Source organism: Triturus cristatus, chromosome 10, assembly GCF_964204655.1.
Source record: "Triturus cristatus chromosome 10, aTriCri1.1, whole genome shotgun sequence".
NCBI classification, from domain to species: Eukaryota; Metazoa; Chordata; class Amphibia; order Caudata; family Salamandridae; genus Triturus; species Triturus cristatus.
The window spans coordinates 574,015,959-574,088,047 of NC_140593.1; positions in this window are offsets into that span (position 1 = coordinate 574,015,959).

Below are 72,089 nucleotides of genomic sequence, written 5' to 3' on the forward strand. Positions count from 1 at the left end.
GTTGAGAATGTGGTGTTGTGGGATATGGCTAAATATCAACAGGAAGCCAGGAGGCATCTGGAACTGTCAGGGAGCATTGAAAGGTCTTCTTTGACGGTATACAAACACAATATCAAACGTTTTTACACACTTTTGTTGGATTGGCATGAGAAGAGACTATTAGATGTTGAGGAATATCAGTTTTTACTTGTCAATAAACCCACTGCACCTTGTTTCTACATGCTGCCCAAGATCATTAAAGGCCCCGTCAATCCCTCTAGAAGGTCCATTATTTCAGCCAATAACATCCTCCTGGAGAACAAATCCATATACCTAGATTACTTCTTGTGCCCCTATGTCTTCATTATTTGAAATCCACTAAGGGGGTCCACTATGGGGCCAAAACTTGATAAACGGAAAACAGCTAGTGGTCGCTTTCAGCTGTAATTAATTTTCTGTGGCTTCACCTGTGACTAAGGTCGTGAGGACTGAAACACATCAGGTTTGCCAAAAGTTGTCAAACTAATAATACAGGTTGTCACTACTTTGGAAGTGCAACTCATTCTTCCGAAGAGGAAGAGGTTTGTGAGATATATATATATATATATTCAATGAAAAAACCATAGGTTTCACACATGTTACAGTTAGCTGGACATTTCACTCGTAAAAAACCATTGAAATTCCCCCGTTATAGTTAGTGCAGGCAACTATAACTCACGCGACCGCAATCCTCTGCTGATGCTAATACTGTATTTAGACACTTATTTGCCCATGTCTTCTTCCATTAACTTTTAGCTATACATATATTACAAATATTTTTTTTTCATAAAGACACATATGTCATCAGCAGAGGATTGCGGTCGCGTGATTTATAGTTGCCTGCACTAACTATAACGGGGGAATTTCAATGGTTTTTTACGAGTGAAATGTCCAGCTAACTGTAACATGTGTGAAACCTATGGTTTTTTCATTGAATTTGCAAGGTTTTTTAAATGCTAATTCCTAACTATAATGTGTGTGAAACCTATGGTTTTTTCAGTGAAATTGTACGTTTTTTTAAATGCTAAGTTACTTTACGCCGTTCGTGGCGTGCGCGCCCACTTCACGCATTTCGTTCCGTGCGCGCACGGTGCGCTTCACGCACCGTGCGCGCACAGTGAGCACGCGGTGCGCTTTGCGCACCGCCCGCCCACTTTACGCAGTTAGTGCCGTGCACGCACGGTGGGCACGCGGTGCGCTACGCGCACCGCGTGCCCACGTTACGCTGGATGGGCCATGTACGCACGATGCGCTTCGCGCACCGTCCGCACACGGACATATTATGCGCTTCGTTGTGAAAGGTTATCTATTATTTGATCTATATTTGGATATGCCATGCACAAAAGGTGACCTTCGGGCACCTTTAGCACACGGGGTGGGGCAATTGAGGATATTGAGGTTTTTTTTATTTATTTTTTACCGTACGCGTATGGTAAGCGTAATCGGCGTTTTTAAAAAAAAATAAAAAAAATATTTTTTGCCCTTGGGGGTTCTTTTGGGACACCCTAACCATGGCTATGTGGTTAGGAGCTGTCTAGCCTGCCCCTTTTCGTGTTATCCAGCTTTGTTTTTCCTCCCCCCCTCAGAGTGCGAGAGAGAAAATGGCGGCCGACACTTCCTGGTTTCGACTGATTCGAATGTTTACTACGATCTAACAGCCAATCAGAATCGCGCTCGCGCACGTCACCGTACGCGTACGGTAAGCTTACCGTAAGCACACGGTAAGCGCACCGTAAGCTGCCACAGATATATATATTGATTTAAATGCTATTTTCTCAGGAACTACTGAACAGATTTACACCAGACCTACAAAAGGCACTTCCTTGACCTGTAGACTACTTCTCTGCCAAATTTCAAGTAACTCTGTTCAGCCCTTCTGGCTGTAGCTGTGTCTAAAGGTCCTATGGAAAAATGCATGGGGAAAACGCGTTTTGGGACCCCCCTTTTTTCTCAGACCCCGCTTGACGAATCCCCCCGAGACTTTCAGGGTAGGAGCGGACCGTAGCGCCCCATTAGTTTTGAAAATTTCGCGAGGAATCCTCTACCGGCGCCAAAGTTATTCAAAATAGAATGTTGCGGTTTTCCTATGGAAACAGGGTCCTAACTATAACTATCTACTGGCGACCGCCAGTAGATAATTCCAAACGAAAATCACACAATGTGGTAGTGTGAAAACAAGCCACTCCAGCCTAACCTTTCAGTAAGTAAAGAGTTTATTCCTCAGCTAGCACAGCAAACACAGCATAAAGCATTTCAATCCTAATGGATCTTAGTCATATGCATGAGTGAGGGTTTGTATCACCTGATATATAGTCAGGTTATCAACACAAACGAAGGACTACCAAATATACGTTGCTTTTCAAGATATTATACTCAAGTTCTGTCAGTCCGCCAGACCAAATCATAGTTCTTAAGTGCAGTACCCTACAGAATATCATGCTATGTGCATTCTACCTCAATGATGTTCGGGTTACTTCGCTGTGGTCTGCAATTAAAGTCTCACCTGGACTTCAATGCCCATAATGCTTTGCGGCTGACTTATAAAACACGGCATAATCCTCCATTGTAAGCTGTTTAGCCTTTAGTAAGTGTCCAGTAAAACAAGAATACCACCACTTGCCTCAAAATGATTAGATTCCATGTAGTGCTAGGTGGTAGAAATGTCCCAATGTGCTTCCAAGGCACTTCCCCTCGTAACTTGATTGCTCACGATCTCCATGTGGCTGCCTGTCACTTTTTCAGGTTTGGGAGTGCAAAGGTCAGACAACCGTTGCAAACTTTAGCTGTTTTCAAAATATTGAAGTAGTCTTCGGCCCGTAGGCCTCCTCAAAAGCAACGTGGCTGAGCCTCCCGTTTTTTCAAGTGGCTCAAACTCGGTGAAATCCCTCCTGGTATAAAGAAACAGCCGGCGGGCTCCCTTACAATTTAAATCCAAATGAACTGTGACGAAAGGGAGCCTCAGCCTCGCAAGTCGGGGCTTGTAGGCGACGTCACCGCCAAATATTTCAAACGAAAATCACACAATGTGGTAGCGTGAAAACAAGCCACTCCAGCTAAACCTTTCAGTAAGTAAAGAGTTTATTCCTCACGCAGCACAGCAAACACAGCATAACGTGTTTCAATCCTAATGGATCTTAGTCATATATATATATCACCACACAGAGTCTTCCTTCTGGACTACTGACTAGGGATGAGCGGAATATGCGTAGTCGCGCTACGCAAAGCTTCGCAAAACGGTAAAAAATCTCCAAGAGGACGCATGTTTCCCCTCAAGCTGTTTGCATGCTCAGGGGGAAATATCTCACGAACACGCATTTTGAAAGCACGAACAAGCAAAAAAATTCCGCAAAGCCGCGGATTGCGGATTTCTTGGCAATTGCACGTTCTCTGCAGAACACAAAATTACCCAAATTCCGCAAATTCTGCGAGTGGAACGGAATTTGCCACCCAGGCCTAGCTACCGGCCAGCCCTGAGTAGGACAGACAGGTATGAGCAACCAGCAAAAGGTTGTAGATTTATGATCACATTCTATTCAGGTAGAAGGAGCGTTGACTTAAATAAAGAAATCTCACAGTATGGTAATGTTGTATACAGTTCTCCGAAATGTGCAATAAAAAACACAGTGAGATAAAAAACAGAATTAGTTTCACAAACAAATTTACATTCATTCGAAACCTGAGAATACTCTTTAATCACTTTGATGGCAAAGGACTGCAGGGAAACACTGTGGGCTACTTCAGTACGAGATCAAGGCTATTACCCGATCAGTCAGAATCTTTTTCTTCGAGCCTGACTCTCTTAGTTTTGGAAATGCTGCACACTTTTAAAAGGACTTTTTAAATTTGTATATATGTTTAACCCTGGTATTGTCCAAGCACAAGGAAATACACAACTAGAAATTCCACAAGGCAATGCAGGATCAGGTACAGACATGACAGTCAATGATGATAGGTTGCTGAATTATAGCCAGTTTCACAATTGTATGGTTCATTCTGGATGCAGCTATCTATGAAGTATTGGGTTTGAAGGAGGTAATTTAAGTCTGGAAAATCTGTTTTGGAGTGAGGGGCAAGTGCCAAGGACATCATCTGCTGGCAGGACACATTCTAAGAACCTCCCAGAAATGTGGACATTAATCAAGAGAATACAGCGGTAGGCCTTTTTGGCCTATTCACAAGGAAAAGTATTTTATTTGCTACCAACAATTCCTAATAGAAAGTACTTTGAAACAGCTGATGAGCAGTGCTTGACCTGGGTTTTTAAAACTGTATTACAAAAAGTATGTTTTTTAAAAGGACGCCAATCTGTTGGCTATTTGGGGATAGTGCTTGTTAAAAAAATATGGCATTTGCACTTTGATTTACAAGTGAAATTTCTCCCATATGACTTCCATTTGAGGTTAGCTGTCTTTTGGCAAACAACATTGCTGCAGGAGGGCTATAAAACAAAGCAGGCTGCACGTTTGTGCAGTCAACACATGCAGCGGGTGCATCTATGTCGAGCCCGTCTGCCCCCGTCCGGACCATCAGTCTGCCATCATGCCAAAAAGTTTACATACTCATCTGAGGAACTGCTCTCTTACATGTATTCATTAAGGAATAGAACTGGCCCAAAATAAAAATATATAATTTACTAGAAACTTCTAAACCTGATATATTGTTCCTCACTGTACTGTAAAATGGCTTACTGAGGAAGCTGTTTCTGAAATCCTTGAAGCAATACCTAACAAGCACTATATCTTGAATAAAAATAGGGATGCAACAAAAGAGAAAAGGTGGTAGCGGCAAATATTCATTGTCAAATTAATTTCTCCCTACTCAAAGTCAACCCCAATTGAAGGGTTAGACTTACTCTTTTTGAAAATTGAATTGAATTGAGAAGCAATTTATTCCCACACATTACTAGTCCAACTCACAATTAGGGCCAGGCCCTTGACCTAGTGTGGACGTTGATAACATTTTCTCTAATGTACTCATACAGACATGCATATAGTCAGACCAATATTTGAGTACTATTTGCATTCCAACAGATCTCTGTAAATGGACTAGTAAGCATGAACTAACTCCATATAGAAATCTAGACAAATCAAAAATGAAGCAATGATGTACATACTCTCTCTATCTCACTATTCAGTAAAAATGTCAAGATGGTGGAGGAAGAATTTAGGTCATGACTTAGGCATGATTGCAACATTCATACTACACAAGCTAAACAACGGGTGATAAATCGTATCATACCAGTTCTGTGGCACTCCATAAAACTAAAAGAGGCTATGTCAACTCAAGGGAAACTGGTCGAAAAGCTAAGACAAAGAGATTGGAATAAATAGGACTGTTAACATATAAAGGGAAACCACTGACGGGAAAATTCACATATTATCCTAATAAAATCCCTCTAGCAATTAATAAACAAAAATAAATGCTCAATATTTTGAAAGAACTTTCTTCTATAGAAAAGATCTCAACCACGTTCATTCCCACTCATGCATTTTTGTGACAATAAAACATCTATTTTTTTTATACATTTAACATTATCTAAGAAAGCATAAACACCTCCAGCACACACAGTCAATAAGCTAAAGTGGATTAAAATCTGCCCCTCAAAAAAGGCATGAACTAATGATGAAGGTCAAATCGGGCTACCCGACCAGACCCTGTCCACCTGATGTGTTAAAATCCATGTCCTCTGTAAAAAGCAATACTCTGAGGAGAGCTTCTAAATAAGTCTGTAGCACAGACAACAGTTTCTGCACCTTTTAAACATGCTAGAGTTCTACCTTTACTTAAAAAGCAAGGAGATGACTCCGAAATTCCTAAGACTTACATGCCAGGTTCCCTTTTTCGCTTTCCTGCAAAATTTCTCGAATCACATTGAGGAAATTCGATTTTCGATCACGATCGCATTGAGCCGCCATTTTGTGCTCCGCCGCCATTTTGTGTTGCCCTCACTCAGGCAGCACGACGAACTAAGTCTTTTCTGCTTTTCCTGCAATATTGTGTCAAAATAGCCTTGTGCCTCTGTTTACGAAGCTGGTGTTAGAGACTGGCCGAGTACACTAATCCCTGTCTGGTTTTCCTAATCCCTGTCTTAACTATCTATTGGTTCACACTATTCTCTCCTGATCTTATCTTGTCTTCTGGCCTTCGCTGTCCTCCGCTCGTATTCTCTTGTTTCACAACTGTCCTCCAAAACACACAAACGTATCTCGCCACATGCAAACCAGTTCCAGATATGTTAATACCTTAACCAAACACCGTTGGAGGAGAGGCTTCTTCGAGTTACTCGATATCTTTGTTTTTCAACCTTTTCTATTGGACATATTCTGTCTTTAACTATTCTTACTGGTCCTTTATGTATGTTTTAGGTGTGTCCTTCGTTAATGTATATGTTATCTATGTACTATAAAAGATTGTGCGCCACGGAGTGAAGTGGCAGTCTCCTGAGAACATACCGTGTGTACTTCTAGGACAACTGTACTAGCTGCAGCTAATAAAATCTGATCTTTTACACTGACAGAGTGTCCCCGTGTCTCTGTTAGCTGAAGCAGGAGAACCCAGGAGATTAAGGCGTACCCTGCGCCGCCAGGCCCAATTGGTTCTGGTTCTTCAACTGGCACCCAACGTGGGGCGGCTTCAGAGGTAGTGGTTCTGCCTGAAGGTCGTGAGGAACCCCGCAAGAAAATTCTGGAGGAATCGCGAGCCACGTCAAGCGACCCCTGTATGTCGAAAGTGGTCCGAAGGTCTTTTACAGCGTGGTTACTCCTTCCTGGCGGCTGCTGACGACTGCTGCCCTGACTGCCGCCCTGCCTTGGCCCTCTTTTCGATGATGTATGGTAAAGCGAGACGATAGACGGGGCCTCTGTTGGTGTAAGAAGATATCTTAGTTAAGTATTGGTGGGTCGCTCCCACATTTGGTTCTTTGGTTCTTTGGTCCTTAGGTTTTTTGGTTCTTTGGTTCTTTGGTTCTTTGGTTCTTTGGTTCTTAGGTTCTTTGGGTCTTTGATTCAGGTATTGCAATAACCGAAGCCGAGGGGTAAGTACACTTGTGCTGTGTTAAGTATTTAACCCCCTTGATGTTTGTGAACAGTCCAGTGAAATAACGATGCCTGGTCTGACTAAGTTTGAGAAACTTTGTTGCTTTTGTTGTAATAGGGATTCCCGGCTGGAGGACTCTTGTCCGATTCCTTCGGTTAGCACTCCCACTTATGAGCTCTATTCCAAACATGGTGTTGGCCCCATTGCCTTCAACAAGGCATGGATCCGATACACGAAGAATGATGGTGTTTTAAAATGGCCAGAAAATGGTAGCTTTGAGCCCGACATACTAGATAATTTGGAAACTATTTTATATAAAAGAAAAGCCCGGCCGGCAATGTTTGACTCTTTCCGCCTTTGGCGTAAGGAAGCCAAACAGAGAAAAATTAAGCAAGAAAAACGAGATAAGAAAGCACAGGGTATGACAATTATACAGGCTGCTCAGCAATTTAAAGATGATGAAGTTGATAATACGATGGAAATTTCAGAGAGACAGCATCGTATGGCAATAGATAAATGCTATCCGATGTTGCCAGCTTCCCCCTCTGATAAAAGAAAGGATTTAGAAGATGTCTCACCTATTAAGATTGCCTCCGCCCTATGTACAAGGTGCTAATACACCCCCGTTGTTACAGCCTGTTCAGCCGCCAGATGCGCCTCTGCTTGCTCCGGCTCTTCCACATTTGCCCCCTCAAGTATTGCCTCCTTTGCCAGCTTTGCCTTCGACTCCTTTACCTTCAACTTCTTCGCCTTCCGCTCCTCCGGTAATTACTGATTTCCCTTCCATTAGTTCGCCTAATACCTTGTCCCCTATCCTTATGTCCAATTCTCCGTCTATGCGTAAACGACTTACAGAAACGGTCTCTGGTCCTTTATCACCTTTCTTTGAGGCATTAAATGTGTCTCCGGCTTTTTCTCGAAGACAGTCTCGTAGTCAGTTCCCAGCTTCCGAAGAACAAGAAAGGTTGGACTCTCTCGCTCGCAAATGGATTGAGAAGGGTCCTCGGTATAGTGTACCCGACATTATGCCTACCTTCTCACAGTGGAATGCGCCTACGCAGAGATATGTCTTGAATGCTATGTGTGATACTCTTGTTAAAGGTTGGGAGGATATGGACCTGGGTTCGGTTCCTCAGGGTCTGTTAGATATTCAGGCTAATTTTGATAAGGGACTCATTGTGGGTTCTAAGGTTGAGGACGCTGTAAAGACACTTGTTTCTTTTAGAACCTTATTTACTTCACAGACTTTTTAGAATCCAATCCCTCAGTTAGGTTGACGCTGAAAAATTATCCTATGAGAGAGGTTCCTCCGGTATGGAGAGAAGAGGTTCCAGCAGCAGGTGCTAATCAAGCTATTCCTGCTCCCTTCCAGCGAATATGGGTACATGTCCCCTGGAAAAGATCTGAAGTTTTGGCTCTTAAACAGTCTCTACCGGATCCTCGTAATAACCCTGCAGGTTATTATAAAGAATTGTCGCAAACTGTTGAAGCCTGCATCATGAATTTAGCAGATATCGATATGTTGATGGGGAATGTAGTTCCACAAGCATTATGGGCTAGGATTCGTAAAGAGAATCATGCCCAAGAATTAGGTGCTGATTGGGATGCTATAATTGCCGCAAATAGAAACCAAGTGGGTGGTGCGAAGCCTGAGGCTTTGATTTCAGAACTCCCTGGTAGGATTATTACATTAATGAAAACGATTATGCCTGCCTTGAGACTTAACTGGGATAAACTAGCCGCGTGTAAACAGAAGAAAGATGAGAGTGTTTCCGATTTCTTTACTCGTTTCGTGGAGACATTCATCGATCACAGTGGTCAGGATATGACTACGGAGGGTGGACAGCGATTATTTGTAGATAAGTTCATATTTAATTTGCTTCACCAGCTGTCGCATAAGCTGAAAAACTCCGAAAGTTCATGGGCTGTTTCTTCTTCAGCTCAGATATTGGCTACTGCTCAATATTATGAAAATAGAGATAAAGAAGAAAAAGATAAGCAATAGAAAAAGACTAAAGAATTGAAAACTAAGGTTCTCTTGCAACAAGCTAATCCACCTCGTTATGCTTAGCCCCAGTTTCAACAGCCTCCACAGTTTCAGAGGGTGTATCAAAGGCCTGAACCATATATTCCGAGACCTTTGTTAGGTCCTAATCAATGTGCCTATTGTAGAGAGGAAGGTCATTTTAAGAATAGTTGTCCGGTTTTATTGCAGCGTAATGGGACACTATCTGCTCCACGAGGTCGTGCTGGCCTCCAGTCAGCAAACAGAGGTAGAGGTTGAGGTATATTGACCCAAGAACAACGTTCCCTTCCTCCCTCTAGTTCCGTGAACTACTTTGATCAGCAAAACGCTCGGTCTACACAGTATTACAATGAGGATTGTTATGTTGGAGACGGGAATGAAAGTCTTCATGTTAACTAGGACAGCCATGGAGAAAGTAAGGGAGTTGTGTCGATTCCAGTAGATCAGAATGGACCTTATGTTAATGTCACTACAATGGGTGTTTCAGAGCCATTTCTTTTAGATACTGGTGCGATGAGAAGTTCTATCATTCGTTCAAAACTCCCTGGGGCACCTTTGTCTGGCTTAACGAGTGTATCTGTAGGTTTTTCTGGCGCCCCAATTCGTAATCCGGTTTCTTGCCCTTTGCCTATTTCAATTGGTCCTTATGATTTAGAAGTTCCGCTTCTCTTAACGAATGGTTGCGGCGAGAATCTATTGGGCTTGGATCTATTGAAAAGACTGCATGCCACAATATCTTGTTCTCCTTCTGGTGTATATCTCACTTTAGGACAGAAACTGACTTCTCCAATGTATTTGTCAAAAGATCAATTTCCACCTGAATTGCTCTCTCTTCCTATAACGCTTTGGGCCACGGGTCCAAATGATGTTGGTTGTCTTGAAATTCCACCTTATGTTGTTACTCTCAAGCCCAATGCTGAATTGCCACGCGTTCCTCAATATAGAATTTCCACTGAAGGTGAAAGAGCGCTTTTGGAAATCATTCATGATTTGATTCAGAAAGATGTGGTTGAGGAAACGAGAGGTAATATATGCAATAGCCCCATTCTTCCTGTTCTTAAACGCACTGATCCTTCTCAACCTCCGGTTTATCGTTTTGTAATTGATCTTCGGGAGGTACACAAAATTGTTGTACCACAGTTTCCTGTTGTCCCAGATATCACTACGCTGTTGATGATGATACCTTCTACAGCAGTTTGGTTTTCTGTTATCGATCTGAAAAATGCTTTCTTTAGTATTCCCATTGCTGAAGAGAGTAGGGATATTTTTGGCTTCTCTCTTGGAGGGCGAAGCTTCCGGTTCAAACGCGCACCTCAAGGCTATTGTGAAAGTCCCTCTATTTATAGTCAAGCTCTGAAATGTCATCTTGATGCTTTTTCTTTGCCGCCTAGTGCTGCTCTCATTCAATACATGGACGATTTGTTAATCGCTGCTGATTCAGAGGATATATGTAAGAATGTGACGGTTGCATTGTTGCGACATTTATCCAATCTTAATCATAAGGTTTCACCTTCTAAGCTACAATATGTTTGTCGAGAGGTTACCTACTTGGGTCATCTCTTATCAAAGGAGGGAAGACGATTAACCCCAGAACGTATCCAAGCTATTGTGCAAATGTCTGTGCCATCCACACAAAGAGAGGTACGTGCCTTTTTGGGCATTACTTCCTATTGTAGGCAGTCGATCCCTAACTTCTCTCTGTTGGCCAAACCTTTGTTGGCACTCACTTTGAAAGATAAGCCTCAGCCCCTTCCATGGACTGACGACTGTCAGAGGAGTTTTACTGACTTACGTACTGTTCTGTGTTCTGCTCCTGTACTAGGTACTCCTGATTACAGTAAACCTTTTACACTCTATGTTCATGAAAGAGAAGGTTGTGCGTTGTCAGTCTTAACACAGAAATTTGGAGATAAACAGCGGCCATGTGCCTATTTTTCGGCTACGTTAGATCCAGTAGCTAAAGCATTGCCTAGTTGTCTCAAAGCGACAGCAGCAGCAGCAATTTCTATTCGACAGTCTGCTGGAGTGGTGCGATAACACTCTCATTGTTATGGTGCCACATACTTTGCTAAACAGAAAAAAAACACGGCATCTCACGAGTGCTCGTTTGTCTGGATATGAGCTGACGCTTTTGGCTAGTCACGTGCACATCAAACGATGTAATACCTTAAATCCAGCTACTCTGTTGCCTCTTCCAGAAGAGAAAGGTATTCAGGAACAACATGATTGTTTCTTTCGTACTGAGGAAGAGACAAAGGGTAGAATTGACTTAACAGATACGCCATTAGTGAATCCGGATGGAACGCTATGGGTAGATGGTTCTTGTTTTAAGCTTCCTAATGGAGAGACAACTTCAGCCTATGCTGTTACTACTTTGCATACAGTCGTGGAAACAGCACGCATCAGACATAATTCAGCTCAGGCAGCTGAACTGATAGCCTTAACCAGAGCGTGTGTGTTATCCAAAGGAAAAAGAGTGAACGTGTACACCGACAGTCAGTATGCTTTTGGTGTAGCGTTCAATTTTGGACGTTTGTGGAAAGAAAGGGGATTCCTTACTTCCCACGGCACTAAGATACAACATGGTCAGTTGGTGACCGACCTTCTTGAATCACTTGCTTTGCCTACCCAAATAGCAATTGTGAAGTGTAGCGCACATAAGAAGATTGTTGACGATATTGGTCACAGGAATGCATTTACGGATGAGGTAGCGAAAAAGACAGCCAGAGATGCTACAAGTCGCATGTATGTTGCAGGCCCTGCAAATTGGGTCAGAGAAAGTGGAATGTATGAGGATACAGTAGAAAGTGTGAAATCAATTCAAGAAGAGGCTACAGAGAAAGAATTGAGTAGGTGGAAAGAAAGTACAGGAATGTTAGATGAGATGGGGTGTTGGATAGAATTATCCGTGCACCAACGTTGGCTGTTACCAGACGCTTATGTACTACCTGTAGTTACTATGGCGCATGGTCCAGCCCACCTAAGTGCGAAAGGAATATGTAAGCTTCTGGCTCCAGTATGGCAAAACGAAGGAATCCCAAAGTGTGCAGACAATATAGTGAAACATTGCATTATTTGCTTAATGTACAACCCGGGAAAGGGAAACCCAACTCCAGCAGGTCACTTTGCTCCTCCGACCTATCCATTTGAGGTGTTGCGAATCGATTACATTCACATGGAACGATGAGACAATCTCAAATATGTTCTAGTGGTGGTATGTGCCTTTTCCCGATGGATAGAGGCTTACCCCCTGAAAGATAATACTGCTTCATCACAGCCAAAGTACTTCTTAAAGAGTTTTTCCCTAGATTTGGTTTGCCGCGCATTGTCTGGAGTGACAATGGGAGCAAATTTGTAGGCCAAGTCATGCAAAAGGTTTGTGCAGGTCTTGGTATAAGACAGAAGTTCCATGCGGCAAACCATCCACAGTCAGCGGGTCTAGTGGAATGCTACAATGGTACTTTAAAGCTTAAGCTTGCGAAAGTGCAGGCTAGTACAGGCCTTAGTTGGCCCGATGCCCTACCTTTGGCTCTTCTATCTACCAGAACGGCTGTGCATTCTCGTTTGGGACTTAGCCCTTATGAGGTAGTTTTTGGACGCCCATCCAATATATGGGGAGTCCCTCGCCCTAAAAAGTATTCAGACTTGCCATACCCAATGTTGATTGATTACTTGCACGCCTTACGACTAAATTGCGTATTCTTCATCAACAGGTTCAGAGCGCTCTGCCAGAGGCCTCCACAGACTCAGGTCATTCCATCCAACCAGGTGACTGGGTTGGATGCTAGAACTTGGAGCCTCGCTGGAGAGAGCCCCGTCCGGTCCTCCTAACAACTCGTACAGCAGTGAAGGTTGAAGGAAAGAAAAACTGGATTCACGGCGTGCACTGCAAGAAGGTCCCTCTACCTTTGCCCTTTGATCAGTGGGTCCGTAAGGGTATAAGTATGTATGTATGTATGTAATATGTTCTTGTTGAGCGCAACTGCCACCCCAAGGGTATCCTGGCGCTATGACCTTCACAGTTCATCAGATCTAACACACTACATTGCTCTTGGAAAGAGGTGGGTCTTTAAATCTCTTTTAAAAGAGGTTAGATCTTGCTTACTCCTCAGCGACAGGGGGAGGGTGTTCCACAATTTAGCGGCTGCAAAGCTGAAAGCACGGCCGCCCATCCTCACTCTGTTGATCTTAGGAACTTTTACCAAAAACGCCGAGGAGGATCTCAAAGGTCCGGCAGCCTGATACCAGGAAAAAAGATTTTGGAGCGGCAAAGGTCCTAGCCCGTGCACAGCCCTAAAAACAAGGCACGAGGCCTTAAAGAGGATCCGCTGCTGAACAGGCAGCCAATGGAGATCGAATAGTGCCGCCGAAGACGACGCAGAGCGTGAACGAGCTAGGGCCAATTTGGCTGCCATGTTTTGAATCCTCTGCAACTTAGATACCAGAGTGTTAGGAGCCCCCAGAAGCAGTGCGTTACAGTAGTCTAACCTACTGAGGATGGTACTACGCACCACTTCTGCTCGTGCTCCCAAGGGAAGTATCGGCAAGAATTTACGTAAGGCTCGAAGCAAGCCCATACACGTTGCCGTGGTCCTGTTTACAGAGGCATCGAGCTGCAGACTAGGCTCAAACATGACCCCCAAACTGTGAGCCGACTCAAGATAGAAGCCGGCCAAAAATCCTCTGGCAGTGGGCGGGGGGGCCGATCCAAGGAGCAGTGGAGAACCTCGGTTTTTGACCCATTAAATTGGAGCGAATTAAGCCGGAGCCATTCTGCTGTTGCCGACATGCACTGGTGAAAGGTGTCCCTCAGAACCGCCTCCTTGCCCTCAAAGGAGAAAATCAGTTGAGTGTCATCGGCATAGTTGATGACTGAAATGCCGAATGACTTTATCAAACTGATTAGGGGTCGGAGGTAGAGCTTGAAAAGGATCAGGCTAATCGCAGACCCCTGAGGCACACCCTGCTTCACCTGGCGTACGGCTGAGCAAAAAGGTGGCAATGCCACTGCTTGTTGTCTATTGCAGAGGTAGGATGTTAACCAGCTTAGGGCCGAACCAACTACGCCCGCTCTCTGAAGGCGGTCCAATAGGACAGCATAATCCACCGTATCGAACACGGCTGACATGTCAAGCAGCACTAAAAATGCTGCCTTACCCGTGTCGACACGCGTTCGTAGATCATCCAATACGGTGATCAAAGCGGTCTCAGTCTGATGGGCCGGCCTAAATCCAAATTGGGCTACATCCAGACATGAGCTGGTTTCTAGGAAGTTGGATAAGGTTCTTGTGACTAACTTCTCTATGACTTTTATAGGGAATGGTAACAACGAGATGGGCCTATAATTGGCCGGGCATAGAGGGTCTAAAGAAGCCTTTTTTAGCAGAGGTGTCACTACTGCCAACTTCCAGCTGTCTGGAACCACGGCTGTCGCCAGTGACTGGCAGCAGATGGTATACAACGGGGGCAGCAGCTCTGCCTGAAGCTCTTTCCAGATCTTATGAGGCAAAGGGTCAAGTGGAGAGCCCGAGGATACACCATTAGCCAATGCATAAAATTCCTCCAAGGAAGGGGTGGGAAAACAGGACAATTGAAGTTGCCCCACTTTAACCTCGATCCCCTCAGCACCCGAAAGATAAAGGGGTTCTGGTGGAGAGAGCCTTGCCGAGGCCGGCTGGCCCGAAGTCGAAAGGCCGGTTAGGATTGTCTTAATTTTTTCCTCGAACGCAGAGGCCAAAGAGTCGCACAGTTCCTGAGATGCTACAGTGACTGGTACTGCACAGGCTGGAATAGCCAAATTATTCACCAGTTTGAAAAGGGTCTGTACTTTATTAGAGGCCTTAGCCAGGGAAACTTCCAAAAACTTCGCTTTGGCCATCCTTAGATGGACTTTGTATTCCTGCAAGGCCTGTATATAAGCCACACGGTCCGGTTCCCCGTATCCTCACCTCCAAGCGCGCTCTGCCTGTTTACAGCGAAGTTTTTGCTGACTAAGATCGCTAGTGAACCAGGCATTAACTCTCATGGGTTTGTCCTTCACCCTCCTTAGGGGGACGAGTTCATCTAAGGATGTCAAAATTTGCTGACTAAGGGCAGCATAGCTCTTATCCACAGTATCCCCCACAGAGAATGCTTTGGGCAGTAGTGTAGGTAGACTTGACCCCCTTAACAGGCGAGACCATTGCCTACTGAATTTAGGCCAATCCGGACCACCTTCACTTCGCAGTCCTCCCGGCAAAAAGATAGACATGAGGACCAGAGCATGGTCAGTCCAGCATTGATCCATGACCCTATTAACTACAACCAGCTCCTTGTCAGCGAATACCAAGTCCAGTGTGTGCCCCTTCGCATGAGTAGGAGACTGCACCAGCTGCTCTAGCTGTATATTACTACACGCTTGGCAGACTTCTCTAAAGGCCAGATCTTGCGGGCCAGAGGGCCATAGATTAAAATCGCCCAGCACTATGAACTTAGCATGGGAGTTAGATAGATCATAGATGAGATCAATAAATTGCTGGAAGGACGAAGCGGTTCCGGAAGGCGGTCTGTAGCAGAGAAGACCTGCTAATACTGTACCACCCCGAGCCGTTAGGGAGAAGCCCATGAGCTCAAACCCTATCACTTCTTTTACTTCAAGCTGTGAAAGGGAGAGCGTGTCCCTACAGATGAAACCTACTCCGCCACCCCTCCCCGAAGTTCGGGGGATATGTCTTATGAAGTAGCCCGGTGGGCAAGCCCAACCAAGCTCCACTCCACTGTCCGTTCTAGTCCAGGTCTCGGTAATCAATAAGATATCCAATTTGGAGGACTTGACTAGCAAGGCGATCTCATCATGATGTTTAACAAGAGAGCGAACGTTGAGCAGACCACAAAAAAGAGTGGTCTGAGTAGGTGACCGCGTGGTAAGTTGAATATCTGGAGCCGTGAGGCAATTCAAAGCGCACGGTTCCTCCCGAGTATATACCAAGTGCGGAGTAGCCGCCATTGTCGAACCGGGAGCAACCGGGACGCGAACGGGCACAAACGGGCTTACCTCTGGCGCACCTCCGGTGTGCCCATGGCACACCTGCTGCACACTTACGCTGCACGCCTGCTCACCCATTCCAATTAGTAGTATTACGCCACGCGTGGTCCGCCTAGTAGAGCCGCTGGACCCAACCAATATGGCGCCTGAAGTGTCCCAAAGCCTTCACTCACCCACCCAAGATGGCGGTCGGAGCGCCGCAAGCCAGGAACCCCCACTGACTAAATCCCGCCGAATGCGGGTGCAACACCAATTACAATGCAGGTAAGCCTGACTATCCCCCAAGTAGCAAGCGCCTAGTGGCTGGCAAAGAATTTAAGGAAACATGAGCAGCGCAAATTTAAAAGCAAGTGCCCAGTGAACGAGAAATAATTAAAATGACAATGCGGGCGATGACAGAAAGGTCTGCCCATCGTACCGGAAGAGCGGTTTAAATAGCTCTCCAATACGCGTGGTCCGCCTAGTAGAGCAGCTGGACCCAACCAATATGGCGCCTGAAGTGTCCCAAAGCCTTCACTCACCCACCCAAGATGGCGGTCGGAGCGCCGCAAGCCAGGAACCCCCACTGACTAAATCCCGCCGAATGCGGGTGCAACACCAATTACAATGCAGGTAAGCCTGACTATCCCCCAAGTGGCAAGCGCCTAGTGGCTGGCAAAGAATTTAAGGCAACACGAGCAGCACAAATTTAAAAGCAAGTGCCCAGTGAATGAGAAATAATTAAAATGACAATGCGCGCGATGACAGAAAGGTCTGCCTATCGTATCGGAAGAGCGGTTTAAATAGCTCTCCAATACGCGTGGTCCGCCTAGTAGAGCCACTGGACCCAACCAATATGGCGCCTGAAGTGTCCCAAAGCCTTCACTCACCCACCCAAGATGGCGGTCGGAGCGCCGCAAGCCAGGAACCCCCACTGACTAAATCCCGCCGAATGCGGGTGCAACACCAATTACAATGCAGGTAAGCCTGACTATCCCCCAAGTAGCAAGCGCCTAGTGGCTGGCAAAGAATTTAAGGAAACATGAGCAGCGCAAATTTAAAAGCAAGTGCCCAGTGAACGAGAAATAATTAAAATGACAATGCGGGCGATGACAGAAAGGTCTGCCCATCGTACCGGAAGAGCGGTTTAAATAGCTCTCCAATACGCGTGGTCCGCCTAGTAGAGCAGCTGGACCCAACCAATATGGCGCCTGAAGTGTCCCAAAGCCTTCACTCACCCACCCAAGATGGCGGTCGGAGCGCCGCAAGCCAGGAACCCCCACTGACTAAATCCCGCCGAATGCGGGTGCAACACCAATTACAATGCAGGTAAGCCTGACTATCCCCCAAGTGGCAAGCGCCTAGTGGCTGGCAAAGAATTTAAGGCAACACGAGCAGCACAAATTTAAAAGCAAGTGCCCAGTGAATGAGAAATAATTAAAATGACAATGCGCGCGATGACAGAAAGGTCTGCCTATCGTACCGGAAGAGCGGTTTAAATAGCTCTCCAATACGCGTGGTCCGCCTAGTAGAGCCACTGGACCCAACCAATATGGCGCCTGAAGTGTCCCAAAGCCTTCACTCACCCACCCAAGATGGCGGTCGGAGCGCCGCAAGCCAGGAACCCCCACTGACTAAATCCCGCCGAATGCGGGTGCAACACCAATTACAATGCAGGTAAGCCTGACTATCCCCCAAGTAGCAAGCGCCTAGTGGCTGGCAAAGAATTTAAGGCAACACAAGCAGCACAAATTTAAAAGCAAATGCCCAGTGAACGAGAAATAATTAAAATGACAATGCGCGCGATGACAGAAAGGTCTGCCTATCGTACCGGAAGAGCGGTTTAAATAGCTCTCCAATACGCGTGGTCCGCCTAGTAGAGCCGCTGGACCCAACCAATATGGCGCCTGAAGTGTCCCAAAGCCTTCACTCACCCACCTAAGATGGCGGTCTGAGCGCCGCAAGCCAGGAACCCCCACTGACTAAATTCCGCCAAATGCGGGTGCAGCACCAATTACAATGCAGGTAAGCCTGACTATCCCCCAAGTAGCAAGCGCCTAGTGGCTGGCAAAGAATTTAAGGCAACACGAGCAGCGCAAATTTAAAAGCAAGTGCCCAGTGAACGAGAAATAATAAAAATGACAATGCGCGCGATGACAGAAAGGTCTGCCTATCGTACCGGAAGAGCGGTTTAAATAGCTCTCCAATACGCGTGGTCCGCCTAGTAGAGCCGCTGGACCCAACCAATATGGCGCCTGAAGTGTCCCAAAGCCTTCACTCACCCACCCAAGATGGCAGTCGGAGCGCCGCAAGCCAGGAACCCCCACTGACTAAATCCCGCCGAATGCGGGTGCAACACCAATTACAATGCAGGTAAGCCGGACCATCCCCCAAGTAGCAACGCCTAGTGGCTGGCAAAGAATTTAAGGCAACACGAGCAGCGCAAATTTAAAAGCAAGTGCCCAGTGAACGAGAAATAATTAAAATGACAATGCGCGCGATGACAGAAAGGTCTGCCTATCGTACCGGAAGAGTGGTTTAAATAGCTCTCCAATACGCGTGGTCCGCCTAGTAGAGCTGCTGGACCCAACCAATATGGCGCCTGAAGTGTCCCAAAGCCTTCACTCGCCCACCCAAAATGGCGGTCGGAGCGCCGCAAGCCAGGAACCCCCACTGACTAAATCCCGCCGAATGCGGGTGCAACACCAATTACAATGCAGGTAAGCCTGACTATCCCCCAAGTAGCAAGCGCCTAGTGGCTGGCAAAGAATGTAAGGCAACACGAGCAGCGCAAATTTAAAAGCAAGTGCCCAGTGAACGAGAAATAATTAAAATGACAATGCGCGCGATGACAGAAAGGTCTGCCTATCGTACCGGAAGAGCGGTTTAAATAGCTCTCCAATACGCGTGGTCCGCCTAGTAGTGCCGCTGGACCGAACCAATATGGCGCCTGAAGTGTCCCAAAGCCTTCACTCACCCACCCAAGATGGCGGTCGGAGCGCCGCAAGCCAGGAACCCCCACTGACTAAATCCCACCGAATGCGGGTGCAACACCAATTACAATGCAGGTAAGCCTGACTATCCCCCAAGTAGCAAGCACCTAGTGGCCGGCAAAGAATTTAAGGCAACACGAGCAGCACAAATTTAAAAGCAAGTGCCCAGTGAACGAGAAATAATTAAAATGACAATGCGCGCGATGACAGAAAGGTCTGCCTATCGTACCGGAAGAGCGGTTTAAATAGCTCTCCAATACGCGTGGTCCGCCTAGTAGAGCTGCTGGACCCAACCAATATGGCGCCTGAAGTGTCCCAAAGCCTTCACTCACCCACCCAAGATGGTGGTCGGAGCGCCGCAAGCGAGGAACCCCCACTGACTAAATCCCGCTGAATGCGGGTGCAACACCAATTACAATGCAGGTAAGCCTGACTATCCCCCAAGTAGCAAGCGCCTAGTGGCTGGCAAAGAATTTAAGGCAACACGAGCAGCGCAAATTTAAAAGCAAGTGCCCAGTGAACGAGAAATAATTAAAATGACAATGCGCGCGATGACAGAAAGGTCTGCCTATCGTACCGGAAGAGCGGTTTAAATAGCTCTCCAATACGCGTGGTCCGCCTAGTAGAGCCGCTGGACCCAACCAATATGGCGCCTGAAGTGTCCCAAAGCCTTCACTCACCCACCCAAGATGGCGGTCAGAGCGCCGCAAACCAGGAACCCCCACTGACTAAATCCCACCAAATGCGGGTGCAACACCAATTACAATGCAGGTAAGCCTGACTATCCCCCAAGTAGCAAGCGCCTAGTGGCTGGCAAAGAATTTAAGGCAACACAAGCAGCGCAAATTTAAAAGCAAGTGCACAGTGAACGAGAAATAATTAAAATGACAATGCGCGCGATGACAGAAAGGTCTGCCTATCGTACCGGAAGAGTGGTTTAAATAGCTCTCCAATACGCGTGGTCCGCCTAGTAGAGCTGCTGGACCCAACCAATATGGCGCCTGAAGTGTCCCAAAGCCTTCACTCACCCACCCAAGAAGGCGGTCGGAGCGCCGCAAGCCAGGAACCCCCACTGACTAAATCCCGCCGAATGCGGGTGCAACACCAATTACAATGCAGGTAAGCCTGACTATCCCCCAAGTAGCAAGCGCCTAGTGGCTGGCAAAGAATGTAAGGCAACACGAGCAGCGCAAATTTAAAAGCAAGTGCCCAGTGAACGAGAAATAATTAAAATGACAATGCGCGCGATGACAGAAAGGTCTGCTTATCGTACCGGAAGAGCGGTTTAAATAGCTCTCCAATACGCGTGGTCCGCCTAGTAGTGCCGCTGGACCGAACCAATATGGCGCCTGAAGTGTCCCAAAGCCTTCACTCACCCACCCAAGATGGCGGTCGGAGCGCAGCAAGCCAGGAACCCCCACTGACTAAATCCCGCCGAATGCCGGTACAACACCAATTACAATGCAGGTAAGCCTGACTATCCCCCAAGTAGCAAGCGCCTAGTGGCTGGCAAAGAATTTAAGGCAACACGAGCAGCACAAATTTAAAAGCAAGTGCCCAGTGAACGAGAAATAATTAAAATGACAATGCGCGCAATGACAGAAAGGTCTGCCTATCGTACCGGAAGAGCGGTTTAAATAGCTCTCCAATACGCGTGGTCCGCCTAGTAGAGCTGCTGGACCCAACCAATATGGCGCCTGAAGTGTCCCAAAGCCTTCACTCATCCACCCAAGATGGCGGTCGGAGCGCCGCAAGCGAGGAACCCCCACTGACTAAATCCCGCCGAATGCGGGTGCAACACCAATTACAATGCAGGTAAGCCTGACTATCCCCCAAGTAGCAAGCGCCTAGTGGCTGGCAAAGAATTTAAGGCAACACGAGCAGCGCAAATTTAAAAGCAAGTGCCCAGTGAACGAGAAATAATTAAAATGACAATGCGCGCGATGACAGAAAGGTCTACCTATCGTACCGGAAGAGCGGTTAAAATAGCTCTCCAATACGCGTGGTCCGCCTAGTAGAGCCGCTGGACCCAACCAATATGGCGCCTGAAGTGTCCCAAAGCCTTCACTCACCCACCCAAGATGGCGGTCAGAGCGCGGCAAGCCAGGAACCCCCACTGACTAAATCCCGCCGAATGCGGGTGCAACACCAATTACAATGCAGGTAAGCCTGACTATCCCCCAAGTAGCAAGCGCCTAGTGGCTGGCAAAGAATTTAAGGCAACACGAGCAGCGCAAATTTAAAAGCAAGTGCCCAGTGAACGAGAAATAATTAAAATGACAATGCGCACGATGACAGAAAGGTCTGCCTATCGTACCGGAAGAGCGGTTTAAATAGCTCTCCAATACGCGTGGTCCGCCTAGTAGAGCCGCTGGACCCAACCAATATGGCGCCTGAAGTGTCCCAAAGCCTTCACTCACCCACCCAAGATGGCGGTCGGAGCGCCGCAAACCAGGAACCCCCACTGACTAAATCCCACCAAATGCGGGTGCAACACCAATTACAATGCAGGTAAGCCTGACTATCCCCCAAGTAGCAAGCGCCTAGTGGCTGGCAAAGAATTTAAGGCAACACGAGCAGCGCAAATTTAAAAGCAAGAGCACAGTGAACGAGAAATAATTAAAATGACAATGCGCGCGATGACAGAAAGGTCTGCCTATCGTACCGGAAGAGCGGTTTAAATAGCTCTCCAATACGCGTGGTCCGCCTAGTAGAGCCGCTGGACCCAACCAATATGGCGCCTGAAGTGTCCCAAAGCCTTCACTCACCCACCCAAGATGGCAGTCGGAGCGCCGCAAGCCAGGAACCCCCACTGACAAAATCCCGCCGAATGCGGGTGCAACACCAATTACAATGCAGGTAAGCCTGACTATCCCCCAAGTAGCAACGCCTAGTGGCTGGCAAAGAATTTAAGGCAACACGAGCAGCGCAAATTTAAAAGCAAGTGCCCAGTGAACGAGAAATAATTAAAATGACAATGCGCGCAATGACAGAAAGGTCTGCCTATCGTACCGGAAGAGCGGTTTAAATAGCTCTCCAATACGCGTGGTCCGCCTAGTAGAGCCGCTGGACCCAACCAATATGGCGCCTGAAGTGTCCCAAAGCCTTCACTCACCCACCCAAGATGGCGGTCGGAGCGCCGCAAGCCAGGAACCCCCACTGACTAAATCCCGCCGAATGCGGGTGCAACACCAATTACAATGCAGGTAAGCCTGACTATCCCCCAAGTAGCAAGCGCCTAGTGGCTGGCAAAGAATTTAAGGCAACACGAGCAGCGCAAATTTAAAAGCAAGTGCACAGTGAACGAGAAATAATTAAAATGACAATGCGCGCGATGACAGAAAGGTCTGCCTATCGTACCGGAAGAGCGGTTTAAATAGCTCTCCAATACGCGTGGTCCGCCTAGTAGAGCCGCTGGACCCAACCAATATGGCGCCTGAAGTGTCCCAAAGCCTTCACTCACCCACCCAAGATGGCAGTCGGAGCGCCGCAAGCCAGGAACCCCCACTGACAAAATCCCGCCGAATGCGGGTGCAACACCAATTACAATGCAGGTAAGCCTGACTATCCCCCAAGTAGCAACGCCTAGTGGCTGGCAAAGAATTTAAGGCAACACGAGCAGCGCAAATTTAAAAGCAAGTGCCCAGTGAACGAGAAATAATTAAAATGACAATGCGCGCAATGACAGAAAGGTCTGCCTATCGTACCGGAAGAGCGGTTTAAATAGCTCTCCAATACGCGTGGTCCGCCTAGTAGAGCCGCTGGACCCAACCAATATGGCTCCTGAAGTGTTCCAAAGCCTTCACTCACCCACCCAAGATGGCGGTCGGAGCGCCGCAAGCCAGGAACCCCCACTGACTAAATCCCGCCGAATGCGGGTGCAACACCAATTACAATGCAGGTAAGCCTGACTATCCCCCAAGTAGCAAGCGCCTAGTGGCTGGCAAAGAATTTAAGGCAACACGAGCAGCGCAAATTTAAAAGCAAGTGCCCAGTGAACGAGAAATAATTAAAATGACAATGCGCGCGATGACAGAAAGGTCTGCCTATCGTACCGGAAGAGCGGTTTAAATAGCTCTCCAATACGCGTGGTCCGCCTAGTAGTGCCGCTGGACCCAACCAATATGGCGCCTGAACTGTCCCAAAGCCTTCACTCACCCACCCAAGATGGCGGTCGGAGCGCCGCAAGCCAGGAACCCCCACTGACTAAATCCCGCCGAATGCGGGTGCAACACCAATTACAATGCAGGTAAGCCTGACTATCCCCCAAGTAGCAAGCGCCTAGTGGCTGGCAAAGAATTTAAGGCAACACGAGCAGCGCAAATTTAAAAGCAAGTGCCCAGTGAACGAGAAATAATTAAAATGACAATGTGCGCGATGACAGAAAGGTCATAAGTGACTCTGAAAGCGAGAAGGTTCTCCGATTTGTACCCTTTAGTGATGCACGCTTGAATGGAACACTGTCGGAAAAAGAAAGCGACGACACTCTCCAAGAAGCTGTACCACCACATTTTTGTCTGAATACCACAAATCCACGAACACTGTGTCAGGATCAGACTGTACCTGATAAGGCTCATTACGATTTGAGACCCAGAATGAAGAAGAACATTTGAAAATCTCTCTTCTATGTAGTTTATATCCCGGTTGCAGGGTCACGGTAGGAGTCTTGGTTGTGACCTGAGTAGTGGCAATAGGCCTGCAGGACTTGCAGTGTCATAGGACGGCAGACAATCGTGATCAAGTGATTAAGGAAGATTGCCGTGAGCATCCATTTAGAAGATGGAAACTACATTAGGCGAAAGAGAGAGAAAGAACAAAATGAAAAACAGTAATTGTAAAATAATATACAGTTGTTGTGGTATAACTTTATGTGTTTTTATATTATTGTGTATTCTATTGGAGTGTATAGGTTGGATTGTTTATGTTCTTATTCCACTATCTCTCCACATCTGTTTCATACACTTCCTCAACATGAACTCGTTAGAAGAATCGAATACTACAATAATTTGTTTATTCAATTATTACATCAACACCAATTAGTAATTAATACAACTGATTGTTGGGTGTGTGGATTAATGTCTCATACCACAGAAAAAGGGATGCCATATTTAGTCCTTCCATTCTCTTATGAAGGTTCTGCTTGGGCTTATTTTGTAATTTTCTCTAACGCCTATCAAAGCCGATTTAAACGACATGTCAGTTCTTATATTGGTGGTCCAGATTTCAGTCATAGTTCATTGATAAAGGGAATGATAGCTATGGCTAAAATCATGGAAAATAGCAAAATTGCTGTTGAGGAAAGAACAGCATTTGCTAATTGGAATGTCACTCATTACATCACAAGTCTTAGTGATAAGGTCAAACAAGGAGAATCTCCACCGATTTGGACTGTACCTCATCAAGGCAATTTCTGTTTGCAAATCAATGGTCAAACTACCAACCCCGAACAAAGAAAAAGCTTTTGTTCCCATACTTACATTCATTCCTCTCAGAATTTGCCGCCATTAGTGCCATCTCAGGGCACATATTTCATCTGTCACGATAGAGCCTATACGTGGTTGCGGACTGGTTTTTCTGGAACTTGCTATATAGCTTTTCTTCTTCCCCCTACATACACCGCTTCTTCAAATTTCCATAAAAACAGATATGGCAGAGGAATTATTGATTCCAAAGACACAGCAGGACAAGAGGGAGGAGACTTCCTTAAGGGATTTCTTCCTTTTTGGGGTCCTATGGCAAACAGCAGGAATATGAGGCAACTGGTTTGTGTTGTAGAGACTACCATAGACATCACTGTAGGAGCTTTAAGTAATATTACAGCGGAACTACAAGCGGATCGTCTTACGACTTTACAGAACCGAGTTGCCCTAGATGTTATTCTTGCAGATCGTGGTGGAGTCTGTAAATTGATCAAATCGAGTTGCTGTATTTATATACCTGATGACGCTCCGACAGTATACCAGGCCATCTCTAAATTACATATAATCTCTGAGTCGATTCATCAGGACGAAGGAGATTGGTCGTTATTGGGATGGTTTTGGGGACTACTGTCCAAATGGGGTTGGAAAGTACTAACATTCCTCGGTATGGTTTTAGCCATCATTTTCTCTTGTTGCCTTTGTATGCACTGTGGTCCCGCCATCTGCGACCTTTGTGCTACTATGTGCATTCCAAAACCCAAGGCACAAAGAACAGAGAATATTAGAATGATGTTACAGCAACAGCTTGATGACCTCATGGCCATCGACATCAACTCAGATTGACGTGAATCTATGTATCTTGCCTGAGTTCTGGCAAAAGGAGGGTCTGAGGAAATTCGATTTTCGATCACGATCGCATTGAGCCGCCATTTTGTGCTCCGCCTCCATGCAGGCGCTCTTTGCCTCGTTCCCGATAGCGCCGCCAACGTTTCACGTACTGGAAGCTTTTTTGTCCAATCCCTCTTCCCGCAAACTAATAACCCGCCTTTACTCTGGCATGCAGCGCGATTCCCCAATAAGTGTACCCTTTGCCCAGTGAGATTTGGAGGAAAGCCTGGGAGTCCCCTTCGAAGAGGGTGTGTGGCCCAATCCAGAGATATGTCCCCCAACTACAGGCTCAGTTTTATTCATTTTAAATTTGTCCATAGACTATACAGAACTCCTGTGTGGCTTTGCAGGGCTGGGTTAGTGTGGAGGCGCTTTGTGCCCACGACGAACAAAGTCTTTTCTGCTTTTCCTGCAATATTGTGTCAAAATAGCCTTGTGCCTCTGTTTACGAAGCTGGTGTTAGAGACTGGCCGAGTACACTAATCCCTGTCTGGTTTTCCTAATCCCTGTCTTAACTACCTATTGGTTCACACTATTCTCTCCTGATCTTATCTTGTCTTCTGGCCTTCGCTGTCCTCCGCTCGTATTCTCTTGTTTCACAACTGTCCTCCAAAACACACAAACGTATCTCGCCACCTGCAAACCAGTTACAGACATGTTAATACCTTAACCTGTGGGAGGGATGGCAAACACCGTTGGAGGAGAGGCTTCTTCGAGTTACTCGATATCTTTGTTTTTCAACCTTTTCTATTGGACATGTTCTGTCTTTAACTATTCTTACTGGTCCTCTATGTATGTTTTAGGTGTGTCCTTCGTTAATGTATATGTTATCTATGTACTATAAAAGATTGTGCGCCACGGAGTGAAGTGGCAGTCTCCTGAGAACATACCGTGTGTACTTCTAGGACAACTGTACTAGCTGCAGCTAATAAAATCTGATCTTTTACGCCGACAGAGTGTCCCTGTGTCTCTGTTAGCTGAAGCAGGAGAACCCAGGAGATTAAGGCGTACCCTGCGCCGCCAGGCCCAATTGGTTCTGGTTCTTCAACATGTTGAAAAAAAGTGATTTCTTACAGTCCTCATACTTTCTTCACCTCTTGCAAGCAAGCTTTTGCACACTGCATAGTCCTATCTCTAATTTGATGATTTTTGATTCAGTGATGATTAAGACTAGGGCTAGGCGGAGCTTGCGGAGTTTCACTTCACGGCATTCCACGAAGTTACTGAAAAACTCCACCGAATTCCGCAGAGTTCCATGATCGGTTGGAGTATTGCTCATTCTACCCCTAAATATGTTAAGAGTGCAGCCAGGGGGAGATTGCCACAGAAGCATGTAAACTAAGTGTGCACAGTGCCTGGAGATCTAAGTACATGTGCATTCATCTGAGCACATTCCGTCTATCAATTGTGTGTCCTTTGCTTTCTCGCCCTAAGTGCGCCAGGTATGCCCAGACGTGGGTCCTGGGCTCACTGTGCCACTGGAATCAAGCTATCCTGGCTGAAGAGGGGTGAAACCCCGAAACCGGTCCTAGGGTGCTTGTTTTCGGTCCAGGGAGGACCTGGTTTGGCAGTTCGGGCTGGACTGTTCCCATGAAGCACAGGGTCAAGACTGATTTGCATATGGCCAGGTCTAAACTGGGGTGGCATGGTGAGCAAAAGAATGATGGATTTAACCCAGATCTCTTGACTGGGGGTGAATGTTTTGATTTGTTATGCATTCCGTCTATCAATTGTGTGTCTTTCACAAAATGAATGCAGGCAGGCCGAATGTGGGGGGAGGGGTAAGACCGGTCATTCAAAGGAGTCTATGGCATCGGTCAGACATGCAGTAAACTGTGTCCCAATGTACCCACGTGCCACATTTGATTGGCTCACAAGTCTCGAGTATATACACAGAATAACATGCCAAAATAACATTAGAAAGCACAACACCCTAGCGTATCATACGCACAGCATGGTATTAAAGAAAGTTGTCCCCACCCCGCATGAAGTGATTGCCTTGGTTTAAAATGTTTCCAACTTATCAACAGTACCTGTTCCACCCAAAAAACGAATCTGTGTTTTGCCCCTGCCCTTGTCAGACAATCTGAACATCTGCTTTGAAGGTGACAGCCCGGTGATACTACCCCTGGTGTGAATTTGTGATGGCGCAAACTCACCGTTGGCGATCAGCAGCACCCAGAGGCAGAGGCAGCAGAGCAGGAGGTGAACACAGCTCCTAGGTCCAGGGCAGGAGGTGAGGACGGTCAGCAATCCTTCCTTCCATGGCAAGAGAGGTGTGGTGTTCATCATAGAGGGGGCCAGGCTCGGTGTGTCCCTCAAATGTGCCTGCCCTTTGCCAGAGGCTTCACTTCTCTCTGGGGAAACCATCCCAGGATCTTAGAGGCTCTTGCTGGAGCTGGTGGGCGGGTGGTGGTCAGTGGTCACGAGCCTCAACCTTTCTGCTTCTCTCTTGTTCTAGAGGAGCACCAGCTTTACGTCGCTCCCTTCACCCCTGTGTTGTCGACCACTGAGCGCACACACAGGCAGATGGCTGCACTGGCTATTCCCGCCCCCAAGATTAGTTCGGAATCTCTCTGGCACTCCTATTCGCCCATCCCAGGAGAGGCAGAGCAGAGCTGAGAGAGGTACCCTGACATCAGAGAGCCTTGCCCTCAGCCTGAATCTCACTGTCTGCCCTCAAGAGCGTGCTTAGGTGAGTGCACTGGCTAACTCCGCTCCTCTGGACGCTGCCAGAGATTTTTTCCTCTACTCTGTGCTCCAAGCGGAGCACAGAGTCACAAAACTCAGAGAACTCCATCAGTGGAGCTGAGTTTGCTGCCCACCACTAATTAGGACCTGACTTCTGCCCGTGCTGCTAAATCTATCAGGCCCTTTGACACTTTTGACCATATGATCCCTTTATAGAAAATAACATCTTTATTTAAGGTCATATCACCGCAAGAGAGTATCAACAAGCACATAGTGATACAGTAACTGGATACCAATCGCTACAACCATATGATCCTTATCGACTATCCAAAGGAGGCAGGCATTCGAGGGTTGCTACTTAAATGGCTCAAATCATTTCTTGTCAACTCCACAATCAGGCCAAGCAACTAGCAAGCTTCACTGAAACTGAAACCACAGTGGATTGTTGGGCTCCCCAGGGTTCATCCCTAGCCCCACATCTATTTAATCAATACAAGACTTTGATTACCGAATTATCATTGATAGCTTGCAGGCTGTAAAATTACGCCAATGACTCTTGCCATGAGTGTTAATTCGCTTTGTTAGAAATCAGCCTCACATATGCAGTTTTAGAAAAGTGATATGTTTTATAACCTACTGGATGACCAGTTAAAACTCAACACCGAAAAAACAGAGGTAGTAATTCTGGAGATTATGACCAATTTATGGAACCAAGACTACTGACCTCCAGATATGGGACCGCTTACAACACCTAAACAGCCACCTAAGTGATTATCAATAGCAATCTCATCCGGAATCAGCACGTGACGGCAGTGGTATCTAAGTGTATTTTGATGTTGAAATATTTTAGGATAATCACTCTGCTTCTCCCTTTTGAAGCTAAGAAAATCATTTTAATGATAGTAGTAATATCCAGGCTGGACTATGCTAACTCTGTTTATTTATAATTCCCCATAATGCCATCCACAAACCACAGGGAATTCAAAATGAAGCTGCACGCTTTATTTGCCACCTTCCCATAAAGGGAAAATGTGACTCCACTACAGCGGGCGTTTGTTACACCACTGGCTTTCCATTGAACAGCGGATTCAATTTAAGACTTGTTGCTTGACATTTAAGGGGCTTAGAAGGCTTGCCCCCCCCACAATTCAATGCCAGAATTGTGACACTCTACTCTTCTAACGGCAATTTGAGATTAGCTCACTTGAACCGCCTGACCATTCCAAAACTTCAAAAACGCAAATCTGGCGGGAGACGTTTTGCTGCACAAAGCCCGCCCATCTGGAATTTGCTCCCACTGAACATCTGCCTCGAATTGAACTTGATCTCATCTACACCTCCAGTCCTTAATGTAATTTTGACCGGAGTTGGAATAGTAAATCTACACCTTTCAAAGTCCAACACGTTTCGCAATGTAGTTTAGATTTGAGTGAGAATAGTAAATCTACAACCCACAAAGTTCAGCATTTTCCCCATTGTGGCTTAGACCGGGGAGAAAATTGTAAATTTACACCCTTCAAAGTCTAACACTTTCCACAATGTGGCTTGGATTGGAATGGCAACAGTACATCAACACCACTTAAAGTCCAATACTTTACCCAATGTGGCACAGCTTGGAGTGGAAAATTATTCAATTTATACCCCTCAAAGTCAAACACTTGGACTCATGTGGGTTATTTTGGAATGTGTATATGTAGTCTATATATTTTAGAACTGTTGTGTCTTTATGTTGTGGTTTTTAGTTGGGTGGATATACGTTATGTACATTATTAGGAATAGAGTCATATACATACATATATATATATATATATATATATATATATATATATATATATATATATATATATATATATCTACTTGGAGCTACCCCCAGAGTTCCTTACTTCCTTCTTTGCATAATTTATACAGCACTATAAGCACAAAAAGGTATTGTCTTGACTCATACTGGGTGCTCCCTTGTGACTAGAAGAGCTCTAAATGGTGCAAAACATGCATCAGGGTTTGCTTTTATTTATTCCAGGTTGTCTTGGATGGTATTCTACTAATCCAAAGCTATAGTACTGTGCCTGGAGTGATTAACAACTTTTGTCATTTTTCAGCACAGCGTTGATGGCACCTGCTCATCCTATGCTTAAAGACTTTGCTGTAAAAATGGCAAAAGGATTTGTCACTCTCTAACTCAGCATGGATGACACTGTGCTTATCCTATGCTGAAAAACTCTGCTGGAGAAAGAGACATTTGAGGTGAGCAGATTCAGAGTTTTGTGGTGTTGTAGGGTGTTCCATAGAAAGGATAATTTATGCCGCACCCTAAGCCTAAGAGGGTCTCTGGACCTTCACTGGGTGCGCACATGCATCAGGACCAAGTTATGCCTCTCCGAAGAGCTCTAACTAGAGCAAAACACGTGTTGGAGTGCTTACATTCCCTTCAGGTTGACATGGATGGTATTTAACCAATCCTAAGCTATTATACTGTGTCTCTAGTGGTAAAAGGTTTTTTTCACTTTTCAGCATGGCGTTGAGGGCATTTGCTAATCCTCTCCTTAAATACTTGGTGTAAAAATTGGAAAAGGCTTTGTCACTCTTCAGCTCTGCATGGATAGTACTGTGCTGATCCTATGCTTAAAAACCTTGCTAGATAAACAGATATTCGAGGTGAGTGGAGTCAGAGTGTTGGTGGTGTTGTAGGGTATTCCATTGAAAGGAGCTGCTCTCCATCCAAACTTGGGAACTACCCCAAGTTCCCTGCTTTCCTCTGAGCATATATATATATATATATATATATATATATATATATATATATCAAACAGGAAATGCGCCACACCCGGTTCCTGGACAAGTTGCTTTATTTAAATTTGCACAGGCAGTCACATGTCAGAAGCACCTGACGCGTTTCGGCAAATAGCCTTTTTCCAAGGTGTGTCCTCTTAAGTGCAGTAACCCAGTAGTGCTTGAACACACGCCCCCATTGTCCATCACACTCCAACTCCCACAATGCTTTTCATGAGGCAGTAAGGTTACCATGTGATCCTCGTGATGTTACTCAATTACTGCCTCAAATGTCCCGATATCAACAGGTAGGTGGGGCACAACGGGGGGCTGGTGCACTTCAAAGACACGCGGTTGCCTCTCTTTAAAATCAGCGCTGGGTCCAGGACCTGCTTTGCAAGGTGATAGCCTCGCTACGCTCCCTTTCTCACCACCATACACAAAATTCGCCGGCAATCCTCAGGCTTGTGATGGGGAGAGCGGGTCATGTCCCCCAATTAAATCCTCCAAAATTTGCTGTCGTCGGGGACCCCCAACCCTGCAGGGCGGTCATGGCAAATACGGGAGACAGCGGTTCCCGCAAATTAACATCAAACAGGAAATGCGCCACACCCGGTTCCTGGACAAGTTGCTTTATTTAAATTTGCACAGGCAGTCACATGTCAGAAGCACCTGACGCGTTTCGGCAAATAGCCTTTTTCCAAGGTGTGTCCTCTTAAGTGCAGTAACCCAGTAGTGCTTGAACACACGCCCCCATTGTCCATCACACTCCAACTCCCACAATGCTTTTCATGAGGCAGTAAGGTTACCATGTGATCCTCGTGATGTTACTCAATTACTGCCTCAAATGTCCCGATATCAACAGGTAGGTGGGGCACAACGGGGGGCTGGTGCACTTCAAAGACACGCGGTTGCCTCTCTTTAAAATCAGCGCTGGGTCCAGGACATTTGAGGCAGTAATTGAGTAACATCACGAGGATCACATGGTAACCTTACTGCCTCATGAAAAGCATTGTGGGAGTTGGAGTGTGATGGACAATGGGGGCGTGTGTTCAAGCACTACTGGGTTACTGCACTTAAGAGGACACACCTTGGAAAAAGGCTATTTGCCGAAACGCGTCAGGTGCTTCTGACATGTGACTGCCTGTGCAAATTTAAATAAAGCAACTTGTCCAGGAACCGGGTGTGGCGCATTTCCTGTTTGATGTTAATTTGCGGGAACCGCTGTCTCCCGTATTTGCCATGACCGCCCTGCAGGGTTGGGGGTCCCCGACGACAGCAAATTTTGGAGGATTTAATTGGGGGACATGACCCGCTCTCCCCATCACAAGCCTGAGGATTGCCGGCGAATTTTGTGTATGGTGGTGAGAAAGGGAGCGTAGCGAGGCTATCACCTTGCAAAGCAGGTCCTGGACCCAGCGCTGATTTTAAAGAGAGGCAACCGCGTGTCTTTGAAGTGCACCAGCCCCCCGTTGTGCCCCACCTACCTGTTGATATCGGGACATTTGAGGCAGTAATTGAGTAACATCACGAGGATCACATGGTAACCTTACTGCCTCATGAAAAGCATTGTGGGAGTTGGAGTGTGATGGACAATGGGGGCGTGTGTTCAAGCACTACTGGGTTACTGCACTTAAGAGGACACACCTTGGAAAAAGGCTATTTGCCGAAACGCGTCAGGTGCTTCTGACATGTGACTGCCTGTGCAAATTTAAATAAAGCAACTTGTCCAGGAACCGGGTGTGGCGCATTTCCTGTTTGATGTTAATTTGCGGGAACCGCTGTCTCCCGTATTTGCCATGACCGCCCTGCAGGGTTGGGGGTCCCCGACGACAGCAAATTTTGGAGGATTTAATTGGGGGACATGACCCGCTCTCCCCATCACAAGCCTGAGGATTGCCGGCGAATTTTGTGTATGGTGGTGAGAAAGGGAGCGTAGCGAGGCTATCACCTTGCAAAGCAGGTCCTGGACCCAGCGCTGATTTTAAAGAGAGGCAACCGCGTGTCTTTGAAGTGCACCAGCCCCCCGTTGTGCCCCACCTACCTGTTGATATCGGGACATTTGAGGCAGTAATTGAGTAACATCACGAGGATCACATGGTAACCTTACTGCCTCATGAAAAGCATTGTGGGAGTTGGAGTGTGATGGACAATGGGGGCGTGTGTTCAAGCACTACTGGGTTACTGCACTTAAGAGGACACACCTTGGAAAAAGGCTATTTGCCGAAACGCGTCAGGTGCTTCTGACATGTGACTGCCTGTGCAAATTTAAATAAAGCAACTTGTCCAGGAACCGGGTGTGGCGCATTTCCTGTTTGATGTTAATTTGCGGGAACCGCTGTCTCCCGTATTTGCCATGACCGCCCTGCAGGGTTGGGGGTCCCCGACGACAGCAAATTTTGGAGGATTTAATTGGGGGACATGACCCGCTCTCCCCATCACAAGCCTGAGGATTGCCGGCGAATTTTGTGTATGGTGGTGAGAAAGGGAGCGTAGCGAGGCTATCACCTTGCAAAGCAGGTCCTGGACCCAGCGCTGATTTTAAAGAGAGGCAACCGCGTGTCTTTGAAGTGCACCAGCCCCCCGTTGTGCCCCACCTACCTGTTGATATCGGGACATTTGAGGCAGTAATTGAGTAACATCACGAGGATCACATGGTAACCTTACTGCCTCATGAAAAGCATTGTGGGAGTTGGAGTGTGATGGACAATGGGGGCGTGTGTTCAAGCACTACTGGGTTACTGCACTTAAGAGGACACACCTTGGAAAAAGGCTATTTGCCGAAACGCGTCAGGTGCTTCTGACATGTGACTGCCTGTGCAAATTTAAATAAAGCAACTTGTCCAGGAACCGGGTGTGGCGCATTTCCTGTTTGATGTTAATTTGCGGGAACCGCTGTCTCCCGTATTTGCCATGACCGCCCTGCAGGGTTGGGGGTCCCCGACGACAGCAAATTTTGGAGGATTTAATTGGGGGACATGACCCGCTCTCCCCATCACAAGCCTGAGGATTGCCGGCGAATTTTGTGTATGGTGGTGAGAAAGGGAGCGTAGCGAGGCTATCACCTTGCAAAGCAGGTCCTGGACCCAGCGCTGATTTTAAAGAGAGGCAACCGCGTGTCTTTGAAGTGCACCAGCCCCCCGTTGTGCCCCACCTACCTGTTGATATCGGGACATTTGAGGCAGTAATTGAGTAACATCACGAGGATCACATGGTAACCTTACTGCCTCATGAAAAGCATTGTGGGAGTTGGAGTGTGATGGACAATGGGGGCGTGTGTTCAAGCACTACTGGGTTACTGCACTTAAGAGGACACACCTTGGAAAAAGGCTATTTGCCGAAACGCGTCAGGTGCTTCTGACATGTGACTGCCTGTGCAAATTTAAATAAAGCAACTTGTCCAGGAACCGGGTGTGGCGCATTTCCTGTTTGATGTTAATTTGCGGGAACCGCTGTCTCCCGTATTTGCCATGACCGCCCTGCAGGGTTGGGGGTCCCCGACGACAGCAAATTTTGGAGGATTTAATTGGGGGACATGACCCGCTCTCCCCATCACAAGCCTGAGGATTGCCGGCGAATTTTGTGTATGGTGGTGAGAAAGGGAGCGTAGCGAGGCTATCACCTTGCAAAGCAGGTCCTGGACCCAGCGCTGATTTTAAAGAGAGGCAACCGCGTGTCTTTGAAGTGCACCAGCCCCCCGTTGTGCCCCACCTACCTGTTGATATCGGGACATTTGAGGCAGTAATTGAGTAACATCACGAGGATCACATGGTAACCTTACTGCCTCATGAAAAGCATTGTGGGAGTTGGAGTGTGATGGACAATGGGGGCGTGTGTTCAAGCACTACTGGGTTACTGCACTTAAGAGGACACACCTTGGAAAAAGGCTATTTGCCGAAACGCGTCAGGTGCTTCTGACATGTGACTGCCTGTGCAAATTTAAATAAAGCAACTTGTCCAGGAACCGGGTGTGGCGCATTTCCTGTTTGATGTTAATTTGCGGGAACCGCTGTCTCCCGTATTTGCCATGACCGCCCTGCAGGGTTGGGGGTCCCCGACGACAGCAAATTTTGGAGGATTTAATTGGGGGACATGACCCGCTCTCCCCATCACAAGCCTGAGGATTGCCGGCGAATTTTGTGTATGGTGGTGAGAAAGGGAGCGTAGCGAGGCTATCACCTTGCAAAGCAGGTCCTGGACCCAGCGCTGATTTTAAAGAGAGGCAACCGCGTGTCTTTGAAGTGCACCAGCCCCCCGTTGTGCCCCACCTACCTGTTGATATCGGGACATTTGAGGCAGTAATTGAGTAACATCACGAGGATCACATGGTAACCTTACTGCCTCATGAAAAGCATTGTGGGAGTTGGAGTGTGATGGACAATGGGGGCGTGTGTTCAAGCACTACTGGGTTACTGCACTTAAGAGGACACACCTTGGAAAAAGGCTATTTGCCGAAACGCGTCAGGTGCTTCTGACATGTGACTGCCTGTGCAAATTTAAATAAAGCAACTTGTCCAGGAACCGGGTGTGGCGCATTTCCTGTTTGATGTTAATTTGCGGGAACCGCTGTCTCCCGTATTTGCCATGACCGCCCTGCAGGGTTGGGGGTCCCCGACGACAGCAAATTTTGGAGGATATATATATATATATATATATATATATATATATATATATATATATATATATATATATATATATTTATATATATATATATATACACACACATATATATGTATCTATGTGTACATATGTATGTGTGTGTATATATATATATAAGTTACTTACTCATACAAATAGTAACACATACTCATTCACGTATACAGTTAGTGACAGAAGCATGCATTCATTGATATAGCCACTCTCATATTCACTCACTCACGCATACAGTCTCTCATATACCTGGTCACTCACTTATACCGCCTTTCACATCCCCAGTTACTCACCCATACTGACACATGCACTCAATCACAGAAACACAGCCATACAGACACTCACTCACCCATACAGCTTCTCAGACACACACACAGTACCCCATACAGCCACTGACTCACTCATTCATACAGGCAGTCACACACCTCCTCACCCACACATGCAGATACCCAGACAACCCTAGAGGTAGTCAGACAACTAATCAATCACCCATATAGGCATTCATGTACCCACTAACACACTCATACACCCACTTAGACATCAACTGATAGACAGATACATTCATTTACACAACCAGTCACTCACCTATACATTCACTGAGACACCTAATCACTCACTTATACAGTCAGTCATGCACCCAATGAGTCATCCATTCAGATACTCAAACATCCACTGATTCACCAAAACACCTTAGTATGTATATTTAACACTCAAACTTTTTTTAAAACAGTCACTGGATGATGTCATCACTGATGTCATTAGTGATGTCACTGACGATGTCATGAGTGATGTAATATGTGAGGTCATAAGCAGTTCATTGCGGGGGTGCGAGTTATAGTTAATTCAGGTAACTCTAACAGCTGAATTTCTCTGGTTTTGTATGAGTAAAATCTGACCCTAAGTATAACGTCCCTGTAACCTTTGTCTTTTTTAGTGAATGTCTAAGGTTTTGTTTTCTAAAATTATATTTGCTAACCAGAACTTCCTTGTAATCTTTGGCTTTTTCGGTGAATTTCTAAGGTTTTTTAAATGCTGATTCTTAATTATAATGTCCCTGTCCCTTTGTTTTTTAGTGCATTCCTAAGGTTATTTAAGTAGCAGTCATGTTTGCAGAGTGGTAGAGAAAGGGGGCTGGGCCCCCGACCAGCTCCCAGGCATTCCAATGTGTAGGACTTACAGGAGGTAACAGGAGGGCATCTTAACCCCCTGGGTCTCTCTGGAGCCAAGAGGACTTTATCTCCCAACTAGTAGTGCACCAGGAGGCATGTTTGCAGAGTGGTGGGGAAAGAGGACATGGCCTCTGACAACTTCTCAGGAATCCTGCTGTGTGGGACCTACTGGGGGTAACAGGAGGGGTAGTTGGCCTCCAAGGACATCCTTGTGGGCCAACTACCCCTCCTCTTACCTCCAGTAAGCCCATACAGCAGGATTACTGAGATCTGAAAGCAGGCCATGCCCCCTTTCTCCACCACTCTGCAAACACCTCTCCTGACGCACTACTAGTAGGGAGATGATGTCCCCTTTGCTATTGAGGGCCCTTGGGGGCCAACTATCCTTCCTGTTAGCTCCAGAAAGTCCCACAAAGTGTGCTGGCTGAGAGGTTTTCAGTGGCCACGATCGCTCTCTCCTCCACTCTACAAACGCACCTCCTGGTGCACTACTATTTGGCTACTTGAGGGTCCTAGGGGGCCAACTTGCCCTCCTGTTACCTCCAGTAAGGCCCACGCAGCTGGATTGCTGAGAGGTTGTCAGAGGCCACACCCCCTTTCTCCACCACTCTGTAAAAGCCCCTTCTTACGCACTGATACTTAGGGGATGAAGTCCACTTTAGTCCTGAGGACCTCAGGAGGCAACAGGATGTCATCCATCCATCAGCAGTGCGCTGTGAGGCACATTTCGAGAATGGTGGAGAAAGGGGCGGGCCTCTGACCACCTCTTTGCAATTCCACAGTGTGTGGCTTACTGAAGGTAACAGGAGAAATTATTTGCCCCTTAGGATCCTCAGCACCCAAGGGGACTTCATCACCCAGCCAGGAGCGCGCCAGGAGGCCCATTTGCAGGGTAGTGGAGAAAGGGAACAGGGCCTCTCACGAGTTGTGGCTTCTTTTTTGGAAGGGAGGTCACATGCCCCCCTTCCCAGGACCATTTTGGGCCCCCATCCCACGGGACCTGATAATTTTCTTAAAAATAATTCTGGGCTGTGTTTGCCACGGGGACCCTATTCCCCAGGGCATGCCCATTTTTTTTAAATAATGGGGATGGGGACCACACAGCCTCCCTCCAGAGGCTGAATTCAGCCACGGGAACCCAACCCCCGTGGCCAGGCCTTTGTAATGACTTTTTTTTAAAAGGGAGGGGAATGGTATCTTGTTGGGGACAGTGGGGGCCTGCCAGATCCCCACCTCCTGCGGGAGCCGGCATTGCTTTTGGACACAGGGAGCTGCAAACATGCAGTTCCCTCTGTCTAAAAGCAATTCTGCTCCTCTTCATGGAAGCGAGAGCATTTTCCATGCTCTCGCATCCATCATGCAGACCAGAGTTTGCTATGGCTAAGCCATAGCAAACTTCAATGTCCCCGGGTGGGCACCCCGGGAGATTGCTGGAGCCAGGCATGGGGGGGTGGCAGTCCCCAGGGCTATGGAGGGCTCCTGGAGAGGGGTCACATGTCCACCACCCATCTTCTGTATAGCCCCAGGGAGGTGATGGTCTCTGGCACTGGGGGTCCACAACGGACCCCATCATTACTTCATTTGTGCCCCGGGTAGGTGGCGGACCCCGGGCTGTGGGGGGTTGGAGCCCCCACACATTATTTTAAATATAGCCCCAGGGAGGTGGCAGTACCTGGGCTGTGGGGGGGTGCATGGCCCCCACATTCCAGTATATTAGCCCCAGGAAGGTGGTGGTCCCCGGGGCTGAGTGGGGGGCTGGAGACCCCCGCATTTTAATTTAATATATCACCGGGGAGGTAGCAGCCCCCAGGGCTGTGGGGTTAATGCCCCCCTGCATTTATGGGGTGTTTAGCCCTGGGCAGTTGGCGGTCCTCGGGGTGGCAGGATGCAGCGTGACCCCCCTGCATTTCAATCAATTAACACCGGGGAGTTGGTGGTCCTCTGGGCTGTGGGTACCCCTGCATTACTATTTGTAATTGCCCCCAGGACGTGGCCCACCTGGGGGGCTTAATTAAATGAAGTGTGGCAACCCAAGCCTAATTTTTTTTACTTTTCAGCAGGTATCACTGATCCAACATGATTCAATCAAAGTATTTTTTTTTTATTATTTTGTTAAGCCCTGGGGGTCGCTGTGGGACCCACTCAAGAGGCCTAGGGGGTCAGGGTGTTTCTACCCTGCCCCCTTTTCTATGTTTTAATGTTTTTTCTTGTGACTCGGTTGAATCGAGTCAAAAGATGGCTGCCAACACTTCCTGGTTTAAAGTATTGGCAGCCAATCAGATCGTAGGCACGAAATAGGGAGGGGTTGTGGATCCACCGCAGCTACAATTGCATATCTGAGAAATCTTTACATTTCTTCGAACCTACTGAACAGATTTACACCATTTAACAAAAAAGTGCTTTCTGGACCAAGAGCTACCTTTTTGCCAAATTTGGTGTAATTCCGCTCATCAGTTCAGCCTGTAGCCGTGTCTAAAGTTTTCTATGGAAATTACCATGGAGAAAAAGGATTTTGGGACCCCCGTTTTTCTCGGCCCCCTCTTGACAGATCACCCTGAAATTTTCAAGACAGGAGCTGAAGTGAGCGTCAAATTAGTTTTGAAAAGTTTTCCAAGGTTCATCAAACAAGGCCAAAGTTATTGGCAAATAAATAACAGCTTTTTATTAGAAATCAGGTCCTAACTATAACTATCTACTGATGACTGCCAGTAGGTCATATATATGCACATATATGAATGCACAATTGCTTGAACGCAGGGCCTTGCTGTGAGCCAGGTGCTGTGGCCTAGCAGATGTGCATGGTGGGCGGCTGGCTTTACATATGATAAATATATATATATTACCTACTGGCAATAGCCAGTAGGTAATTATAGTTAGGACAAAACTTTTCATAGGAATAGAGGTTTTTTTGCCAATTACATTGGCGCCACTTGACGAATCTTCACAAAATTTTCACAAAACGGCCCTTTTTTGGTTACCAAGCTGTGTTGAACGTTTCGAGGTGATTTGTCAAGCGAGGGTTAGGAAAAAAGGGGAGGGGCCCAAAATGCGTTTTACCCATGTTATGTGAATGGGGATTTAACATTATTTTAAAACAACTACAGCCTGCACCGCTGAACAGAATCACATGAAATATTGCAGAAAGCTAGATGTTGCTTCAGAAAGCATGCTTTTTGTGATTTGTTGTAAATCCATTCAGTAGTTTCAGAGTTATTTATGTTTAAAAAATATAGATATCTGGGAGCATAAAAGCCTAATGAAATCCTACTGAAATTTGATTGGCTGCCAACACTTCAGATAATCAAGAAAGGTCCCCTACGTTAGGAAGAAGGGAAAAGGGATTTTTTTCTTCTTGCAGGAACATGGTGAAAGGAAAAAGATTTTTTCTTTTCAAAAAACCCTCACCCACCCAAGTTTCCCCTTGGTGGCATGCTTCATCATTGGGTCCATCCCTGCCCTCTATGTACAGGGGCGTGCTACTACCAACGGATGCGGGGAAGCACTTAATTGTAAAATACAGAGGTGTCCCTAAACACCTAACCACCTGTGTTAATTAAGAAGGGAGTGGGTTTAGCAAAGAAAAGGAAAAGTTTAAAAATACAAGATTAGTGGGCCCAATTTTACTTTTATTTCCTACCCCTAAAATGTTATGCTAAAAGCTGGGGATATGTGTGGGAAAACCCTAGGCGTGAATACCTATTGTTTCCCTTTATGGTCAACTAGTTTCATGACCTTTCCCAAGGCATTTTGTTAGGACCTAGAAAGAAGAATTGATGTTCCCACTCCAGGTGTCACAATAAACACAATAATAATAAAAAATTAAAAATAAATATACAACACATAATTGGTCTGTATTAAATATCGAAAAGACCTGCAAGGATATAAAGAAATAAGAGATACAAAAATACATGACCATAAGGTCCATATTATATTTAATAAGCTGCGATAATTCTGTGGTTGTGGTGGTGAAGTATATCTTTCAAACCATGCCTACTGGCATGCGTGAATCTGTGAAAATAAGACTCAGAAGACAGTACAAACATAAAACATATAACATAAAGTCACCGGCATTGTCATGCTTAGGATAATTACATACTTCAAATGCGACCATCATTTAGCCCCATGAGTCCTTCGAGGAGTTAAAGGTGGGACGCCTGTAGTCAAACCCTACACATATGTCCAAACAGAGAAATCCACAAGATTAAGATCTAGAAAGCTGTATATAGCTGCTGCGATTCGAGCGTGTGTCCTGAGCAGAGCAGGGCGCCCCTACTTACTCCATCAAGGCTACTCCCTCTCCATAGACCTGTCCACACTCGCTTGAGGGTCCTATGTTACTGGAGTCATGAGTGGAGTTGCTATTTAAACATGTGTAAGTTACGCTTGCTTCCCGATGGAAGAAAAGACTAGACCACAAACCGCGATTCTCGGTCTTGTTTCCGGGTCAGAATAAATTGCTAAATCAGGTCAGTGCAAAAAAGGATATTAAGAGTTTGTTACAAGGTACGATGTCAGATACAAGAAAACTCATTAAATTTGGAAAACGTCATCATTCTTCCAAAACAGTCAAAACAATTTTTTGGTAAAGAAACTTTATTGTCATACGTGGCGGACACAGGATCATACTATTGTGTCATCACTTGGCTTTCCATATGTGTGTGCTATGTGATGATATGATGGAAAAAAAGAACATTTATCTAGATTAACATGACGTGGAAAAACTTACCTAAGTGGTCCATAAAAAAGTTATGAAACTTTATTGACACAGGAAACGAGGTGGACAAAAAATACACCAAAGTGTCTTTGTTGCTATTTATACGTGTATGCTAAGAGCTGACAAAATTATGGATGATTTTATACTAGAATGGTGTTCATAAAACCCTGGTGTAATAAACCGTGAGTACACGGTCGGGGTTCTTAGTGTGGCTAGCTGGACTATACCCTCATTGCTGGGATCTAATGTTCAGAAAAAAAGAGAATAGTAGACCCTCTATCACATCTATTGTTGAACCAAGGTGGTTTCAGAAGATATACTTATAACCATAAGTGTTCGTGGTATCAAACGCATCATATTCAAAACGCACAATTTGAGTATGTTGTCAGTGTATCTGGACAGGTGTCCACATCTTTGGTGTAAGACAACCCCATCTCTATATGGTCCTGGTGATGCAGTATGCTACCCTAAACTGGAAAGGGTGAGAAATGAATAATACCAAGGTATACTTGGTGGATACTTGAGTCATATACTTAGGTAAACTGACCCGAAGGTATATTTTCATTCAGTCCTTTTTCATGTGATCTGAGTCTATAGACCCATCTCTGCGCTTTTTTGTGAAGACCAGACTTGTTGTTAATCAGTTCAATCACAGTCCATCTCAAATCCTTCAGAGTGTGTTTTTGTTCCAAAAATCAGAGGTCATTTTAGTTGTTATGCATTGGCATCTCAGGTTACTCGGATGCTCGCATATACGTGTTCTTACTTTCCTTGATGTCATTCCTACATAATGGAGATTGCATGGGCATGTGATCATGTATATGACGTCCTTTGACTCACAGTTAGTAAACTTCCGTTGTTCCCAAGAGGTGCTATCATTAAAGGTGATCTTTTTACTGGTTCATGTAATGTGTCACACACTTCTGTTGCCGCAAGGATGATGGCCACTGTTGGGTGCAAGAAAACCTTTGTATGGTGTCTTGTCACGGGGTTGGCGTGGCCGTGTGTGGACCAAAATGTCCTTCAAGTTACGGTTCCTTTTGTGTGAGAACATTAGTTTCGGTAGAGTTAGTGCGCAACCTAGTGTTTGTTTATTATTTTGGTGACAGTGTTTGAGGCCCTGTTGTATGTCGTGATACATATTGGACGTGTTGTGTCTGGCTCTTTAATAGTATGATCCAGAAGGGCTTGTCTGTCATTGTTTCTGCCTCTTTTCATAGAGCGTGATAATATTCTGTCCAGATAATTACGTGCTTTTAACTTGGAACTGAGGTCAATTGCCTGTAGCTTGAAGTCTTTCACCTTGGAGCAGTTCCTCCAAAAATGTTGGAACTGCCCGAACGGGAGATTCTCCCTCAGATGTCTCGGGTGGTGGGTGTCAAAGCTTAAGAGGCAATTCTTTGCTGTGGCCTTGAAATGGGTCGTTGTCTTTAGACCTGCTCCATTGGCCGAGACATTCAGGTCCAAAAAAACCATTGTGGTTCTGGAAATTGTATGAGTACATTTTTAATATTGATTCTGTTCGTTGAGCCATCTGATAAATAACTCTGCTGTGTTCTCGTCTTCATTCGAGATGACGAAAATGTCATCTATATACCTCTTCCAGAGCCCTATGTTGTCCCGATAGGGGTTGTTCGGTGACAGGATCTTTTGTTGCTCAAGGTGATGGACGTACAGACCCACCACACTTGGAGCAACATTGCTGCCCATACTGGTTTCATGCTTTTGTAAGAAGAGTTGGTCCTTGAATGCGAAAAAGTTCTCCGTCAGAGCCAGATGGCAACATTCCATCGCCAGGCTATGTGGTGTCTGGTATTTCTATTCTGTGTTAATGAGAACTGCCTCCAGAATCTACAAGGTTTCTGAATGTGGGAGGCTAGTATACAAGCTCTCTATGTCGAGTCTAATGAGGCATTGTGTTTGTTCTTCAAATGGTAACGTGTTTAGGATGCATAGAATATCCTTGGTGTCCTTCAGGTATGTTTCTGTTCCTTGGATAATGGGACGCACGAATGCATTAGCAAACTTTGAGAGAGGTTCCGGAATCAACCCTATCCCTGAGACAATAGGACACCCAGGTGGTTTCTCCAGGTTTTTATGTATCTTTGGGATAGTATAGAAATAAGGGGTGACCGGTTTTTGTAGATAGGGAAATCCCCTTCTCTCTTCAATAGCCAATCATGTGCCAAGGCCTCTTCGACCATACTGCCCACTTGTATTCTGATCCTTTCTATTGGGTCTGTAGTTAATGGTTCATAGTTCCGTTGATCTTGTAGTAGACAAAGACATTCAGTCCGATAAGCCTCTCTGGTCTGGATCACTATCGTGCCCCATTTGTCCCCGCGTTTTATTACCTGATCGTCATTTTGTGAAAGATCCTTGATGGCTTGCAATTCCTCCCTAGAGGTGTTGTGGAAAACCTTAATGTCCCTGGGATTCAGATCTCCTATTTCCTTCAATACTGCCTTTTCAAAGGCTAGGATCTCCACAGGTATGCTGAAATGTGGGGGTGTAAAGGTCGATTTGTTCCTCAATTCTGTGTCATCCTTTTGTTCATTATTGTTCTGTTTATCCGAGTAGAACGCTCTCAGCTTGAGTTTCCTTATGAACTCGTTGACCTCACAACTTACCTTGAACTCGTCTACATTGGATGTGGGGACAAAACCTAGTCCTTTTTCCAGGATGCCCTGTTGGGTGGAGGTAAGGACAGTAGTAAGATTTACAACTAGACTGGTTGGTTGCTTGGTCCTGCTTGATGGTTCAGAGAGCCAGCCCGTCATGCTCCGAGTTTCCACTCTCGAGGTTTGTTGATTCACAGCCCATTGTACCCGGTTCCACTTCCTCGTCCACCCTCTCTGGTTGCCTACACCTAAAAAAGGCTCATACTGGTTATCTTGTTGTTGTCCATTATAACGATGGGGTGCTTCCCAGGGGTTAAAGAACGGTTGATGAGGTGGCATTTGTGGTGGAAGGCCATAGAAAAATGGTGGTGTATACTTAGGGGCTTGGTGGTAATGCCCCCAGTTACATCGTGGAAATGTTGCCAGCCATCTTGGGACCAATATACATGATAGCACCCTATTGAAATGCATTGTAGTGAATGGTAGGTTTCGAGGATCACAAAAAGGAGAACGTTTAAAGGGTGATAAGACATTTTTGTTACAATATAAATCATTTGTTGATGCTACCATTCTAATGAGGACAAACTACTTACTCAAGTATGATTAAGTATAACCAAGGGTGGTTTATACACAGGTGCACTCTGCCAATCGGAGCACTTCCATGATGCTGAAACTTTTTGAAATATAACAAAACATTGCACGCAATCGCTAATAGCATGGAAATAACAGCACTGGACACTTATCTTGATTTTGAAGGGACCACAATCTATTGGTTGCAACTGTGTATTTGAAACCACTTTCCTGACCCCATTTCTCCTTAGGAATGGTCACCTAATCCTAAATTGCATGGAGCGTGACATGTGGTGATGCCTTTTAACAGGAAGTGTAACAACACAATGTTCTCTATATGAGTCATGACAGACAACAATTTGGTTATTTCTTTTCGTAGCCCTGATGAAGTCAGTTTGGTTCATGCACCTATGATGAAACACATGTTGGCTACAAATTGTTACTGGCTACGAATTGTGAAGCTTATTCTGAAAACTCAAAAAGTGAATTACAACTAACTGTGACGATGGAAGAATAAAGAAATAATGAATTATAACCAAGAAACACGGACATTTATTTGCATCTACGTTTGAATTTTGTGTTGCTCAGGGACTATATAGATCCTTAGTGAAAGATGATAGCCATTGTACTATAAGTTCTTCCAGAAAATATTTGTCCATCTTTGAAGTTAGTAATCTCTGTTTTCAATTTACTTTTATCTGATCTGCATCATTGTTACATTAATCTACGAGACTTTCCGCGTCTTCGGACATGCAATGTTGACATAACATCTGACCGACAAGTTGCGCAGGCATTCTTTTGGTTAGTTTTCTTAATCAATCTGTCAAAAGACACTGTTTTGAAATCTGGTAGTGTTAAATAAAAAAATCGCTGCAAATACAAATACATCTCTGTACTTGATGTGAAAAAGCAATCTTCACACTCATGATTCCATGAGTAACTGAGTCCAAATAAGTCATCATTACTTATTTCTTCTTCTTTCAAAACTCCAAGGATGACCATTATAAACACCTGCACATCTTGTTGAGTGTTCTGGGTAATTGAATGCCTGAAGCACAGTGTATTATAGTCCTACCACTATGTAAAAGTCGTAGCAAACCACACAGTGCAGACCAGAATCTCTTCTGTGGTTTCTGTTCAATTGGATTTACAACATGTGGTAAATGAAAGAGTACATTGAGAGCAACATTTGCATAGCAGTATATACCAGAAGGGTGTGACAACTGGTAACCTAGGATATCTCCCTCATTCTCTACTTTTAAGCTTTCTCTTTGGACACAATTTCCGTAAATGGGATACTGTCCTAAATGAAGAGCATATACACTTCGAACCGATTGTACTCTTGAGATAACTTGCCTCAGAACTTACTTTGGTGTCATCAAAATCAACCGAAAGGAAAACAGACAATGTTCTAACTTGAGAGAACTCTACATATGACATACCTTCTTTAACTTCAGTACTACCAATATTAATAAAGCTACGGTTACACTTAAACATTGAGTTTTATGGATAGTGGCAGCATATGCTAGAGAAACTGGAAACTGCCTAAGCCGAACATACAAGTTTTTTACAAGCAAAAACATGCAGTACAACTACCAATCTGCTTCACGCCATTTTATTGCTAAGCATTCAACCTCATCCCTATTTGGAAAGTTAATGAAACCAATCACTTTACTCATAGCACCATTTAGTAATCCTTCCTCAACATTTACATTCCTACATAAAATTCTTGCAGACACTTGAACATTTTCTGAATCCCGCAGTTCTGAATACAGATTTTTCCAATTAATCCAGTTTTGCTTTTAGTTTTTCATTTAGGAGTACTGTCACACACTGGTGTTCCATTTTGTCTATTAGTGTAAAATGCAAAATTTCTTCTTTCTCCAATTTTTGTAAAACAGGGGTACTCTTAAAGTGTAGGCATTAGGCAAATTATTGATTCTTCTTCTTGAATGAAATTAAACATTAGCTCTGCTGCTGTCTTGGTTGTACGAAACTGTTTCTTAACAAGTCAACTTTTAAATTGATGCTTTGCCTCTTTGGTGAGAACTCCTACTCTAATATCCTTGAGAATGTTTCCGTATTAAACGTCACATGCCTTCCTAAGTAGTTCTTTGTATTGGAAGTTTAACCAAATGTTTATGTTTCCAATACTTCCCAGTGATTTTCAAACGTCATCATGGAGAAGTGTCTTGAACACAGGCTACCCTTTCATGAGGGTAAGTTGTAATAGATCGTCAAACACAATTAAGTGCTTTCCTCCAAATAGCATGTCATAGTCTGACTTTAGAATCTGTTGCTTTCTAATGACACTAAACAATATGTACAGAAATGTCATTGATGCGCACAAAGCAAGAGTTCGCATCAGGCACCTACTAACTTACTAATTCCAATGCCCACTCCTCCTGTTCCTGGGAATTCTATTTCCATGGACTTTATTGTGGAATTACCTAAAACTGAACAGGGCTTCATGGTCATTTTAATGGTAGTTGATATGTTAACTACAATGTCACATTTCATTCCCATGAAAGAATTACCTACATCCAAAGAGTTATCCAATGTGTTCTTACAGCACATTGCACACCTACATAACCTCCCATCTGTTGTAGTTTGTGACCGGGGTCCCTAGTTTGTATTTAAGTTTTGGAAAGGGTTGGGTGCCATGTTACAGATCAATATGAGCCTATCATCTTGCCTTCATCCCCAAACGGATGGTCAAACCAAGAGGCTGAACCAATGACTTAAGCAATATTTGCGGTGTCAGCTATTGCACTCTTCCTCTGATTGGGACACATTTTTATGGGCTAATGAATTCACCTTTAACAATTGCATGCATTCTTCCACTACCTCTGCTCCTTTCTACTGCAACTATGGCTATGATCCTCATCTTTTGCTTATACACCCTCCTGTCACTTCCACCATTCCGGCAGCACAAGATTTAGTTGATCACATACATAAGGTACAAAAACAACCGCTCAAGTCAATTTAGACGAAGAGAAAACTATGTATAAGAACGCCGATCTCCATCGTCCCCCAGTCCTGTTTATTCTACTGGGGATATGGTATGGTTATCCACACACAATATCGCTGTGAAAGACACATGGACATTCAAGCCACATTTTGTTGTCCCCAATAAGATCCTCAAAATAATCAATCCTGTTGCCATGAAATTGGAATTACCTCCCACTCTGAAGAGATGTCCTGTCCTTCATGTTTCTTTGTTGAAACCTGTAATTGTTGGAACACAGTGTCCGGTCAAACCACTACCTGTGTTGGTAGATAATGAACCAGAATATGAGGTGGGAGAATATTGGACTTCAGAAGGATCTGGTGGAGGCTGCAATACCTGATACATTGGAAAGGGTAGGGGCCTGAGGATCATATGTGGGAGCCTGCTGGTCACCTCCATGCCCCTTGTTTGCTGCTGCTCTTTCACACACTGTACCCTCACAAACCGAAACCCATTGTAGGAGTTCTTTGGGGGGATGTACTGTCGTGCTTGCTCCACTCCTGGCTACGTATGCAGCAGGAGCAGAGCACTTCCAGAATAAAGATGGTCTCTGCAGGCGGAGGATCCCTTCACTTTCTAGTTGTTGAGTCTGCAATCCTCTGCCCTTCACTCACTTACCTTCCACTTCCGGGGCATCTTCTTGTCGGTTTCTCCTTTGCTCACAAGCAGCTCTGACCCCATTTCCCTACAATCTTGCAAAGAAAAGACAAGGACCACAGACTTTTCAAAGTCTTGAATGGCAACTATGAACAGTGCCGCTAATGTTTCCCCACAACTGCAATGAATGCTACAACACATATGTGCCTATACCTATCTGATACATTCTTCTGGTTCATGGAGATGCCTTTCTTTCCACAATAATTTGCATTCTGAAATTCTAGATAAAGAAAGATAACATCATTTCATGGATTCTGCCTTTCTAAGAAACTTGTACTTGAGTTAGCAAAAGGCCCTACACATTTTTTGTGTTTGTTTTTGTTTTTGCTAGACTTGAAACTACCAGAGGACATTGTATATACATACTTTTCCAGGTTTTGGAACTTCTCTTTTTATTGCAGTTCTAGTCTGCATTTTTGGGCCTTAATTATCACTTGCTACCGAAAGTTTTAAGATAAGCTTGTAATCACATTCATTTATATAGAGTAATGCTACTACAGATAACCTGTTTTTTCTCCTCAAACCTATACTTTCTATTCAAAGATTGTGTATCACTCCTGTGTATGCAGTTACTCACCTAAGTTACGAAAGAGGGGATTGTTACAGGTATTTCTTTATATATATTTGAATTCCAATTAGCACAGTTGTATGATACATGTAGGGATTGACACATACATTGATTCCCCTCTTCTCTTCTTTAAATGCAGGAGACACATAGAGAATCTCTGGGCCCCATACACCTTCCTGCGCTGACTCCATGGACTTGTCTTTTTCTTTCTCTTCCCATTCCCTCATCCCCATTTCACCTCGACTAGCTTTGACATAGTTGGGCAGTCTTGGTCGTGGGAAGAAGTTGGGACGTTGTTTCACTTTCTTTCTATCGCTTCTGCAGAAATACAGGTGAGGACGACAATAGCAGCTTCATTTTCAATAATTAGTTGCCCAAAAGGATCTTGACCTAGAGGTCATGAACTTTGGCTGTTTTGTTAACTGTCCTTAGCTATCTGAGCAGCAATTGTTCCCTCCTGTTCAATCTCATCATTTCAAATTTCATGTAGTTGGGAAAGACTGAACACTGAATGCTGTCTTTCTCAGCATTGAAAGAATCTTCATAGCAGTCAAAGTGTCTGAGTAACCCGATTTAGAACACCAAGGCTTGAACAGTTGCATAAGTTTCAAATAGAAAAACGCTCTTCTATCAGGAGGTTGGCAACTAAGTTGTCAGTGGTTAATCGGATCCGCCATTACTCAGCTTAATTACTTACACTTCTGAGGAGCTTCACTGCCTAAACAATACCCCTCCGTCTTGCCTACCTCCTGATTGCTCGCTCATAACGTCGTCCAAATGCCCATATTACAACTTTGCTTATTCCTGTTACATTGCACCTTTAGTGCCTTCCATCCCTCCCTATAAGTTCTGGAGTATTAATTGTCGATCTCTGCCTAAAAACCGAGACCACATCTTTGATTTACTGACTTCCACCCAACCAGATGCCCTGTTCCTAACGGAAACCTGGCTCCATGCGAGCTCCGGCCCAGACGTGGCAAGTGCCCTGCCACCTGGATATGTAATAGTCAGGCAAGATAGAGCCACGGGGAAAGGTGGGGGGATTGCGATTATTTTTAAAGATATCTACTCCTGCTCTCTGGATGCTGTTTCTTTCCCGAACTGTGAAGCCGCACTGTTTAAGATAGCAGTTTCCCCTCGACTGACGTTATCGGGCATTTTAATCTACCGCCCCCCTGACAAGCCTACACAGTGGCTAACCTCATTTGCTGAGTATGTAGCTCCCCATGCTATGAAGGCAGCGAACTTCACTATCCTGGGAGACCTAAATCTCCATCTAGAGGATTCGCAGAACAGACTAAGCAGAACGTTTTTATCCGATTGTGAGGCCATTAACCTAATACTGCGCAACCGAGGCCCTACCCATCAGGCAGGCCATTTACTTGATCCTGTCATTTCTAACATTCTGTTTGACTGTACCTCTCCTGCTCTCCCCCTTGATTGGTCTGATCATTTTGCCATACAATTCACTCTGTCTGCTGACACCATAAAGTGTTTGTCTCTTCCTGGCTTTAGGAATAACCACAGATCCTGGTCTAAGCTGAACATCTCGGCGTTTAAGGCCTCTCTTATGGACACCTGCCCCGACATCAACCTCGGGTGCACCTCCTTAGCTCAGGAAGTGTCCTACTGCTTAACTTCTAATATAAATCACCATTTGCCATCACATTTGAGACTATCGACCCCGCATCTCACCCCTGCCCCATGGTTCACGGATGATCTGAAAGTATTTAAATCCGAATGCAAACATCTGGAGAGATCTTGGCGGAAAACCTATGCCCTGAATGACAAATTAATTTATCGTTCAGTACTCAGGCAATACCATCAAGCCTGTCGAAAGGCAAAAGCCCTGTTTGTCTCTGAGTCTATTGAAAAGGCTATTAACCGTCCAAAAGCCCTCTTCTCCGTGGTCAAGAAGCTAGCTGGCTCAAATACCGTCCCCACTCCACCTGCACTAGGGGAAGTGAATGCAATGAAATTGCTGACTTTTTTATATCGAAATTCGAAACCATCTACAATGCCCTATCCCGAGCTTCCCCCATACTCCCTTCTGACCTTTCTACTCTGGACTCACTGAGCATGCATTCTCAGGAAATACAGATCTCGGAATGGCCCCTGCTAGATTCCAACTCGCTGCTCGCCTGTATAACTAAGGTCAACTCAGGCTCTCCCCTGGCCCAATTCCTATGAACATCCTTCGTCAGCTTTCCCCTGATGCTCTACTAATCATTCAAGAGCTCTTGAATTCCTCATTGCGAGAATCCACAGTCCCGGAGGAATGGAAAAGAGCTTTGGTAGTGCCACTTTAAAAAAAACCTGGTGCAGACCCTAAGACGCTCGCCAATTTCCGGCCTATCTCTTTGCTGCCTATGTTCTCAAAAATCCTGGAGAGGCACATCAACATACATCTTACATCTCACGTGGAAACTACAGGCTTTTTACATCCGTCCCAATCGGGATTCCGTTCTCACTTCTCCACTGAAACAACCCTCCTGGGGGTCACCGAGAACCTACGCACCTGTCTTGATCATGGTGAGACCACGGCGCTTATTCTTTTAGACTTAAGCGCCGCCTTTGACACGGTGTCACACTCTATTCTTCTGAGAGCCCTGAGAACGGCTGGAGTGACTGGCCATGCTCTTGCTTGGCTGGCCACTTTCTTACATCACCGCACCTTCCGGCTTTTCTTCCTCTGTTCGTACATCTGCGTATGGTGTCCCGCAGGGGTCTTCACTGAGCCCTATGCTCTTCAATATCTACGTGAGACCCCTAGCTACCATTGTGGAAGACTCCGGTCTTTCCCTCTACTCATACGCCGATGACACTCAGATTCTTTTTTCCCTCTCCTCGGCTGCAGCAAACGCTCCATCTGCTCTTAAATAAGGACTCAGCCGAGTGGCAGAGTGGATGCAGGCGAACCTCCTGAAATTGAACGGAGATAAGACGGAGGTGCTCATTCTGGGTAAGCAAAAGCATCTCTGGAGCCCTGCACACTGGCCGTCAGAAATGGGCCCACCACCCCTTCCAGTGACCCAGGTTCGCAATCTTGGCTTTGTCCTGGATGATTCGCTTTCCATGCGACATCAAGTGGTTAAGGTGGCAGCCACTTGCTTCTCCATCCTGGGGTGGCTCCCAAAAATTTTATGGATGCTCCCAGCATGGACTAGACGCTCGGTGGTCCAGGCATTAATCACCTCTCGCTTAGACTACGGCAATGTGCTTTACCTAGGAGTTACCCTAGAGCTTCGGAGGAGACTTCAGCTTGTACAGAACTCAGCTGCTCGCCTCCTCTGTAAGGTCCCGTGGAGATCTCCTATTTCCCCTTTTCTTAGAACCTTCACTGGCTCCGTATCGATAACCGCGTCAAATTTAAGGCCCTTTGCTTTCTGCATAAAATCAAGCAAGGGTCGGCCCCAGGTTACCTTAAGGCCCTTGTCCAACAATACTCTCCATCCCGCCCCCTTAGGTCATCTGCTCATGGCAACTTTCTGATTCCGCGCTTCAAACTGATGAGAATGGGCGGATGCTCTTTCTCTTGCGCTGCCCCCAGGTTGTGGAACTCTCTCCCGGCTACGCTGAAACCTGAACCATCTCTGCTAAAATTTCGCAAAGACCTTAAAACCTGGCTCTTCTCTCACTAACAACTGCAATGCGTAATCATTAACTCTATTGGCACCGGGAGACCCCTTGTGGGTAGCTGTGCGCCCTATAAATTCAATTACAAATACAAATACAAATTATTAAACTTACTTTTGTATGTTGAACCAAAGAACCATCACAAACAACTACTGCATATTTCCTTTCATCTATGTTTTCTCTTACATTATTTGCATAGCTATAGTGTTGAAGTATCTTTACACACTATTTCATGGTGTGGACTCTTTCTTGGAAAGCAAGTATCCAACATATTTGTTTTCACAATTTCTGTACTTTTTGGGTCAAACTCTGCTACGTTCTTAATTTCCGGGAAATAATTCAAGACTGTTTATCGTGCTTGTAAGTCCTAGACATACCCAAACAATTCCACTTGACTTTGAGTACACACTGGCTCAGCTCAACCAGTCACAGCATACTTATAGCTCCTAAAATGAAATCATTTTCAAACTGAAGATGTACAATTTCTTGGTGACAGACTTTTCGGCAGAAATCCCCTCCCACATCTCCTTCATCTTCGTCTTGATTTTTTCAATATACGAAGTGACATAATGAACAACAGTGATGAAGTTGTCTGCAACAAATTGTATATCCATATTTGCATTCCATATTTTCAGATTCACAGGATTAAAGTCATTAATATACTTGAAGGGCCCTCTTGCTTGTTACTCATTTTCACCAAAAGAAATCAGTTACTTCACCAAGAGGAAGATTTGCTTTGTTGCAGATAAAAGACAGTATGGCTTGAAACCTGTAGCTAAAATATCTACAAACATTAGTAGGATCCATAGAGCAAAGTTCTCCTGCTGTCTTCACATTGATATCCATAATGTTTGAGTTTTCCTCCCTCAAAAACTCAAGTAAGTCATCCCACGTGTCCTCTGCACAACTCAGTGTCCCAAACCAAGTAGGGGCACCTAAGTTTTGCAACATACATTTCAGTACTCCATGTCAAGGATACTAATACTCGTTGGTCCCACATAGGCACACCATCAAATTTATCAAATTGTATTCCAACTTCCTAGCCTTCTCATGAACTTTGTCAATTAATTTTTTGCAGAGATATTTTGTAGTCTAATTCGTATTTTCAGTATGTGGTTTACAGCAAATGATAGTTCAGATAATTCACTCTCAAATAAAACACACATAGTCAGGCACACACTGGATGGCGTTTTTTCATCAGTCCATGGCCTCAGGGTCAAGGAAACGCTTCCATTAACTTGGTCAGATCACTCATTAATTAAGTTTACTCTCCCTTTTTCCAGGGAGGGAGAGGGTGACACCATTAAACGCCCAGCCTTTATTGGGAAATCTTGGAATAAAGTAGACAAACCATCCCTTGATACATTTCTAGAAACCTTCCGTCCTCCCCCTCAGGACCAGGTAGACCTAGCTGTTACCAATTACACGAACTGGATGCTGGGCACAGTTAATGCCTCAGTCCCTTTAAAAATTTTCTCAGTCAATAGGTCGACACCATCCACCCCCTGGTTTTCTGAATGTCTTCGGATAGAAAAACAGCTGTGCCGCCGTCTAGAACGACGCTGGCGTTAAACTATGATGAGCCGGGTAAATCAGCCTACAAAAAAGCGTTACTAAAGTATAAAAAACTTCTTATTTCAGAAAAGAAAAAATACTTTACCTTTCAGATTGATTCAGCCACTAATTCTCCCAAGGAACTGTTTGCGGTGATTAACAAGCTGTCAATATCTAACAATGTAGGTAGGCAGGTTAATCAGCAATTCTGCAATGATATCGCCAACGTTTTTAAATCTAAGGTTCTAGACATCTTCCAAGCATTTAAAAAGGTTTCTGATTCTGGCTCGCTACTATTCTTAGGCGGCCTAGGTTCTATCAATCATTTGCCATTTGCGTTTTCTCCGATTTCATCAGATATAGTAAGAAATCATGTTCTCCAAGCTAAGTCTGGCTCACAATTAGATCCCTGCCCACCGAGCTTTCTCAAAGGATTGGCAAATTTGGTGAGCCCAAGCCTCACCGATATTTTTAATCTGATGTTCTCCTCCGGTGTCTTTCCGATCAGCTGGAAGGAGACATCTATTCTGCCTCTTTTAAAAAAAAACACCTTAGACGCTGCGAATCCTATCAACTATCGGCCCATTGCTAGACTGCCCTTGCCAGCAAAGATAGTGGACAAAATCATGAACAATCAATTGTGACTATTTATCAATGCAAATGGTCTGTTGGATCATACCCAGTTTGACTTTCGCAAAGACCATAGCACGGAGTCGGCTTTGATTAAGGCTTCTGAGGAGATCAGAGCAGTTATGGACGGAGGATGCGCGGCGGCTCTTATGCTTCTTGATCTTTCCGCTGCTTTTGATACGGTGGATCACCTCCTCCTGCAAAGGTGTTTGGAGGGACTAGGAGTAGGAGAGATGGCACGAGCACTTTTAGCCTCCTTTCTCACTGATCGTAGATCCACTCTATCTATCGATGGCTTTAATTCAGATCCGTACATTCTTCCATGTGGTGTTCCTCAGGGCAGTTCATTGAGCCCCACATTGTTTAATATTTATGTCTCTGAACTGATGCCCCTCATTCGGGAATTTGGTTTCAATCTGACCACCTATGCCCAGATCTCTTGACTGGGGGAGAATGTCTGCATTGTCAGCATTCCGTCCATCATTTGTTTGTTGTAACGCTTTTCGCCCTAAGTGGAATGGGTATGCCCAGACGTGGGTCCCGTGCTCACTACGCCACTGGAGTCAAGCTATCCTGGCTGATGACGGCTGATAGCCAGAAACCGGTCCTAGGATGCTTGATTCCGGTCCAGGGAAGACATGGCTTGGCAGTTCGGGCTGGACTGTTCCCATGAGGCACAGGGTCAAGACTGATTTGCATATGGCCATGTCTGAACTTGGGTGGCGTAGTGGGCAAAAGAACGATGGATTTAACCCAGATCTCTTGACTGGGGGAGAATGTCTGCATTGTCAGCATTCCGTCCATCATTTGTTTGTTGTAACGCTTTTCGCCCTAAGTGGAATGGGTATGCCCAGACGTGGGTCCCGTGCTCACTACGCCACTGGAGTCAAGCTATCCTGGCTGATGACGGCTGATAGCCAGAAACCGGTCCTAGGATGCTTGATTCCGGTCCAGGGAAGACATGGCTTGGCAGTTCGGGCTGGACTGTTCCCATGAGGCACAGGGTCAAGACTGATTTGCAAATGGCCATGTCTGAACTTGGGTGGCGTAGTGGGCAAATGAACGATGGATTTAACCCAGATCTCTTGACTGGGGGAGAATGTCTGCATTGTCAGCATTCCGTCCATCATTTGTTTGTTGTAACGCTTTTTGCCCTAAGTGGAATGGGTATGCCCAGACGTGGGTCCCGTGCTCACTACGCCACTGGAGTCAAGCTATCCTGGCTGATGACGGCTGATAGCCAGAAACCGGTCCTAGGATGCTTGATTCCGGTCCAGGGAAGACATGGCTTGGCAGTTCGGGCTGGACTGTTCCCATGAGGCACAGGGTCAAGACTGATTTGCATATGGCCATGTCTGAACTTGGGTAGCGTAGTGGGCAAAAAAACGATGGATTTAACCCAGATCTCTTGACTGGGGGAGAATGTCTGCATTGTCAGCATTCCGTCCATCATTTGTTTGTTGTAACGCTTTTCGCCCTAAGTGGAATGGGTATGCCCAGACGTGGGTCCCGTGCTCACTACGCCACTGGAGTCAAGCTATCCTGGCTGATGACGGCTGATAGCCAGAAACCGGTCCTAGGATGCTTGATTCCGGTCCAGGGAAGACATGGCTTGGCAGTTCGGGCTGGACTGTTCCCATGAGGCACAGGGTCAAGACTGATTTGCATATGGCCATGTCTGAACTTGGGTGGCGTAGTGGGCAAAAGAACGATGGATTTAACCCAGATCTCTTGACTGGGGGAGAATGTCTGCATTGTCAGCATTCCGTCCATCATTTGTTTGTTGTAACGCTTTTCGCCCTAAGTGGAATGGGTATGCCCAGACGTGGGTCCCGTGCTCACTACGCCACTGGAGTCAAGCTATCCTGGCTGATGACGGCTGATAGCCAGAAACCGGTCCTAGGATGCTTGATTCCGTTCCAGGGAAGACATGGCTTGGCAGTTCGGGCTGGACTGTTCCCATGAGGCACAGGGTCAAGACTGATTTGCATATGGCCATGTCTGAACTTGGGTGGCGTAGTGGGCAAAAGAACGATGGATTTAACCCAGATCTCTTGACTGGGGGAGAATGTCTGCATTGTCAGCATTCCGTCCATCATTTGTTTGTTGTAACGCTTTTCGCCCTAAGTGGAATGGGTATGCCCAGACGTGGGTCCCGTGCTCACTACGCCACTGGAGTCAAGCTATCCTGGCTGATGACGGCTGATAGCCAGAAACCGGTCCTAGGATGCTTGATTCCGGTCCAGGGAAGACATGGCTTGGCAGTTCGGGCTGGACTGTTCCCATGAGGCACAGGGTCAAGACTGATTTGCATATGGCCATGTCTGAACTTGGGTGGCGTAGTGGGCAAAAGAACGATGGATTTAACCCAGATCTCTTGACTGGGGGAGAATGTCTGCATTGTCAGCATTCCGTCCATCATTTGTTTGTTGTAACGCTTTTCGCCCTAAGTGGAATGGGTATGCCCAGACGTGGGTCCCGTGCTCACTACGCCACTGGAGTCAAGCTATCCTGGCTGATGACGGCTGATAGCCAGAAACCGGTTCTAGGATGCTTGATTCCGGTCCAGGGAAGACATGGCTTGGCAGTTCGGGCTGGACTGTTCCCATGAGGCACAGGGTCAAGACTGATTTGCATATGGCCATGTCTGAACTTGGGTGGCGTAGTGGGCAAAAGAACGATGGATTTAACCCAGATCTCTTGACTGGGGGAGAATGTCTGCATTGTCAGCATTCCGTCCATCATTTGTTTGTTGTAACGCTTTTCGCCCTAAGTGGAATGGGTATGCCCAGACGTGGGTCCCGTGCTCACTACGCCACTGGAGTCAAGCTATCCTGGCTGATGACGGCTGATAGCCAGAAACCGGTCCTAGGATGCTTGATTCCGGTCCAGGGAAGACATGGCTTGGCAGTTCGGGCTGGACTGTTCCCATGAGGCACAGGGTCAAGACTGATTTGCATATGGCCATGTCTGAACTTGGGTGGCGTAGTGGGCAAAAGAACGATGGATTTAACCCAGATCTCTTGACTGGGGGAGAATGTCTGCATTGTCAGCATTCCGTCCATCATTTGTTTGTTGTAACGCTTTTCTCCCTAAGTGGAATGGGTATGCCCAGACGTGGGTCCCGTGCTCACTACGCCACTGGAGTCAAGCTATCCTGGCTGATGACGGCTGATAGCCAGAAACCGGTCCTAGGATGCTTGATTCCGGTCCAGGGAAGACATGGCTTGGCAGTTCGGGCTGGACTGTTCCCATGAGGCACAGGGTCAAGACTGATTTGCATATGGCCATGTCTGAACTTGGGTGGCGTAGTGGGCAAAAGAACGATGGATTTAACCCAGATCTCTTGACTGGGGGAGAATGTCTGCATTGTCAGCATTCCGTCCATCATTTGTTTGTTGTAACGCTTTTCGCCCTAAGTGGAATGGGTATGCCCAGACGTGGGTCCCGTGCTCACTACGCCACTGGAGTCAAGCTATCCTGGCTGCTGACGGCTGATAGCCAGAAACCGGTCCTAGGATGCTTGATTCCGGTCCAGGGAAGACATGGCTTGGCAGTTCGGGCTGGACTGTTCCCATGAGGCACAGGGTCAAGACTGATTTGCATATGGCCATGTCTGAACTTGGGTGGCGTAGTGGGCAAAAGAACGATGGATTTAACCCAGATCTCTTGACTGGGGGAGAATGTCTGCATTGTCAGCATTCCGTCCATCATTTGTTTGTTGTAACGCTTTTCGCCCTAAGTGGAATGGGTATGCCCAGACGTGGGTCCCGTGCTCACTACGCCACTGGAGTCAAGCTATCCTGGCTGATGACGGCTGATAGCCAGAAACCGGTCCTAGGATGCTTGATTCCGGTCCAGGGAAGACATGGCTTGGCAGTTCGGGCTGGACTGTTCCCATGAGGCACAGGGTCAAGACTGATTTGCATATGGCCATGTCTGAACTTGGGTGGCGTAGTGGGCAAAAGAATGATGGATTTAACCCAGATCTCTTGACTGGGGGAGAATGTCTGCATTGTCAGCATTCCGTCCATCATTTGTTTGTTGTAACGCTTTTCGCCCTAAGTGGAATGGGTATGCCCAGACGTGGGTCCCGTGCTCACTACGCCACTGGAGTCAAGCTATCCTGGCTGATGACGGCTGATAGCCAGAAACCGGTCCTAGGATGCTTGATTCCGGTCCAGGGAAGACATGGCTTGGCAGTTCGGGCTGGACTGTTCCCATGAGGCACAGGGTCAAGACTGATTTGCATATGGCCATGTCTGAACTTGGGTGGCGTAGTGGGCAAAAGAACGATGGATTTAACCCAGATCTCTTGACTGAGGGAGAATGTCTGCATTGTCAGCATTCCGTCCATCATTTGTTTGTTGTAACGCTTTTCGCCCTAAGTGGAATGGGTATGCCCAGACGTGGGTCCCGTGCTCACTACGCCACTGGAGTCAAGCTATCCTGGCTGATGACGGCTGATAGCCAGAAACCGGTCCTAGGATGCTTGATTCCGGTCCAGGGAAGACATGGCTTGGCAGTTCGGGCTGGACTGTTCCCATGAGGCACAGGGTCAAGACTGATTTGCATATGGCCATGTCTGAACTTGGGTGGCGTAGTGGGCAAAAGAACGATGGATTTAACCCAGATCTCTTGACTGGGGGAGAATGTCTGCATTGTCAGCATTCCGTCCATCATTTGTTTGTTGTAACGCTTTTCGCCCTAAGTGGAATGGGTATGCCCAGACGTGGGTCCCGTGCTCACTACGCCACTGGAGTCAAGCTATCCTGGCTGATGACGGCTGATAGCCAGAAACCGGTCCTAGGATGCTTGATTCCGGTCCAGGGAAGACATGGCTTGGCAGTTCGGGCTGGACTGTTCCCATGAGGCACAGGGTCAAGACTGATTTGCATATGGCCATGTCTGAACTTGGGTGGCGTAGTGGGCAAAAGAACGATGGATTTAACCCAGATCTCTTGACTGGGGGAGAATGTCTGCATTGTCAGCATTCCGTCCATCATTTGTTTGTTGTAACGCTTTTCGCCCTAAGTGGAATGGGTATGCCCAGACGTGGGTCCCGTGCTCACTACGCCACTGGAGTCAAGCTATCCTGGCTGATGACGGCTGATAGCCAGAAACCGGTCCTAGGATGCTTGATTCCGGTCCAGGGAAGACATGGCTTGGCAGTTCGGGCTGGACTGTTCCCATGAGGCACAGGGTCAAGACTGATTTGCATATGGCCATGTCTGAACTTGGGTGGCGTAGTGGGCAAAAGAACGATGGATTTAACCCAGATCTCTTGACTGGGGGAGAATGTCTGCATTGTCAGCATTCCGTCCATCATTTGTTTGTTGTAACGCTTTTCGCCCTAAGTGGAATGGGTATGCCCAGACGTGGGTCCCGTGCTCACTACGCCACTGGAGTCAAGCTATCCTGGCTGATGACGGCTGATAGCCAGAAACCGGTCCTAGGATGCTTGATTCCAGTCCAGGGAAGACATGGCTTGGCAGTTCGGGCTGGACTGTTCCCATGAGGCACAGGGTCAAGACTGATTTGCATATGGCCATGTCTGAACTTGGGTGGCGTAGTGGGCAAAAGAACGATGGATTTAACCCAGATCTCTTGACTGGGGGAGAATGTCTGCATTGTCAGCATTCCGTCCATCATTTGTTTGTTGTAACGTCTTTCAGTATTAGGGGTGAGGTCGCGCTTGGTTACTGTTTGTCCTAGCGCCAAGACACCTCCGGGTATATGTGCGCTCTTATAAATTTTTTTAACATAACATAAATGTGCAAAATACAATCTGGAAAAGGAGAAAATATTAATACTTCATAAAAGGGTGACAGACACGGGGGTTAACAGCCCATTTAAAATAAAATATAAAAGATTTAAAATATATACGTAAACTCCTTAAAATAATTGAATAGTTTTACACAGACTGCTTCGTTCTTTGGGCAAAAGAGAAAGTCACAGGCTGAAGCTACATTTTTAGCACAATTTTGTAAAAACATCGGCCGAAGTCAGTGATGACGACTCAGAACCAATGCTGGACAGATAAACAAAATATGATCCAAGGTCAGAAATTAAATTTCTTTCCATTTTTCAAATTCTGGGACCAGTTTGCTGTCAAGTCGTTTAAAGGTAAAAGATTCATACGACATAGAGTGAGCCGTTTTCGAGTTACATGTTCTAAATTCCAAAATAGATATTTCTGTGAGATTCTCGTTCAGTTTGTCCTGGCTATTATCTTTAGTCTCTCTTTAGACTTACAAAATGTAATATCTCTATTATAGCCACTTAAAGTTTTTTAAAAAGATTTAAGTTCTAATGGCGGGAGAGTAATCACTGATTCTTCTTGTACACAAAAAAGTTTTAGTGCCAAAGAGAAATCACGATAGAAGGAGTAGTTCCCTGCCATCTCGCCAAAGATTTCTTGACACATGAAACCTCTTAATGAATCAGGCTCGCTGTTTTTTATCTGATATCTCCAACTTAAAACCCTGGATAAACCTTAGATATAAGAGCTTATCAAGCCAAATTCCAGTCTAATATCAGCTGATAGAACTAACGTGTTAAAATTGCATAGTTTACGTAAAATCTGACCTTCAATCCTATCTAAAAAGCTTCAGTCCTTAACAGGGATTGATTCAATGGCATAGAGCAGGTTTGGAGGGATTTTTGCTTTGAAAACCATCAGTAGATGTAAAAATTGCCTTCTGCCCATCGCACTGTAGAAGATACACAAACCATTAGCGTGGGATACAGCTTTACACGAACTATGTTCAATATGAAGTTTGTTCTTCGTACTACCCGCTATTAGTTTCCCTAAATAGAGGGATGCATCTACCACCTCCAGCTTTTCAGGACCAATTTGCCATTTAACATTACTTGATTATCTACTTTTGTTACATTTCATGATCAAGATTTTACTTTTAGATACGTCTATCTTCAAGAAATGGGCCACCGTGTAATTCTGCAGTGATATCAGCTTTCTGTTCAGCATGATAGGGGTTAGATCCATCACTACAATATCATCTGCATATAGGAGACATGCAAAAGGCCGGCTTCTTATCTTTGGTGCATCTCCCTCTGACTGAGAGAAGCGATCGGGTAAATCTGCTATATATAAAGAAAATAACAACGGTGCTAAGATGCAACCTTGTTTCAAGCCATTTTCTGTAGGGATTACATTTGATAGACCTTGATTTCCTCCCATTAATATCTGACACCGAGTTTGAGAAAGTAGTGCGATAATTAAGGATTGAAGCGGAGAAGGCAATCCCATTTTTTGCAATTTTCTCCATAGTAATGGTCGATCTACCTTATCGAAGGCCGTTGAAAAATCTATGAAAGCCACATATACATTTGACCTATCAGAAATTGTGTATTTCTCCTCAATTAGTTTCAACATGGAGATATTATCTAAGGCAGAATGATTTTTTCTAAAACCTGCTTGTTCTATAGGGAGGACCTGCTTCTCCATCACCCATTACGTAAGGTGATCGAGAATACTACATGCAAATATTTTCCCCGCCGCATCTAATAAGGCTATTTACCGGTAATTGCCTGGATGTGTTCTAGGCCTTATTTTGTACAGAGGGATCAGAAAACTACCTGACCAAGATGGAGGTGTCTTCCCCTGAGAGTAGCAGGACCCTCCAGCTGATCCGCGCTTGCTTGCCAGCCCACGCCAGCCTCAGCATTGATGCCTTCAACCGCGCAAAAAAAGCACGGGACAGCACCATGGGGATGTTCGCAAACAGAAACAGGAACCGAGGGAGCACCACCATCTTCATGATGGATATGCGTCCCAGTAACGAAAGGGGCAGCGTGATCCAAGTCTCCACGTCGTCCTCCAGTTTACTGATGGCCCTTCCGTAATTCTCAGACAGCACCACCTCCGAGTCCCTATGGAGCTGGATCCCCAGGTATCGGACCGGCTCCTCAGTCCACTGCAACGGATATTCCATGTCGAAAGGGGCCGTGACCGGCGTCAGCGGAAACACGATAGACTTGTCCCAGTTGACCTTCAGCCCGGAGAGCACTCCAAATTGTACCACCTCCCTCAACACTGGGGCCAGGTTATTTTCTGGGTCCCTGACATACAGCAGAGTGTCATCTGCATACGTGGATACCGTTATCTTGTAAGTTGGAAAATTGATGCCTCGTAGGCTGTGGTATTCCCGCATGGCACACGCCAGCGGCTCCGCCACCAATGCGTACAAAAGGGGTGACAGGGGGCAGCCCTGCCTCGTGCCTCTCGAGATTGTTATCGGATCTGTGACTCGATCACCCAGTCGTATTCTCGCCTTGGGGCCTCTATACAGCACTCCTATCATTTGAAGGAAGACCGGGCCCAGCCCCATTCTAGTCAGGACCTGCCGCATAAATGGCCACTCGACCCTATTCGAAAGCCTTTTCCATGTCAAGGAAGACAGCGAGCGCGCGCGTGTCAGGGCGGACATGCTGCATGACTCCAAACACCGTCCGTAAATTGTATGTGAGGTTCCTGCCCGGAACGAACCCCGCCTGTTCCGGGGCAACCAGTTCCGGTGCGAGCAGGGCCAAGCGCGTGGCCAGAACCTTGGCATATAATTTCGCATCTACGTTAAGCAGCGATAACGGCCTACAGGAGCTGCACTCCTCGGGTGGATTGCCTGGTTTCGGAATAGCGACCAGGAGCGCCTCGCGCATGGACTGCAGCATATGTCCTTTAACGCACACGTCATCGAACAGCGTCGATATGTGTGGTAGTAGCTGGTCAATAAAAGCGCGGTAGAACGCAACAGTGAGGCCATCCGCTCCCGAGGCGCTCGGCGCTTTCATGCCCGCAAGGGCCTCTAGAATTTCGTCCCTCTCAATAGGCAGGGACAGAAACTCCCTGTGCTCGCTAGCGAGGAACGGCAACTTTATATAGTCCAAATAGTCCCCTATGCTATCTTCCATCCCGGTTTGCTGAGAAGCATAAAGCCCGGCGTAGTACGACCGAAATCGCTCTACCACGTCTTCCTCCGCCGTTAGTAGCGAACCATCCTCAGACCTGATCTGGGTGACGGCGGCTCTGCGTCTACGGGCCTTGAGCAAATTAGCTAACACCGACCCCGGTCTGTCGCCTTCCCCATACACCCTGGCCGTAGCATACTTCCCCAGATGCAGCACCTCTGCATCAGCAGTCTCGTGGTACTCCGCCAGGAGAGTTTTTATCTCCTCCGTGACCTCCTCCCCGCCCGTTTCTCGCAGTCTGGTCTCCAGAGCCACCAACTTGCGCTCCTGCGTCGTAAGCCGCCGCCGAATATCTCGGAGCACCCCATAGTGTTTGGCCATCGCCACCCCTCGAATATAGACCTTAAAGGTCTCCCAGATAGACTGGAAATCATCCACAGAGCCCACATTGGTATCAAAGAATAGCTCAATCGCGGCCGCCAGCTCCTTCTTAAAGAGGGGATCCTGCAGCGAGTAAGGGGGAAATCGCCAAAGAAATGGCGGGGGGACTTTTCTGGGCGTGGCCAGGGAAACCAGTATCGGCGAGTGGTCGGAAAGCGTGCGCGGGAGCACCATGCATTCGCGTACCTGCGAGAGGGGGGACGTCAATAGTAGCCAGTAATCTATCCGCGTGTGCAAGTTGTGGTATGCAGAGTAATGTGTGTAGCCCCCTAACGCCGGGTTATGAATTCTCCAGAAATCCACAAGATCCAAGCAAAGCATTTCACGTGCGATCGCCTTCGCTGCCGCCGGTTGTGCTCGCTTCGGGCCCCCCGATCTATCCCGCTCAGGATCCATCACTACATTAAAGTCGCCGCCCCAGAGCACATTCCGCGCGCCTGTATCCCCGATCGCGCCTGCCAACGCTGTGAAAAACTCCGGGCAGTCATAGTTCGGCCCGTAACAATTAACCAGGAGTAAATCCAGACCCTTTCCCTGGAAGCGTGTGAGCACAAATCTGCCAGCGCTGTCTGTGGCTACGTGCTGCGCCCTGTGTTCCACCTGCGCGCCTACCCAAGTCAGAACCCCCCTAGAATGTGTAGTGAACCCCGCCGCATGCGCCTCTCGTAGCTCCCTAGAGCGTAGGATGGGGCTATTATTAGGAAGATGCGTCTCTTGAAGGAAAGCGATATCTATATTATGCCTCTTTAGGTAGTGCGTAACTTTACGGGCCTTGCGGTGATCATTCAGGCCCCTGACATTCCAAGTTAGGATTCTGAGTGTGTCTAGTCTCTCAGGCATAGCAGTATCGGTTTTCGCTAGCGTTAACACCAGGGCTCCAATTGCTCCACGGAGCGCATCTCAAAGTGCAGGAGCACACAAACAGACAAAACCATACACACCAACCTAGTGACCTCTAACCCCCGTAACACAAACCCCCTCCTCCCCCCCGCCCACAGCAGACCCACCCCAACTTGGCCTTGCCGATTCCCATACCTGGGTACCCCATACCTCCCGCCACCCCACCCACAACTTATGAACCCACTGATAGGTGTGGAACGCACTCGCGGGCGGAGGTTGCTCAGCGCTCACACCCTAGTGTGGAAGCGCCTAGTACCGAACGGCCACTGCCCGGTCCAGCGAGCCACTATTTTCTCTCCCATCCCGTCCCAGCGTTAAACTACACCATCTCCGCTGCCCTTCTCAGTCGGAAGGGCCTAGTAGTTCCCTCGAGCACCATATAGAAGAGTGGACAAATTGGGGAAGATTCCCTGGCCATGGGCGTTACATTCGCGCCCAGCCAGACATCTCTGCGCTGTATACACTCTCCAGCAGTCTCGTCACTGTCAGGGGGAGGGCGCGCCCCACATTTTACTGTAATCCCTAACGACATCATCAATCCGCACCCCACCTGTTCTCCCCCAAGCCTACCTCCCTTCATCCTAGCACATCATGTCTGAAATGCAAACTAGGTGAGTCCGCACTTCGGGGTCAGTCCTGTTCTTACATATCGCCCTCCCTCAAGTCTTCCCGCGGTGGCGTTGCTGGGCTCCGGCGCTGCTCCTTAGTCCAGTCCTTCAGCGCCTTTTGCAGTGCTTTAGGGTCTTGGAAGATGTGCGATTTGCCCTGCCTATTGACCCGCAGCTTGGCTGGGTACAACATCGCATAGTCAACTCCCATTTCCCGGAGCTGCTTTTTGGCAGGGGCAAACTGGCGTCTGGCTTCCTGCACTCGAGCCGTGAAGTCCGGGTAGAGCGAGATAGGCGACCCTTCGTAGGTCAATGCCTTCTTTTCCCGGGCAACCCTCAGCGCGGCATCCCGGTCTCTGTAGTTCAATAATTTGGCAAGAATCGGACGGGGTGGCGCTCCCGGCGGAGGCCTGGGGCCCAGGGATCTGTGCGCTCTCTCCACCACGAACATCCCGGAGAACGCCTCCTTTCCCAGCAGTTCAACCAGCAGCGTTTCCACGAAGCTCTCCATCCGACCCGTAGCAGTGGACTCCGGAAGGCCAGTAATTCGCAAGTTGCATCGCCGAGAACGGGCCTCTAAGTCCTCCGTTTTGTCCTGTAACACCTGCAATTGACGCTCGAGCTTCTTGTGTTCAAGATCCAGAGTTGTCTGCGCTCCCTCCACCTCCGATAAACGGCTGTCGGTTTGGTCCAGGCGCTCCGAATGTTTGTCCAGGCGCTCCCCCATGCGATCCATTCGGTATGAGAGCACGTCTATCTTGGCGCCAAGGGCGGTAATGCCGCTCTGCAACCCTTTCTCCATGGACAGCAAGAGTCCCCTTAAGTCCTGGTCTTCCTCCGGGGGTGCAGACGCGCCTCCCGTCGCCCCCTCCAACGGCTTCTGCGTCTTGGGGCGCCGCTGCTCGAACGTCAGCTTTAACTGGGTTTTATCGGATTTGCCCATCGCGCTCGCCCAAGCGGATCAGCGCAACGGCGTCTTGCCTGGGCACTCTCTAGACTCCACGCAGCTGTGTCACGGTCAATGGCCACCCGTGCATCCGGCACTCCGTGGGCGCCCACGTCACTTGCTCTCCGCTAGCCGCCTCCACCAGGCGAGCCGGTCACCCGCCGTCTTCACCACTTCTCCGTTAGGCCGCCCGCCTTGCCTCCACTCCACTCCCTCCAAGTTCGTTTGCACCAGGCCCCACTCGAGAGGCACCCCCAGTGCCCACTCAGCGCCTCGCCTGGTCCTGCGTCCATCAGGGGCTCCCGCCCGGCATCCGACACCCCGACGGTAAGTTCTCCCCTCCTGCTGCCTTCTCCGCACCGCCGCAGCTGGGCTGCGCCAGTCTCCACCGCTCAGGCTGCCACTTCAATTAGGCCCAGGCCTGCCTCAATGTATCGCACTCAAAGTCACTCTGCACCAGCTACCACCTCGCCGTCCGCCACTGCCTGTGCTCGCTTCGGGGTTCAGGGGCACAGCAGACCTTCCGTGCACGTTGCGCTGCGGGGCAATCTCCAGGGCCCCTAGTGCGATCTCCGCTGCTCCCTCTCAAGCTCCTGCGGCACCCCGCTTACTTTGCACTCCGCTGCCGTTGCGTCCGCTGCAGGATTCCGCCTCCTATCTCCCCTGTCCGCCGTGAAGTGCCTCGAGGCCGCCCCCCGCGGCCGCTGTTGGCCGCACGCCGCACCACGTCGTCGGCCGGCCTCCTCACGCGAGGTCGGGGATCTGCGGCCTAGTTCGCGCTCCGGATCTCCAGCTACGGAAGCCGCATCTCTGCTCGCCCGGGCTCGAAATTCCGCCGGTCGACCGCACAGTGCCTCTGGGAGCTCCGCTGGTGCCGACAGTTGTTCTGGGCGTCGTTGGGAACAGGATTTTTGACGAATATATAGCGTGGCTCGCCGGAGCTCCGAGCTCAAGCAGCCATCTCCGCTGCGAGCTAAGCTCCGCCCCCGGCTCCTTTTTAATTACTGTCATGGGAATTTCATCAGGGCCCATTGCTCCTGAGGATCTCATTTTTTTAATAGATACAGCCACGTCACTAATAGAGTGTACATAGTTTAATGTAGGGCTTTTAAACAGATCAAATGCCGAGGTGCCTGAACTGGAGGGATTAGAATTCGCAGAGTAGAGTTCTACCAGGTGAAGTTTCCAATCCTCTTCTTTAATGGGTATGGGGAGAGATTTCATTCTTGTGCCACAGCAGCCGGCGATTATTTCCCAATACCTTTTGGAATTATTTTTTGAGGCCGCCTCTTCTAACTGCACCCAAACACCATCTTAAGAGTTTTTTTCTCTGCCTTTTCCTCTTCAAAAGGTTTATTAAATTACTTTGTTCCAATGAAAAATTCAGGAACTGGGCCCTCACAAATGTATTTATTTCCCTATTTGTAGTAAGCATTGTATTAAAATGAAAGCTCCGTTTGACTAGAGCATGTGATAATTTACATGATTTAGCCAAAGAGCCTACATTATGGGAAAAGTCTTCGAGTAAGTCAGATTGGGTAGAATCACACTCAGCCGTTACTAAATGCTGCTGATCTCTTATTAGAGCCTCTAAATTCGCTTTTAATTTAGCGGTCGCTTGAGTATTCCAGTGAATTCTACTGTCTGTTGTATTAAACCCTACTGTGCTGCCTTTAAAGTTCCAGGGGTCTACCTTAGCACAAGTGAATTCAAATTTGGAGCGAATCAACACATGGTCGCTAAAAACATTTCCGAGAACTTCCATGTATTTAAGTTTACAAAAGAAATCTGCAGAGACAAATAAATAATCTATAATAGATCTCCCGGTTGGCGCCTTATGAGTATAATTTGCTGGAATATCCTTTTCTAGCCTCCCATTAACAATTATGAGATCTAAGCTTCTTAGACCTTCAAGTAATGAGACTTCTCCTTTGTCATTCCTGCTTTTATTCGGTAATTGGGCATTGGGGACGTTTAGGGCTTCGTTTTTTGCGCTGTTAGAGAATACCCTTATACTATGAGAAGAGACCTCAGAGTTCAAATCTCCTACTAACATTAAGAACCTGCAGTCTTCACTTTCCATTGTAGAGGAGATAAAAACAAATAAATCCTTTAATAGGTAAGAATAAGATGAGTTGGGAGGTAAATATGCATTTACGATCAACAGGGAATTCAAATGATCCTGGGCATCCTTGTGATCTAGTTTAACCACCTGAATTAGATTAGAGGCATGTAAAGTTTCTTTATATGACCAATTAAGACTTGTACTTAGCATAATAGCGATACCTCCTTTAGCATGACCTCTTTTCACAGGGAGCGCAGGCCGGCTCAGCACTATATAATCTTCAGTGGACCAGTCCTTTATGATCAAAGTCTCTTGTAGACATATTATATCAGCACTCTGCTCTTTCAAGAATAAGATTTTGTTTTTATTAGTGCTTAAGCCGGTTGCGTTCCAAGATATCACATTAATATCCTTGCTAGGAGGAGTTCCCACATTTTAGGCATAAGGATCTTTTTGTATTAAGAGTGCCTGCTACCCAATTCCATTTCTTGTGTTCCTCCTCTGCAGTAAGTACATACTGGGTCTTTTCCTCTGTGAGAAGCAAGACCCTCCAGCCTTCTTTACCAAGGAAGACCTGCAATATACTCTCTCTCTCCAAGAAGGGTTTGCCCCTTGTGGTGGTTTCTAGATCGATGTTAGACTGCTTATATTGGGCCACTTTATTTAAGGCTAGATCCTCTTCAGGTCTTAAAACATAAATTCCACAACAGTGTAATTTATCACTGTGTGACATTATCAGGTTGGAGATAGCTTTGGTTGCAAACGTTACTCTTGCGCCCCTGAAATTATTGTATTTTTGAACCTCAACCGGGGAGATGTCATTGCTTTCAATCATTCGAATGCCTGGGATTTCAGCAAAGCAACCCAAAAGAAAGGTCCTATTCATAAATGGTTCATGGTCAAAAATAAACAACAAATGTGAGGGATTGACTAGGCGGGATACCTCAGGAATATTTTCAATAGGATTATAAATAGCATTATTACCTAAGGAGGAAGCAAATAGAGAAGCATTGGGGTTCAAGATACTCTCAGCAGTAGGGGGAACACTTATATCTATTACAGATGCATCTTGGGTGGATTTAATTGGTACACTTGGGTTCAAAAGCGAAGAACAAGGTCCCAATAAATTGAGCTCAGCTTGACCATCTTCCTTCTTCAAAACGTTTAATTCTGGAGTTGATGGTGTAATGTGAGTTAGGTTAGGGTCTAACCGTAGCCGTTTTATCCTTTTTTTATTTATCCTTCAACGTTTTTCCCTTTTTTCTTTCTTCTTTTTCATACAAGCGCTGTTACTTTTATTCTTAATGTCCTTTTCCTTAGTGAGTGAGCAACCAGCTTTTAGTCCTTCCTCAATAGGATGCTCAGGGGAATTTACACCTGTTTTTAGAAAAATAGGAAAAACCTTTCGAATTGTACATGAATTTGTATTTTCTTTCTTAGCTTGCAAGCGGGACATAGGTACAGCCACTGTAGTTAAAGTCTCAGGATCGAAAAGCTGCTGTAGAGCAGAGGAGTGTAGTTTATCAAGTATATCATCATTTTCTTTCAATTTGAATTTATTTTCCCTACTAGAAAAAGGCTTACCCGCCTGAATGCCAAAGTCCCACCCTTTAGCGTTGGGAAGAGAGTCCGTTTGAGTAGGATAATGCTGATTGAGGTTTTCCTCCAAACGTAGAGGTGCAGAGGACCCTTTCCCAGGATTAGGCTTATGGGAGGGAAATAGGCAGGCTTTTCTAGGCGATAATGTTTGCTCAGAGGCTATAAACTTTGTCAGGGCCAATAGAGAGTCCAGAATAAAGTTGGAGTTACTTACTGATTTCTCCATTAATGCTAAGATGAAAGACAGCATTCTTTCCAATCAACATTTTTGGCTCTGGATTATTAATTAAAGGGAGAAAAGTTGGGGCTAGATCAGGAGTAGGAGAGCCGCGTGAATCTAATGGACTTGTTCCACTGGGTGTACTACTGAACAGTTGCGTTTTAACAGGGCAGTCCTTGGAGGAAAGTGAAGTAGCAGCAATATGTATCCTGGACGACACTAGATTAGGTGCATGAGACATCTTAGGAAACTGATTTAGATTAATGTTGGGGAGCGTAAAACCTTCCATTATGGGTTCTCTCGCTTTTGGCACTAGTTGAGATACTCCTTCGAGTTCGTAGACTCCATTTACAAGGGAGTGGATGTGTTGACAAACCAAAGTGTCACTCTACAAATAAATATAAAGCAAATTCTTGCCATTTATCTCTGTTCTCTTGTTCACTTTTTGAGAACAAAACAACATTGCGAGTTTGGCTTTTGTGGTGAGTGCATCGACAACAAATATAAACACTGTTTGGTTCCTCAGGATCAAAAAAACAAAATTAAACATCTTCACAAACTTTTTCTACCTCTGTGATTGTACCATGCAATAGAGCTCTATTCATTTCTCCTAAACATAAGGCAGGAGTTTTCACAAAGTAAAGTCTCCTATCTAAATTTTACATGTTAGAGTGCTTCACAGCTAACATTCTGAAGTGATGAAATGTGCTTGTGCACGCTGTCTTAGACTATAGACATGTTAGTGAATGTCCCTGTAAATAAGTATACTTCCTTACTTTGAAAAATTCAGTTTTTCTGTTTCAGACTTTTCAATGGAAAGTTACGTAGGAAACGTCTCAATATATCAATTGATTCCTGACGAATACTGCTACAGTTCCATTTGTATACAGGGACCTGTCTACGTCTTCCTTGTACCATTTCAACTATCCCTACCTCAACATTCCTAGGAACTATCTCCTCTTTGCAATGGCAGTACCTTCTTTCACTTTGTTACATGGACCAGTTGCTTCAACTTCAACTGCATGCTCTAATCTGTTCTCCTGGAAAAGGCTTAGTACTGGATGTACCCTTACATGCTCCTCTGCACATTTTACGAAAAACACTTCTATTCACAGGTCTTTATTTAGGCTTCTTCTCTTCATGCACAACTTTGTTTTATCCAGTGTTCTCATTTTGTTCAGAATCAAAATACAGAGCTTTCTCTTCAGGGCAAATGCCTTATCAGCTATAGCCTCAACATGTTGTTTTTGTTTGACTGCTTCTCTTTGCCTTTTATACTGCCTCATAGTTCATGCCAAATTCTGTATTACCCTACTACTAAACAGTCTGACCCTTCTTTCCTTAAATTGCGTTTGTCTTCTTGTTAAACTATCTGCTTTCTTATAACATTTTTTGCTATTGGTGTCGCTTGGTTTTTCTCCTTTCTTAGCTGATTTGAAACCTTGTTTTTATTTGCATGATTTTGTTCACTTTGCATTTTTCTACATACTTTTGAACATATCATGTTAGTTTTCTTACCAGCAGCTCTTTCTTCTTTAAACATATTCTCTGCATTATGTCCTGTTAGACTTGTCAGCCCTAGGGTGGTCTACCCCGTTTTTTTGCCCTTGCTGCCTCATTTTTACCGCCATCTGTTTGTTGGCTTTAGGTCTCTGGGCGCCTTGCCACTGCTAAACAGTGCTGAGGTGCAGGTGCTCTCTCCTAACAACATGGCTGCCACAGGCCCCTGCTACTGCAGAGTGGCCATTGCATACACATAC